A 56,030-nucleotide genomic window follows, 5' to 3' on the forward strand; every position below is an offset into this window, starting at 1 on the left:
CCCTTGTTACTTGTGATCTTTCACTCCCTCAGTGAGAAACCTAAGTTATACCACCTGACATCAACTTACCATTTCAGTTCTAGTAGTTAAAGCAGGAAATCTCCGGTCCTTTGATGCCTGTGCAACCCCAGCTACTCCTCCAATGGTGATATAATGGTCTAGATAATGAGGGAGCAGAGGGAGTGACTGTTAAGTCTAGGTCTTGGGTTACAGTCATTGATTTTCTCTTAAAGCCTCTGAGCATTTACATTTTTTGCTGTGTTCTTGTGGTAGTATAATATTTAGAAGATTTAAAAATAGAGATACATTCACAAATACAAATGAAGGAACCAAAGGTGGTGAGCATGCATTTTCCTGGCTCTATGAACAACATGGTATCTGCTTCCCTGGTTGCTCTAACCCACTCCTCAGTGAAAGGATCTTGCTGTACCTAGTCCAGAAAGCTTTCCATCAAAGGAACCTTGTGCAGGTACGTGCGAGAAGTTAGGAAATATGTGAAAGCAGAGTGGGGACAGGTGGGCCTTGCCAGGGTCCCAGGAAAATTCCCCCTCATGTCTGACTTCATGATATTTTCTTTATCCTTGCTCTAACGCTTGATATCACATCCATTTTTTTTTTATTCTCCTTCTCATGTCATTTCTAGGATGCACTGGGACCCCCAGAATTCCACAGGCAGCTTGGGAAGAAGGATGCCTGAAATAACAGAAGAGATGAATCACCTTTTCTGAAGGAAAGGTTGGCCCGGTGCAACATTAATGCCTTTGCAGTGAGCTCTCTGAACAGAGGAAATAGGAGGCTGGGTCACCCCAAGTAAACGTAGTATCTTGTAGGAAGCTGAGTAGAATGTTCTATTGGGAATAAACTCTGTCCAGATTAGTTTCTGAATGCCCAGGGATTACGATTCACTGTCAAATGTTCAATGAGAATGATAATAGATTCACATATGTATACGGCTATGTCATTTTAAAGCTCTTACATACACATTATACCAAGTGATCATCAAAACAACCCCGTGAGATTTGCAGTCCAGTACTTTACAAAAGAGGAGTCTGAAGCTTGGGGAATTTAACAACTTGGAATATATCCAAAGGCAGGCCCCAGAAATTGCCTTCAAAACCAATAGTCTCTCCATTCCATCTCATCCCACTTCCCAGTGGGCAAGACTCCTGGCCTGGCTCAATCACCATCCAATTTTAAAGGCTGGGCAGAATGGGGATTAGAAGTGTCTCAGGCCTCATATGCTTCTTAGGAGGCTCCCCTTTGAGGTCATTACTTTCTGAGAAGGACTGGGATCTAGGAACTGATATCCTCAGTGATTGTAGACCTGAACCCTCATTGAAAAGAGGCATTAAGGTGAATCCAGGGAGATCTTGGCATTCAACAGCAGAACATTACCCTCTAAGACTCTTTCTTCCTGCTTCTGGTTTGATGCTGAAAGACAAGAAGAATTGACATGATAAGACAATTTCATTTTCCTCTAAGAAAGCAGGAGACATTCATTATTAGTGAATAATGTGAGTTTCCACACTGATTTGAGATCTTTATTTTTTCTTAGTTATTCATTTTTAAAAAGGATAAAAATATTTTCCACTGATTTTCTAAAAAACTCAAAGAATGTTTTTCCACACATGGCCCATTTAAAGTATTTCATGTAACAGTCATCCCCTGAAAAAAGGTACAAAATCTCAGATCTTCAGGGTCATGTCTGCTCAATTTGATAAGACTCCACTCTCTGAGGACATGTTGGGTAGTACCTGCTTAGAGACTTTCAGAGGCTCAGCATTGGTCTCCTGAAGCCCTTGACCACTAGGGGATCAAGTCCCAGTTTCAGCTTGCTTCCAACTGGGAGCCGCTGTTAATAGTCTAGTGTGTAATCTTTCAGAATTTGTATGTATTTATATACATGGTATTATACCAGAAGCATCATTCAGTAATTTTTTACTCAATATTTGTTCAGAAAATATTTCTACCACACCACACATAGCCTGACCTAATTTCACACATGGAAGGGCCATATGTATACTATGTTTAATGAATATATTAATTACTACTTAATAGCATTTGATAAAGAGATGTGTACCAAATGTTAAAAGATGTAATATTAAATGACAACGTACATGATGCTCATATCTAAAGCATCTTGGCATAGAGAGATTATACATTTTTATGCAATTTAAGTAGGAGGTATGATACTTTGAACCAAGTTGGAAATTAATAAAGCTCTACAAAAACAACAACCCATGTATATATAAAGCATCTGGCTTTCATAGAAAGCCTACCTTTTAGCTTACAGTAAATGAAAGTAAGTTTGAAAGTATGTTGATAAATTTAAAACATTGGGGCTAGATATGAATGCACTTCCCAAATCTGAAAATAAGTGGAAAAAAAGTTTCAAAATTGGAAATGTAGGAATCACTGGATGAGGGCTTAATTATGGGATAAAAACCTATTTTTTAAATTAGTAATTTATAGCCATCCCAATTTCACCTTTGAAATGGAGATATAAAAGTTGAAACCAAGTGCTTCAGATTTTGAATATTTAACAGGAGAAAATGTATCTTCAATGAAAATGACTGATTTGCAAAAAGTGGCCAGACTTAGCTCTTAAATATTTTGACTGAATTCTGTAGAAATTTCATTTTAAATGGTTTTAAGTAAGATTCAACATCAAGGATTCGTAATATCAGTTTTTGTGTTTGGATATTCTGATTCACAAGTTTGCTTTATTGCAATCTTATCCAAATTTGGAAGTAGCCTTGAAAATTTTATAGAAAATACTAGTCACAGTGGAATGCTGCAAAAGAAATTTCAGTAATATGAAGTTAATTAAAAATTATTTAAGAGCACAAAAAATTTCAAAAACAGCTATTTTTAATGAAGACAAGATCTTGAAGTTTATCTTGAAAATACTATTGATTAGTTTCTTTCCATTAGAAGAAAATAAAATTATTCTGGTTTGGGTGTAAATAAAACATTTAAACTTTTTTAAAAGAGTGAATTTTAATAGACCTACTTTTCAGTTTGCCTTTTGCCTCAGGCTCCACTAAGTTTCAGCCAGGCACCAGCCGTGTCCCGGAGTCACTCCACCTTGGAGGGTCCCAGTATTTCCTACATTCGCATCCGGACTGTAGATGCGTTTCCCGTCTCTGAGTCCTGGCCTTTCTCCGCGGGAACGATTCCGAATCTGAAAACGCACCACAGCACGCTCTGATTTCGAGCCGTCAATGCCCTGAATTCATGGCGCTTCTGTAAACCGGCCTGGCCGACCTGTTCGAGGAGGAAGGACAGGCTCCGCGCAGGGGCCGGTCCGGAAAGCTCCCGGGCGGCCAGGGCCCGGAGCGGAAGCTTTCTGGCGGCTCTCGCGGCTGCGTCCCGCCGGGTCGGGGCTGCTGCTGCTGGTGAAGCTGCGGTTCTGCGGATGGACTTGGCATCCGAGACCGCGGTGCTGGCCCTCCAGGCGAGTCCCGCTGGCAGGTCCGAGCCGGTGGGTCCGTTCGGCGAGTGCGGGTGCCCCCTTCCGGCCGTTGGGACCCAACGAAGGTCTTGCGCGCCCCGTAGGGCGCTGGCCGCGCGCTGGGTTTCCTTCACCATGGCTCGCTTAACTCACGGGCAAATCTATTCGCTAACGGTGCTGCTGATGCTTTACTTTACTCCTCCTGGTCTCCTGGGTGTGAAAATCAGGAAATCTTCGTGCCTTTGAGGTATCGCAAAAGGATTGCTTCTCACTTATGCGAAAATGACAGGATTTCCTTTAATTTTTTTCGTTCAAAATTGGAGGTATCTATAAGCCACTTGTTTTTGCCAGCAGATTCTCAACCTGTTCATACAGACTACAGGACAGATCTTCAACCCGTTCCACATAGAAGGCTACAGCTTGGAGTAAGATCTGCTGCTTAAATTACTCTCTAGCCAATCTGGAACAACTGGAGCAGAAGGTGAAAGCAGAAAATATTCTGGTTTGTCCTTGCTTGGGAATGTTGTCCAAAACTACTCCCAAGTAATCAGCAGCTACCTGAAGGAGAAGGAATACAGCTTCTGTGCCTTGGAGACTACCAGAGGACCAGTGAAGTGTGCTTTTCCTCATTTAATAAATTCCAAGGAAAAATTAGGAAATAAAAATATCCTCGTGACTCTATATTATTGTTCCTCAAATCCAAGAAAGCAGTCTGCACTGTATTTTCTGTACCAGCTATAAAATATCTGAAATAAAAATCAAGGCTTTAAAAAATATTGAATTTCCAAAAAGTGTTTAGAAAAGAAATCTATGATCTATATTTCTTAAATAACCTCATGCTAATACATATTTTCATGTTAATACATTTTTCCACAAAGGTGGAAAACCATTATATTATTTTTTCAAAGACTTGTGTTTTTTAAAGTAATATTAGCTGCTCAAACAGATAAACATGAAAATATTGGTATTTTGAACATAACACAAGTTTATCTTCCCTTCATGTATCACCTCAGTGTAAGCATTCCTGATCAGATGACACCTGTGGTTAGTTCTCACCCACCAGTGATTCTGGGACCCAGGTACCTTCTATCTTAGTGCCTTTGTCATAGTATGTGACTTTAAATGTGTTCATGGTGCTTGGATCACATGGGCATGTTTTTCTGGGCCAAACTTCCAACCACATTCACTTGGCCTGGATTCATTCACCTGGCAACACCTAATTGAATAGAAACTGGGAAAGGGAGTCTAATTTTGTGACCAGTGGGAAAAGATACAAGAATAAGACCACTGTTTATTTTTAAACAATGTGCACTAACACTGTTTTTAGAAGAGACAATTTCCTTCCTTTTGTACATTTTATCCAAAAAATTCTGACTACAAATCTGATTCCACAAATTAAAAGCAGGCAAGGACATGAGAGGAGAGGGCTCAGATGTTCTTAACATTATAGGCCCTTTAAAAGGGAAGTTCTCCAAGGTTGCAGTTGAACACACACACCCTCCACTGAATTACAGGTACATTGGGGTCCTTCTTACAAACTTCCTGCTCAAGCTCTCTGCTGTCTTGAGACCATGCTGATTATTACCCCATAGTCCTTCTATACCATTCCACCTCTCAGCAAACCCCTGACAGAGTACTTCTGAGCTGTTATTAATTCCTGGGAAGCTTTAGGCTGAGGGATCTTATGCTTCACCTCTGCAGCCTGGGCAATGTGTGTAGGGTTGAGGGGTTAGTCAGCATGTACTAGCTGCTGTCAATAACTATGCTGCTTCAAGTTAAAAATATCCCCTTTATGCCCTTCATGTGTATTTATTCATTAAATACAATAATCCTAAGAAAAAAATACAATTCTTATCTCCCATATTAAAGATGGTGAAATGAGGGAGCATAGTATTTATGTGATTTGTACAGGTTCCACTACCAGTAAGTAGTGGAGCTGAGATCCTGCTTTCAAACTATGGCTCCAGAGCACATTTCTTAACTGCTAAGCAATATTGTGTAAACTACCATGGCAAGCTGATCAACAATCCAAAGCACTACATTAGATTATGTCGAAGAATAACCATTAACCTCCACATAGCACTGTACCTATGGTTTCACATGTACTCCTTCAATTTATATTCCCTCACATGCAGCTCAGAGCACTGTAGCACTGTGGGGGAGGTGTGAAGTTCTGAGACGGGAAGCTTCTGCCCAAAAGCCACATTAGCACTTATTATTTCCTTGTTCACTTCACAGAGGACAGTAGTAAGTAGAGGACAGGAAGGATTAAATGAGTGATAGTCCAGTGAGCCCAGCTGAGCACATTGCACATGTTTGGTGCTACAATTGTAAGAAGCTCTAGAAGTACCTTGTCTCTGGACTAAATGTTTAGATGTAACACGATCACCATGTTCCTTGGGGTCTTAGAGAAAGACAAATACTGTATGATACCACTTTTATATGTGGAATCTAAAACACCACACACTGTTGAAAGTAAAGAAAAAATTTACTTATTGAAAAGAAAATTTGCATGTGATATGCCAGAGGTTCTCTTTAAGTAGCTTTTGACTCAAACACATTTCCAGCTCTTCTAGCCACTGATGATATCCTATGTGGAATTTCTCCAAGAGGAATGTTTCATCCCAGACATCTTGTAGTAAGGTTGCTGCAGGAACACCTCAGGGAAGACAGTGTGGTGTGAGCTCACTGGTACTGGAAGCCCCCCGCTCCCTCAGCATGTCAGGCATCAGTCAGAGCCATCTTCCAGAAATAACAGAAGGGAAACACAGCAGCCTGGTGGAGAAACACGAAGATGTCCCTATTGTCCAGATGAAGGCCTGAGTCAGATTACAATGCAAAAAAAAGATGCAGCTAGAGGATGGATATACTTTAAATTCTTTAACTTTTTTCTGTCAAATATTTTAAAGCAGATTGCATAAAGACTTTAGAAGATTTGCAGATGACAAACAAGAGTATGAAAAGATATTTAACATCGTTAGTCATTTGGAAAAATACCATTTAATGCCACAATTAAACACCACTACACATTTATGAGAATAGTTAAAATTAAAAAGACTGACCATACTGTGTGTTGGAGAAGATGTGGAGCAGATGAAACTCTCCTTCGTTGCTCACAGAAAAGTCAGATGGTACAACCATTTTGCAAACAACTTGGCAGTACCTTGAAAAAGTAAACATATACTTCCATAGTATACAGCCACTCATTTCCTAGATATTAGGTTACCTAAGAAAAATGAAAACAATGCTAAAACTTAATATGTTTCAGACAGGTAAAATTTAATTTCAGTTTCTCTAATTTTTCTTATCTCTCCTATAGGAAAAATAAGCAAGGAAGCAAACAAAATCCAATATTTCTGAATTAAAAATGTGCTTATTAAAATTAAATAGTGCGGTGGCAGAGTGCATGGTGTTTGAAGACTGTCATATAAAGGTCCACTCTACTATATGGTATAATTTCTTATTTCTTTGCCAACATGTATCATCCACTCTGGCTATGATCATAAAGACTGCCTTTTACACATTCTGTCATATCTGCACTACTTGAGATTTTTTTGAGAATTTAGCACCTGCCTCTCTCTTCTCCGAGCACTAGAAGGACTATTTTGAATTTATAGGTTTAACCTCTAAATCAATACACTGAGAGATGGGAGAATAGAGCTGGGGGTTTCAAGTAGTTTTTCACAGTCTAATTGTTGGCCAGATTCATTTTCAGCAGGGGAGGAAAGAAAAAATTTACTAATTGAAAAGAAAATTTGCATGTGGTATATGGTAAAAAAAATTGCCCTGGCAGACTAGGTTATTAGATTTCTTAGATAAACCTTTAACATCTGTTTCAACTGATTTATCTGTGATATTGGCTAGGTATGAAAAGGTAGGAATCTTGGTCCAAGTTTGTCTCTGAAACTGTTTCCTTATCTGGGATCCTATGGGAAAGGTCTAGAAGAAATATCTTAGTGTGGACAGTGAGTACCTCTCTGTTACTATTTGCTCTTCAGCTCCGCTGAAAAGGAAATCCAGTTATGATAAGGTTAACCGAGGCATTGTTAAAGGATACCTGCAAGGTAGTTCCTTAAAAAGCTCCATGTTCTTTCACAGCTTCCTGCACTCACCTGGGGTAACTGGAGTGCCAATCAATTGACCTTGACTCTCATTTTCATCTTCTTACCGTTTGTATGTATTCTGTTTTGAACTGTTTCCCCATTCATCGGATTTCTGTTTCACTGCCTCCTACCTGACTGCTTTCTTTCAGCTTTCCCCCTTGATCCTGATAGGTAGCTGGAAGTTCCCTTTAGTAATTCTAAGGGGTCCAGCTCACGGTCTTCCTCCTTCTGCACTTCACAGTGAGACCCACGGATTTGTCACCATCAGCCATTTTGATCCTGGACCAGAATCCCGTGTCTAACTTACCTAGAGGCATCAGAAATTTAGCTCCAAGAGATGGAAATGAACTTTGGTTTTCTATGTCCAGACACTTAGAATGATCCTCTGATCATTGCTGGAAGGTTGTTGATCCTGGTTGGAAAAATTACTTTTCTAGCTTCATTATGAGATACTCGCCTCACTGATTCTTCCTCCACAGTGAATTTTTTTCTGGCTTGAAAAACTCTGGTGCTTTGTCCCTTGCTATCTACCCTAACTGCCAGCATGCTGGCTGCCACTCCCAGCCCTGCCAGCATATCCTCATCACTTCAGCTCACACATTGCGCTCATTTCATATGCTTATGACATAGCTTATGTGATTCTGCCGGGAGAAAATGTCCAGTAAGCATATGCTTTCAACAAATGCTTTCTATTAAGGAAATTATTGATGTGTAGAACTTGAAGGTGGGTGCCCAAATTCACATAAACAGAACTCAAGGATCCTTTGAGAAAACAGTAACCAAAAGCCCAAAGCCTTCATCCCAGGCAGGATTTAGTTATTAAAACTTCACTAATTATCTTAGCATGGTGCTTGATAAACCATAAAGTCAGCCCAGGTATAACAACAATATTTACAAACAAAACTGTTAATTAAATGTAAGTGTTCCTTTCTGGTTTAAAATAGTCTGTTTATACAAATATACCAGTTACATGTGTAAGCTTACTTTGGAGTAATAACATGAATATGTGGATCTAAAAACAAAATTTCACATTACTAGAATCATGAATTCGAAAGTTTTTTTTGCTTCACTTACACTTTTTTTTCTTTGTTTTTAAAAGGGCAGAACATCAAAGTGTTCTTTCTTTTGTTTCTAACTTCCTGCGTTTTTCCCAGCAGGAGGTCATGGGAGGGAGACCAGTATACAGTCTCTAAGCTCGTATTTGACCTATGTCCAGTAGATGGCAATATAACACCAAGCTTACGTGCCTTTGGTTCCGTGCATCACTCACTAGTCAAAGCCAGGCTGCAAGGCTGAGTGCCTGACATACAGAAGGAATGTTGCTTTAAATCTTTATTCTCTCTTTGCTTTAGCTTGATCCAGTCCAGCACTGGATGATAAATTGCTAAAGAAAGACCATTAAAGACCTACAGTAACAGATGGAGAGCGTGGTGTGATGAGGCAACCCCTGCTGCTTGTTCTGCACACTCAGACCTAACTTGATACACCTGCCTCCTTGGTTAAAGGTTGGTGGGGGAGCGCCATCAGGAAGGGATAGTCTACGTGACACTCATGTAGATCTTTCAGATGTTTCTTTAGTCGTAAGTGTGCCTCATTGCAGTTTCAATATAAGTCTTCAAAAACATGTCAGATGCTATAATGACCAATGATGACAATAATTATGATCATTTGAAAAGATTTTGCATCCCAGGGTAAGACTGTATTCAGAGCCAGTTTGTAAGCCAGACAAGAATGTCACACTCGTTGCTTTATAGTCATATGCTTCAACTTTAATTAAACAATTCAAGTTGATTACCATATTTTTTATTACATAACTCCTAAAAATCTCCATTGATTAGATTTGGAATATATGGCACTAATTTCGCATACTGTATACAACTTACTGTCATTCTAAGAGCATTCAAAATTGATCTATTTTTTTTTCTAAAATAAGGAGTCAGTGTCTCCACTAACTTTTTATACCTTCTCATCTATTTATACATGAACATGAATTCACAAGCTTATCTATTCATATCATGTCTCTTATGCATACTTACTATACTGACTAAAAGCAACAGTCCTGGTGAAGAGTAAATAGTGGATAGTAAAATCATTTAAAATTAGTGAAACAATTTAAATAAGCATTTTAAAGTGTTATGCAATTTTTCATTCAAAAATTAAGAGAATATTTGAATTGCTTTATAGATTGTATTATCTTTAATGACAACTGGAGAATGACAAGTATCAAACATAAAAGTAAAGCATAAATAAATAAATTTGAGAACCAAATACATAGTGGTTTATATAATAAATATAAGTTGCTTGAATTTCCCTATTAGCAGAAAAAACTTCATTGGTTTAAAACACAAACCCTATTTTTACTTTGCATAGGGAAAAAAGCCTAAAATCACATAATGCTAAATATTTAGTTTAAAACAGAGAGAGAAAAGATGGGCAAATATAGGGCAAGAAAACACAATGAAGGAGAATAAGTAAAGGTGGCAATATTAATATCAGTGAGATATTGATAATGATAAATATCCATGTGAATTCAATGAATGTGTTAAATTTGACAAAATAGGGGTCAATATGCAATAGGAAACAAATAGAATCTATAATTAAGTTATAAAAGGCATGAAACTTCAAATTAACAACATAAAATTCAAATAACATAAAATAGGCAGAAAAGACAAATACCATATTATTTTACTTATTTCTGTAACCTAAAAACAAAAAATAAAATAGCAGTAGACTCATAGGCACTGAGAAGTGATTGGTGGTTACTGTGGAGGAAGAGTTGGGGTGGGTGGGGATGGTGAAGGGGATAAAAGGGTACAAAAATTCTCTATTATAATATAAATTGGTCACAGGGATAGTAGTACAGCATGGATAATATAGTCAATGATTCTGTAATATCTTTCTACATTGACAGATAATAACTGCACTGGGGGGTAGGTAAGGATTTAGTAATATGGGTAACTGTTGAACCACTGTCTTGTATATTTGAAACCAGTATAAGATTGTATATCAACAATACTTCAATAAAAAATAAATTTAAAAAATAACATAAAAAGGAAAGAATTTTAGCAATATATAAAAATATAAACAGAAACATGATGGTAGCATTGAAATTTTAATGCTGTTAGTCTATAAAATAATGTAGAAAATAAGGACAAGAAGGATTATAAAATTTGACTCAAATGAGTAAAGTAGGGGCTAAGACTCTGGGGCGCTATAACCTAGATAGAACAGGAAATATAACTTCCTTTAAATATTTATCAATCATTCAATCATTCACAAAAATCATCACATATTAGACTACAAAGAAAATATCAATATTTCATTGAACAAAAATAAGTTGTATCTTAGATCACAATGCCTGAAATTAATTTTAAAATAAGTCTTAAACCAATCACTTTGATATTTAAAATCATACTGACAGATTACAGTGAAGTCAGAGAAAAAAATAAAATGAGAAAATTTAGTAATGGAAATTAAAGCACTATTCCCAAAATTTTGCAGAAGCAGTCAAAGTTACACACTGAAATTAACTCATAGCTTTATCAAACATGAACTGAAAGCAGACTGGCCTCATTTACTAAAGTCAATACAAGAATTCTAAAAACAGACACACTGTATAAATAATGAAATCTATCACTTATTGAATGTTCACTTTGTAGCAGGCTAAATACTTTACCTGGAAGTATTTTTATCTTCCCAGCAATCCTACCAAACTCTTAAACAATACCTTATACTCTACAGCATGCCCTTAGATAATAATAACGATCATTTATTGAGCACTTACTATGTGCAAGAGCAATAGACCATAGGAGCTGTTAGGTGGCAGAACTATGATTCAAACCCAATCAATATTTTCCCAATTCTTTACCCACAGTGACAGAATTCAAAATCACATTAATAAGTTATTCATCATGATTAAGAAGAATTCTTAGAAATATAAAAATGATTCGATACTAGAACATATATTTATCTAATGCATCACTGTCATAGCAGAGTTTCTTAAGGATTTATTGTGATGTGGAATCTAAACCTAAAACTTTGAACTTTTAAATTTCTGTTACATAAAAACCTATCAATCTGACCTACTCTTTGAATAGGTCTTTTTTACTCATGCATAATTTTATAACATATGCATTTGTCATTCAGAAAATACTGGTTCACTGAGTTATTCAGATCTTACAAATTGATAGGTGTTTCAATTTATATAATCAACTAATTTATTTGTTAACAAAGGTCTGTAAGTTTTGGGAACTTATCAAGTTCACCGTGGTAGATTTTCAAAGTTCTAATTTTTTATTGAAAGCTTCAACTGCTATCATTGACAACAATTGTTTTCCTTGAAATGAGAGCTTCACTTTATAAATATCTTGGGGAAATATTGTCGATTTCCCAAGTTTGAATAACCATAGTTTGACTTTCTTTCTTTCAAGTAAAAATGGATTCTGTGAAGAGTGGCTAGTTTAGCTTACAACTCAATTATATAAGTGCTTTCCCATGCTTGTCTCAGAAGTGCTTGTCACACAGAATATTAAAAAAACTATCAGAGAATATTAAAAAGATGTGTACTCAAAAGTCAAGATTTAATAAAGCAAATAATCTTGCTATTTTGTCAAGGACATTCTTAGGTGAAACTGGCATTTAAAAAAATTCTAGTTATTACAGTGAAAAATATATCAATGACTTAGTACCTTTCGGTGCTACTATCTTGCTTGACACTTAGGCACCAGCAGTTTTACCCATCATTACTGATGTTTTTACAACATCAGCGCAAGTTGTTAAGATGGTAAAAATTATGTCTTGATATCATTATAAAAATAGTTTTGACTTTGTGGATCCCCTTAAGATATCTTGGAGACCCATAGGGTCCCACAGACCACACTTTGAGAACTGCTGGTCTGATGAATTTCCCTGAGCCTGCTCTGGTTAAGCCACTCTCTAGCTTTAAATCCTAAAGTAATTTTCCTTGACTCTTGAGATAAAAATCTAACAACTTTAACATAGTCTGTTATTGGTCCCCATTCTGTTTCTCCAGCTTCATTACATGACATACTCTCCATTGACAGTACAGTCCACCCACTCTGGGCTTTTTCACTTCCTTAAATGAACCAGCCCCTTTCTATGCACTTTTTCTTGCCCTGGGAAATTCTGCCTCCACACAATACTTAACAAACTCTTATTCATTCTTCAAGTCTCATATTTCATAGTACTTCCCTGGGGGAAGCTGAAAGTAGTCTAAGTGATCTACCCATGATGCTCACTGCCATAGCATCTTTTATTTCTCCTCTGTAGTCCAGATCCCAAATGTTAATTACCTAATTACATTGTACCTACTTCTTCAATGGCTAGGCCCTTGGATCTAAGGTAAACTCCGTAAGGGCAGGAACTATACATCTCACACTCAAGACTCTATCCCCAAGGCCAATGAGTGAATAAGTGAACTGCAGCACATACTTTTACATTTAGTTTGCAGAATTAGGACATTGGGGAAGGTTTTTTTAAAAAAAAAAAAGAAGAGAAATATCTTGAATAAGTAAATAGAAACATTTTTATTAAAGAAGAAAATGTAAGCATATTCTTATATAAAGAATAGAACATATAAAGACAAATGCCATAAAAATAAATTACTATAAATAAATAAATAAATAAATAAATAAATAAATAAATAAATAAATAAATAATACATATTTTATAATATAAGTTTTAGCCAAAAGGCACCAGTTACATTTCCTCCAATTCTGAAAATAGTTGACATAGATATGCTTAATAGTACTGATACAAGTATGCCAAATATGACTCAAAGTATTTTATAGCTGAAGCAAAAAACAGTTTTGGAATGACTGAATTATTAAGCATCTGAGCTAGGACATTAGTCCCTGAATCAGGTTCCTTCCTACTTCTTGAGTTTTCTTATAAGCTTGTTAATGAAGAGAAAGCAGCTCTTGATTTCTACTCTGACAATTTCCCAGGCACAGTCACTGTATTTCTTCTCTTTCAGGTAGAGGTGGATTTCCCGGAAATACCTCTTCACAGCCAGTGCAGGGCCCTCAGTTCCCAGGGCAGATTTCTCCTCTCCCATCGCCTGCACCAAACAGGTGTCCAGGTCTTCCAGCTGCCGATGGAGTCCAGTGCAGAGTCGGTCCAGGAGGGTGGTGTTCCAGGCAGCAGAGGAGCGCTCTGTGTGGAAGAGGCTGAAGATCTGCTGGAGCATCTCGTGGAGGACAGAGATGGCCTGGGCCTCCTGGAACTGGCTGCCATCCAGCTCCTTCTGGGGGAATTTGAAGTCAGTCCTATACTTCAGACAAGAAAGAAGAGAGATTGTCCCCATTTGGTCCAGAGCTGTGAAGGTCTCCTGCCTTCCCGAGCCAAGGCTATGAGGCAGGTCACAGCTAATGGAGGAAATGGGCCTGGAGAAGATCATCACTAACACCGTCAGTGAAGAGACCAGAAACGCCATTGGTAAGTCCCAAGAAGACACTCTTCTGGTTGAGATGGAAAACTGTGAGTTTTGTCTAGCTTTTCTGTCTGTGTGCCTCTTAAATATTGAGCATAAGTTTTCATTTTCTGAATTTCCCCCAGATCTTTGTACTTCCCCATTTTGTGCTTTCCTTTCCCTTTAAGGGTCTGGAAAGTTGTCATTAGTTTCTGTATTTTTACAATTGAAGTGAAATTCATTCATTTAAAAAATTAGAAGTCCTAATTCAATGGAATGTGTATCATCTTAACAAAAACCAGCTTTGAACTAATGATAGAGCTATCTAGATCTTTCTTCCTGATATTAAGAACGACTTTTACTAGGCATCTTTTTAAGATCTTTCTCTTCTCTCTGCATACACCTCTTGGAAGTGTTGAACTGGAGTGAAAGATACCTGAACTGTATATGCATGGATCTCACCTTATTCTCTGTTGTAAAACATTTAGTTTGTCGAATTTGTTTTTATATACTCTAGTTAACTGAGAAATTAGGAAACACTTACTCTGTGCCAATCATTACACTGAGCACAGCCTATATCAAGATGACTAAACCTCCAATCTTGCCCTCAAGAAGGGTAAAGTGCAACCACTTCAAGAATTTAGAATGTCTTTGCTGCTTTGTAGCAGCCTCTTTGTCCTAGCCCAGGCCATTGTCCTAGTGCTATTGAATTAATGATTAAGCAACCCATTTTTTTTGTTATTTTTACATGATTTTAAAATTAAAAAATTTAAACTTCTATTTATAAAATAAATAAGTTGTGGGGATGAAAAGTACAGTATAGGGAACACAGTCAGTAAAACTCTAGTAACTGTACGTGACATAATATGTCACTTAATGTGGTGAACATTTCATAATACATATAAGTGTCTAATCGCTGTGTTGTACATCTAAAACTAATATAAATGTCAACTATACGTCAATAAAAATTTTTAAATAAATAAACAAAAATTGTTACCTCTTCTTTTGTAAAGAAGGTAACAATTTCACTTTATTGAAATTGTCCTAATGCTACTGTAATCTTTTCTATTTCCATTTTGAGGTTTGTTGCAAAAAAAGGAAGAGAAAATGTAAGGAAAAAAGAAGTAACTAATATCCTCTATGATTTTCAAGACATCAGGACTTTCCTCTCTCTTTTAACATTCCTAGAAAGTAAAAGTAAGCTGTTATGAAAATGTAACGCACAAAGGCAAATGGAAAGTAAATGCTGAAAATGAAAAAACATCTTCTCTATCCAAATGATGAAATGTCACTTAACCATAGAAGTCATGGAGTAAGAGGTCTACAGAGTGACAGGTTTCAGACCAGCCCATGTGAGTGTTGTCACTGCAGACAGGTCCAGAAGGAAGGCAGCTGACTTCTTAAGGCAGGCTGTTATCTAAAAAGCTAGCTTTCAGCTTTGCTAAATCAGAAAATAGATTTGTCTGTTTACCTTTTTCACAGAGATTATCAGATTTCACGAATTTAGTCATACCAACTCACACTCAAAAGAGACTGGGTTATTGATTGGGTGACCATTTTATTAATATGTGAGAAAGTCATTTATTACCTGGAAGCTAATAGATCTTATTCATTTGAACACATGCTCAGGTTCACATAAGAGATGAGATTAGAAATAGAAATGTTTATTAGTGAGCTGAAAAAGAAGGGAAGCAGATCATCTCAGGGAAATGTTCATCTATTTCCCATAGTTTGATGAATTAGTTTACTCCATTCTGGGAATGGCTAATAGATGTTGAGTGCGTATTTTGTCCAGGCATTTATTACAGGTACATTACAACATCCAATCTTCACAAAAACACAATGAAATGGAAAATTCCCATTTTTCTTAGTCACCAACCATTTGCACATTCCAGAGACATTGCAATACACTTGAAGAGGATACTGCTCCCTTTTCATATGCTAAGTTCCAGTCCTGACTTTGAAATGATGTGTTTTGTTGCAGTCTACTGGATCTTTGAAACTTTCTGTTCCCAACTAAAAATATTTTCCAAAATTATCCAGGAGGTTAAAACACTCATTTAAAATTTATTCTTACTATCTTTGTTTTCAGAAGACTATCATTTGTGTCACAGTCACCAAATTTTAGGTCTACTCACTCCTTGGAACATGCAGTCCTTTTTGTATTTGCTGTGGAATAGAGAGCCCTCTGTGCACCTCCTCTGTGACAGGCATCTTGCTGGACTCTCAAGATACAGCATTATTGCCCTCAGGGAGCTTGCATTCTATCAGGGTAGTCTTATGTTAAACAGATAATTAGATTGATTACTTAATTACAAGTGTACAGAGTGTAGGTAAAGGAGAATGCTTAACGTTACTGAAGAGTAACGTGGGGGCAGAACGGTATGGTGGTAAAGAACCACCTACATAATAAATGGTGTGTTTTAGAAAGTTAAATAACCTCTCTGAGTTTTCAGTATCCTCACTTGCAAAATGCAAATAGTTATAGTAATTCTCTCACAGGGAAGCTGTAAAGACTGAATGAAATAATATAAAATACTTTGCTGAGCTCCTGTATATAATTAAAAATTGCTGCTATTAATATTATTAAAAATAATTTGTATAAGAGAAGACAAGTAGTGATTCTATAGCATCTTACTATGCTGATGGACAGTGACTGTAATGCGGTATGTGGTGGGGACTTGATAATAGGGGGAGTCTAGTAACCATAATGTTGTTCATGTAATTGTACATTAATGATAGCAAAATTTAAAAAAATCTGTATATTACAGATTCAATGAAGATATGTCAATGATAAAGTTTGAATACCATTGCAGCCCCATTATCCCTGAGTACGTGGTAGCATATCAATCACTTGCCCATGGAATATCTATGGAGATGAGATTATCTGCATACAATGAGCGAGGCAAAGTTTTTACTGTGAAATGTTGTACATGGTAGAGAACCGAGAGAGTTACACACAGGCAAACTTGAATCTTTTAAAGAAACCAGCCCCTAGTAAAGTGAGGTACCATAACTGACTTCTAACAAGTACTATCTGTGATGTGTTCCCCAGACAATATCTTCAGTGAGTTTAAGGCCAACTCAGGTGATATCATTAAAGTACATATACAATTGAAATTTTCAAAGAGGGGATAAGTGTAAATAAGGAAAAAGTAAGAAAAATAAAAATTTTCCCTTTTATAAGCTTATTTATATTTCCTGCTGACCTGGAAAAGCCAGCACTTACTGTTTGACTGTTTCTCCCTTCTCTGACTTTGTCTAGGCTTTTCTCCCCAAGAACAACCTGGGAGGTAGGAATAACACGTTATAATGAGGTATAGATACTGCAATGGCACATGTAGTTTGGAGTCTCTCATCTAGGCACATCTGAAAATGTGCACTTATTTCATCATGTCAATAAATGCACATTTTAAAATTGACTTTCTAAAAAAAAATGTGGAAAAGGAAAATAAAGGGCAAAAAGTGGAAAAACCCAGAAAATGAAAGTTTCTATACTCACTATTTAAAAGGCACTCATTACCCAAAGTCCTCAGAACTTGCTGAGACTTCCCCTTCAGGCAGACGTGCAGAATCCCCCAGCTTCCCAATGGCCCTCCCAATTTCTGTACTGCTGGCCCTGGTGATGCTGTGCTCCAGCCCCACTGGCTCTCTGGGTTGTGATCTGTCTCCAAGCCAAGGCAGTCTGGAAACGTTCACACTTTTGAGTCAGATGGAGAGAATCTCCATTCTGTCTTGTCTGAAGGACAGGACTGATTTCAGATTTCCTCAGGTGCTTGTGGATGGGAACCAGTTGGAGAAGACACAGACCATAGCGGTCGTGCATGAGATGCTTCAGCAGATCTTCAACCTCTTCATCACAAGTGGCTCTTCTGTGGCTTTGGAGGAGACCTTCCTGGACAAATTCCTCACTGGACTTTATCAGCAGCTGAGTGAGCTGGAGACATGTTTGGAGGAGGAAAAGGAGGTGGAACACTCACTCCTGGGAAGTGAGAACTCCAGACTGATTGTGAAGAGGTACTTCCAAGGAATCAGTTTGTATCTGAAAGGGAAAGAATACAGCCGCTGTGCCTGGGAGGTTGTCAGGGTGGAAATCAGAAGGTGCTTACTCTTCATTAAGAAGATCACAGGAAAACTCAGGAAATAAAGAAGATGTCGAGTCTGAAAACAGTTCATCTGCTCAACAAAATGGCTATTTTCTTAGACTCATAGTGCAATCTTCATCTTTATTTTTTATGCCTGATGAGAAATATGAATAGCAAATGTATGAGATTGTTACAGAATTGTGTTAAATGTAAGTTATAGTAAGTTGTTTAGAACAGAGAAATGCACAATCCATATAGCTGAAAAAATTTTTGTACTTTTTATTTATTTAAGTTATTTGAAAAATTTATTCTGTTTATAGTATTTAAATATTTATTGCTCAAAAAACTTTGTTCAGTATTATTGTGTTCAAGACTACTGTTCATTTTTAAGTTGTGGAAAATAAAAACAATTTTTAAAAGCCAATTTTGGCTGCACACACTTTTTGAATAAAAACCTAACTGAAAGCCTGATCCCACAAAATAAACCTAAGCAAGGTTCCTGGATGAAGAGGAAATAAGTGTAGCCCAGCACAGATCACAGCACAATGACATTTTGAGGAGGGACTGAATGTGATTCCCCCAAGCATAGATTAAAGGAGGAAGAGAGACTTGTGGAGAAAAGTCTAAGACATGGGCACAACTATCTGCTCTGTGCCTGTAACAACAGGAGATGCTAAACTGTTTAAAGGATAGCTACAGAAGCCAAGAGAAGTCATTCTAGGTATGTGGACACTGGGGTATCTTAGAGAAGGCTGAGGAAGGAAGGGTGAGTAAGTTTTATGCACTTGACCAGTCCTGATGTCTCATTTCTCATTGTTGTATTCTAAATATTTCAAGCACAAAATTTAAGAAAGCATCCCTGTAATAAAAATTAATCATAATTTACATGGTAGTGCCCTTTTATTTTCCAAGATGGTTTCAAATTCATTATTTTGACTCTTAAAATTCATCTATGACAATTAGTTGTAATATTTTTTATCATCACTGTTCTTATTCACTGCACAAATATTGTTTGAGTCCCTATGTTGTATTATATATTAGGTGTGATGCCAGGTGCTAGGGCACAAAGTTGAATAATATTTTATTGCTGCATTCAAGTTGTTTACAGTCTTCTAGACAACTGGCCTAAGGCAAAGAAAGATGAAGTTAGCAAGTGGTATATCTGAAAAATAAAGAGAATGACGACATATTAGCACCTCTTAGACTCAAAATCATTAGTATTCAAAATGAATTCTGATTAGTATATGGCATAATTTTGCAGTCAAATCCTGAATAGATGGGAGAAAATACCAGGAAGCAAATTACCATTTAGATTGCTAGGGAATACCAAAGAATCCAAGGATAGGAATTGGTACCTGCTAATTCAGTTAACTGAAAATGAATACTCTATAAGGACATAAGACATCCAAATTGATAAGGAAAAAATAAAACTCTGTTCACAGATGGCAAGAACTTGTTATAGAGAATTGTAAAGAATCCACACACAGAAAGCTATTTTAGCTAATAAATTCAGCCAAGTTGAAAGATACAAGATAAACATTGAATTGTATTTCTATATACTAAGAATCAACAATCCAAAAAGGAAATTATGAAAACATATTCTATTTATAGTAACACTAAAAAAAATAAAATTTTTAGGAGTAAATCTATCTAAGGCAATATAAGGTTATACACTGAAAACATTTAAATAAATATAAAACATTGCTGAAATGAATTTAAGAATACTGTATTAGTCAGCTCAGGCTGCCATAACAAGATGTCATAGACTGAATATCTTAACCTACAGAAATTATTTTCTCACAGTTCTAAAAGCCAGGAGTCCAATATCAAGGTGCTACTAGGGTTAGTTTCTGGTAAGGCCTCTTCCTGGCTTGTAGAGAGCCACTCTCTCTGTCCTCACTAGTCCTTCCTCTGTGGACACACAGAGAGAAATCTTTGGTGTTTTTTCTCATACTAGGATACTACACCTACTGGATTTGGGCCCTACCCTTATGACTTCATTTAATCTTAATTGTCTCCCTCAAGGCCCTACTTCCAAATACAGTCCATAACAAAGACCTAAATAAATAGAATGACACCGTATATTGAATGGTTTGAAGACTTAAGATTGTTTAGATGGTAATGTGCCCAAAACAATCTACAGAGTCAATGCAATCCTTATATAAATCCCAAATACAAGATTTGCGGAAGTGGAAGAGCCAATCCTAAAATTAATATGAAATTGCAAGGGATTCTGAGTAGCCAAAAAAAACCATGAAAAGTAAGAGCAGTGTTGGAAAGCTCACCTTCCTGATTTCAAAACATATTACAAACTACAGTTCATAAAACAATGTAATACTGGCATATATAAAAGTAGATACAGAGCAATGGAATAAAATTGAGAATCCAGAAACAAATGTATACACCTATGATCAACTGATTTTTGACAAGAGTGCCAAGATCATTCAATGGGAAAAGAATAGTCTCTTGAACAAATGGTGCTGGGACAAGTGTATATACACACTGTAAAAGAAGGAAGTTGGATCTCAGCCTTATACCATAAAGAAAAAAATAGAAAATGGATCAAATGTCTAAATGTAAGAGCTAAATCTATAAAACTCTTAGAAGAAAACACGGGATACATCTCCATGCCCTCTGATTTGCCAATGGATTTTTAGATAAGTTAATAAAACCATAAGCAACCAGAGGAAAAACATAAATTGAACTTCATCAGAATTAAAAACTTTTTAATCAAAGTGCATCAGAGGACACTATCAAGAAGTGAAAAGGTAATCTCAAAATGGGAGAAAACATTTGCAAATTAGATATCTAATAAGGGTCTGGTATACAGAATATAAAATATCTCTTATAACTCAACAACAAAAAGACAAACAACCTTTTTTTTTTCAAAGAAGATACACTAATGGCCATTAAGAACATGAAAAGAAGCTCATCATTAGTCGTTAGGGAAATGCAAATCAAAACCACAATAAGATACCACTTCACACCCACTAAGATGGTTATTAATCAAATCAATGGAAAATAACAAGTGTTGGTGACGATATGGAGAAAATGGAACCCTCATATATTGTTGATGGGAATGTGAAATGTTTCAGCTTCTATGGGAAATAGTTTGGTGGTTCTTTAAAAAGTTAAGCATAAAATTACCATGTGATGCAGCAATTTCGCTTCTAGTCATGTAACACAAAAGAATTGAAAACAAGTATTCAAACAAATACTTGTACACAAATGTTCTCAACAGCACTATTCACAAATAGCCAAAAAGAAGAGACAACTCTAATGCCCATTGATGGATGACTGGATAAATAAATTGTGGTATATCCATACAGTGGAATTTTGTTCAGCCATAAAAAGGAATGAAGTACTGATATATGCTGCAATGGAAATGAACCTCAAAAATATGCAAGTGATAGAAGCCAGACTCAAAAGATCACTGATTGTATAAATCATTGATATGAAGTATCCAGAGTAGATAAATCCATTGAGACAGAAAGCAGATTGTGGGTGCCCAGGGCTTGTGGGGAGGAGGTAACAGGTAGTGACAATTGCTTAATGTGTGTGAAGTTTCCCTTAGGGTGATGGTAAAGTTCTGGAACTAGAGAGTGGTGATGACTGCACAACACTGTGAAACTTCTAAATACCACTGAATCGTACACATTAAAATGGTTAATTGATCTAGGTCTTTTACTACTATAAAAATTTCCTGTGTTCATATATTCCCAAAAGATTATAAGTTCCTTAAGGGCAAAGAAATACTGGATCCTTCTAACCCAAGTCACCTACTCCAAAACTTTGAACAGAGGAACATTTAAATGATTGCTGAGTAGCTGGTCCTTCAGAGTAGTGGTCATGACTTCCCCTTTTGTAATGTCTCATGCATGTCATTTGCAGGGCAGTGCAGGCAGGTCATAAAGATTGTTCATAAAAGTAAAAAGTTAAGTCCATATATAGTAGTTGTGTTGATATAATAATTAGTGTTTTTATTAATATTGCATTATTTCTAATTTTCTCTAGTGTCCTAGTCCGTCTTCTCTTTTGTACATAGGTTTCTCACAAATAGGAACCCTTCTTAGCTTCTTCCACAATTTACTGCAAGTCTTGGATAAGTCACCTGAACTTTCTGTGGCTCAATTTTCCCAGCTGTAGTATGAAATTAATAATAATACTACCGACCTTACAGACTTTCTAGATTCAATGAGTAATGGGTACAAAATGCCTGGCACATAGGAATCACTCAACCATGAGATATTTGTCAGCATTGTTGTTATTAATTGTGTGCATAGTAGTTATCAGTAAATAATTTTTCATCTTTGGGTTTGTTATTGTAATTACATAAATTCAGATACCTTTCCATCTTTGGTCAATGCATCTAGACTTCAGAACTGGGGAGAAAGAACTGGTCAAAAACACATAGAAGCTGCCTGGGAACTTACAGTGTCTCAAAACCCAAAGGACAGAACTCTGGGGGGAGAGAAGGGTATTAAAAGTCCTGTATGACAACAATAATGAAAAGCAAACCCAATTAAAAAATGGGTAAAGGACTTGAGCTAACATATCACCAAAGAAGATACACAAATGGTCAACAAGGACACGAAAAGACACTCAAAATCACTAATCATTAGTGACTAGTGAAATGAAAATCAAAACCACAATGAGATATTACCTCACACTTATTAGGAAAAAAAGTGTTGGTGAGTACAGGGAGAAATTGGAACTCTTTTTGCACAGTTGGTGAGAATGTAAAATGGTGCAGCCAATATGGAAAAAGTATGGCAATTCCTCAAAAAATTAAAAATAGAACTACCATATGATTCAGCAAATCTAGAAATTCCACTTCTGGGTATATCCCAAAGAAGTGAAAGCAGGGTCTTGAAGAGATATTTGTACACTCATGCTCATAGTGACATTATTATTATTATTATTATTATTATTATTATTATTATTATTATTATTATTATTATTATTATTATTCACAATAGCCAGAAGGTAAACACAGCACAAATGTCTACTGAGAGATGCATGAATAAAAAGTGTGGTATATCCACATAATAGAATATTACTCAGCTTTAAAAAGGAAGGAAATCTGGCACATACTACAACATAGATAAATCTTGAGGACATTATGCTAAATGAAATCAGCCAGTCACAAAAAGACATACTACATGATTTCAAGTAAGTGAGGTATCTAAATAAGTAGATTCCTAGATAAAGAGGATAGAATGGTTGTTGCCATGGGCTTGGGGACAGTGGGGAGCTGTTGCTTAATGGGTATAGAGTTTCAGCTTTGAAAGATGAAAAGAATTCTAAATATGGATAAGCAGCACTATTTAACTATACACTAAAAAAAAGGTTAAGATGGTAAATTTTATGCCTGTGCATTTTGCCACAGTTAAAATTAAAAAAATTTTTAGAAGTCTTACGGTAGACAACAAAGAATCATATCACTGTGGGTAAAGGTGTGGAATTTGTTCAGAGTCTGAACCAATGTTTCAGTTCTGGCTTCCTACTGATTAGCTAGATGACCTTGGGAAATGTACTTAACCTTTTGAGCAGCCTCAGTTTTCTTCTATACAAAATGGGAATAATAATACCTTCCTTGCTGGCTTGTTAAATTGATTAAATGAGGTTATGTGTTCAGGACAGAACAATACTTGGGCCCTAAAATAGATTGTTAGTTTTGTTATTAAAACAGATAAAATCTGTTGAATTTGTTGATCAGGTCCTTGGAGGTCAGAAGAGGATAATATCAATAATGAGTTAGTGGTAAACTGAACCCTATTCAGGAACAAGAAAAATGAAGACAGTATTAAGGAGATTATTTCTTCACAGATATATACAGAAAATATATCTAACCAAGGGCCTCATGGAAACTTCTCAGATTATGCTCTCTCATAATTCTTTCCTTGCTCTAAGTTATTGTAGTTTCTTTCATATAACGCTTATCAGGCATTGCCTTGTTCTGCTAATAGGTAATTTCATTTTCAAAATCTACCTAATACGAAGAGACATTTAAGTATCAGTATTCTTGATTCCTTCTCTACCCTCTCTAAGGGGGATACCCATTTGTGTCTCTTGGCTATCAGTGATAAGTTTATTTGAGTAAGAATGAAGATGTACAACTGAAGTTGCTCATAGGAAAAAAAGGCTTATTCAACTGTTCAGAGGGAAAGAAAAGCAAGGCAGGCTGCAGTTTGCAGAGAGACAGATGTGAGGACAAGTGGCTGCCGTGGTAAATGGACTTTAAAAAAATTAAGAGGCTTTCTTAAGTTTATTTATATTTACAAAATACACATAAATATATTGTCATATTTAAAATTTAAAATGATTCATACAAGTAAAAAGCCCACCCTTGACCTCTTGAAGGATCTACCCCAATCCCACATTGCTAATAATTCAATCTGTATCCTTCTAGACATTTTCCCATGTATTAAGTAAATCTACATATACATAAATATTTAGTATATATTAATGTTACTACATATATATCAATCTCTAGTTTGTTTTACTTAATAGTAGATCTTAGAGATTTTTCTCTATTAGTACATAAAAATCTAAAGCATTCTTTTTAATTGCTTCATTGTGTATTAAGGTATAAATTCAATGCATTCCTAATCCATACCTTAACAAGATTTCTTAGATGGAACATGATAAGATAATTGTAAAATGTATCAAGAAGAAATAATTTAGAAAAAAATCTGAGAAAGGAAGAAATAAACAGATGAATTGACTTTTCAATTATCAAACGATCCTCTAAGGCTGTAGAAATCGAAACTAAGTGATGAGACGATTGAATTTCATCATCTTTGCATATAATAAAAGTGGCATTTCAAACCATTGGGAAAGTGGGTGTTGGGGCAATTAGCTAAACCATTTGAAAAATAGTAGCATAATCCCTGTGTCATATTCTTAAAGGATCTCCTTAATGCTTTAGGCCTAAGTCTATAAGCAAAAGTAGGGGAGAGAGACAATATAAGCTAGGTATCTTCTTCATGCAACACAATTCTAAACAGTGAGACTTTAGGTAAGCCTGTTGGAGACTTCTAGAAAGAACTTCAGCTCTTATTCCTCTCTTCCTAGGAATGTTCTTGCATGGGTTTGATACCTTGGGCCAGTGTATCTGACCTGTGACCATGAGTAAAAGAACAAGGGAGTCAGAGATGCAGGTCCAGCAAACCCACACTTTTGAGCTGCTGCTTTAGCCCAGCAACCATCAGCCTACAGACTTCCAAATTAAGATAAGCACCTGCCTTCATTATTTTAAATTCTATTAACTGAGTTGTCTGTTACAACAGAAAACATACACAAACATTGATTAGATTTAAACTCTTTCTTTTAAGCCTCAGTAGGTAAGGTATACATTTTAAATTAACACAGGGTTTCTTGGGGCACCTATTGAGATTAGGTTTTCGGTTTTCTCCTTGTTACATACTAATGTAATAAATTACATGAACAGATTTTCTTATCTTGAATTATTATTAATGTCCTGGACATTATTATTATTATATTATATAATATAATAAATTTTTATATATTATAATATAATATAATAAAATATTATTATTATATTATAAATTCCTGTTGTTTATAATGTACCTTTGGGTTTGATTTGCTAATATTGAACATGGTATTTTCATCTTCACATTTCTAAATAAGAATGTCCTATGATTTTTCTCTTCTGATTTTGTTGTCCAGGTTATAACAGCCTGGTAAAACGAATTGATTAGCTTTCCATGCCCTGTTAATACAAGAACTAAATTTGTTTTACTGAATAGTTTTATGTTATAATTTTGCCCAGTTATGTTTTTCAGCACTTCAGCAAAGACCTATATTGCTCTTTGAAGAATTTTGATGATGGATTTCTATTTCTTTTGGATGCAATACCATTCTGAAGAGAAATTAAGTAGTAACAAGAAGACCCTTGTGCATTGGGCTAAACTTGTCTAAAACAATATTGTTTAATCAAATAATATTCTATTTAAAATTTTATTTTTCTTCCTTTATTCACACTGCCTAGCAATGTGTTTATGTATTTAGTGGGTGATAAAATTCTTGTCAAGAGAACGTCTTAAATGAACTCTCAGCAAATAGTGCCGAGACAACCCCCTGCAATTTGATAGTCAGAAAGCACAAACTCCTACCATAGTATTTATGCAATAAACAGGACTTAAGTTCCTCCCATGGGCTGGACACAGTGCTAATGGCTGGGGATACAAAGTTCAGACTCAAAAAGTCTAATCTTCTGGAGGAGACAGAAAAAATAAACATCAATGACAGAACAGAATCCTAAGTGTTCTAATGGAAGTGCTGCATTTGCAAAGAGCCACAGATGTGGGGAAAGATTAGGAAGTGGAGAGATATCATCACAATATCAGCAGTTTAGGATTGATTGATAGATATGGAAAAACATTTAAAGATTTTGACAATGGGAGAAGGGCCAGGATGTGCAGGCCATTTGGAAGCAAGAGCTAAATCAAAGGGTTGGCAAAAATTGGACATTTTATAAAAATGTGAAATGAATAAGAAAGAAGAGCTAAGAATAAGGTCAAGTTTCCCTAACTTACAAGGGGTCTAAAAATAGTAAGATAATTGTAGCACCACCTCATAAAACTATGGGGAGAATAAATTGCTTTAATTTATGTAACATGCTCTGAACAGTACCTTGGCACTTGGTACCTGCTAGCTTTTCTGTTTTCTGGTTACAAAATTATTCCCTGATGCTCTTGGTCTGTGGGCAGGAAGAGGAGGCAGTTCCCAGAGAGCTTGTCCAGTAGACATTCTAGTGCCAGTGTAACCGCCCCACTGAGTGACGGGGCTCCACGTGTCACCGCAGACATCCCAGAGTCCTAGACAGAGCCACTCCTGCTTGACACTCACACTAGCTGTAGACAAGGACACAAGTTTCCCCACTCGTTTGTCAGTTATCCCTTGCATTCAGGAGCTGAAAGTTCCACCAGAATGACACAAGCAGCCAGGAGAATCCTCTGCTCTGTGAAGGTTTGGTGCTCTTGACTCAGCCAAGCCCCCAGGCCAGAGGAAAACCCCCAGCTTTGTTCTTCAAATACAATTTGATAAGGTGCATTTTAGTTTCCTTTACACTTGCTGCATCAAGCTCATTGTTATTTGTGCATTTCCCAGCGTATTATACAATTCCTGATGATGAAATAAAACTAAATTTAGTTGTAAGTTTTAATTAGGTAGAGCGTTTCTCTTTTGGCTGTTTGACTAAAGATCCAGAAACTTCAGAAGCTTCAGAGACACACAGAAAATTCTTTGGGGCAGTAAGACATGGCCATGTGTTAGCAGAGGGAAGGGAGCTGATGCTTATTCAGCAACTGCTGCAAATGTGCTGTCCCATTTAATTCTCTTTCCAACCCTAGGCCTGCCTAAATCCACCCTTAGGAGTGGTTGTGAGAACTAAACAAATCCAGCTCACAGAGCTAGCTGCCTGTTATTTGAAGGGAGAATTAAATCCAGGCTGGGTGCAGAGAGGGAGCCAATCTGTATCCGAGGGGGCCAATCTGGGGTCTCTAGCAGCAGTGGGAGTCCTGGCAGCACAAGGTGGGAGGCATCAGGAGGGCAGCCCCTGTGTGCCCCTGGGCCATCCACCTGCTGATGAGAGCATTCTAAGTAGAGTGGGGGGCCCAGAGTGCAGCCCCTCCAGTGTGTGTGCGCTGGAGCAGTTAGCAAGAGTTAGGCAGGGCCCCCAGCTGAGTGGCCTAGGCCCAACTGGATCCTGAGGGGACCAGAGGGAAAGTGCGGAACGAAGCTAGTCACAGGCCCGTGACAAGACGTCCAGGGTGTGGAGAAGGGAAAAAGAAGAGAGGAGAGCCTGAAATGAGCGGCACTTAGAGCTTAGCTTTGTTTTCTGCCTCTTCTTCATATTAGGTTGGAGGCCTGAAACTGTATTCGCTACCTCACCAGCTGGCTTGTGGCGCTAGGGAAACCCCAGTCTGGGCAGAATCATCTCGGGTGCTGCGTGAGGCTGAGTGCGAGGCAGCAGGTGAAGCCTGGGGGAGAGACTTCCCGCAGACCGAACGCAGGCTTTCCACCGTGGGTCTCCGAAGTTTCACAGGAACTCTCGAGGTTGCTGAGCAAAACTTGTCCAGTGACATTGGAACTTGTGGTGAGATCGCCACTCATTGCGCTGTAATGGAGAGGATTGTTTTTGAGCCAGCCTCTTCCTCCTTTCCTGTGTCCTCACTGCCTCCCAGCCTCCTACTTTTCCAGTGGGTTTGGCTCAGTGGAATCTCATACCACAGTCTCTGCCCAAGGTCAGGAAAAACATCACATTTGCTATTCTGTCATTTGACTAAAACAACCAATTAAAAAGATTGTTATTATAGACCCACAATATTCATCTTCGATTAAGCACCCAGATAGCATTTGTAAATATTACCCCCATCAGCAGTTCACAAATGGCTTGATTTCAGGACCCACTGATACTCTTAAATTTATCGAGACCCCAAAGAGATTGTATTAAGTGGGTTAATTTATTGATATTTACCATGTTAAAAATTAAAACTGAGAATGTTGTATTTATTCTTTTAAAAATAACAAGAATAAACCCATTACATATTAACATAAAAACATATTTTTATGAAAATTATCTACATTTTCTAAAACAGAAAAAATTAATGGAAATGGTGTAAAGTTTTGCAAATCTCTTTAATGTGTGGCTTAATAGAGGACATCTAGGGTCTCATATCTGCCCTGCATGCTATCTGTTGTAATGTGTTGTTTTTTGCAAGTTTTTAAAAGAAATCCAATCTCACACAGATATACAGTTGGAAAATGGAGGACCTTAAAGACCCCTGGGGCACTCAGATCACACTTTGAGAGCCTCTCAACTACATCATCATCATAAATGGTTGAAAGGATACTTACTGCCCAAGGTAAGTTTGAATTTCTGTTTATGTTCTGCCTATTTCCCAAGTCTGCTTATTTTCATTATAATTTAGAAGACTAAGAAGTATGGGAAAACATCATACTCTTTTGGATATTGCTCAGGATTATCAGTTAAAAGATTTAGATAAGAGTAAGTATACATGTATAGCTTTGATTCTTGTTTACTAACCTTTAATTGTCAAATACAACAATCATACACAAAGTGCACAAAATGTAAATATAAATTTTAAGTGAATAACTAAAGTGAATTCTCAAGTAACTACCAACCAATAAAAACAATTAAATTTTGCAACATTCTGGAAGCCTGTGTGCTTCCATCCACCAGTCACCACCCAGTGAGCCCCTTCTTGGATATAACTCCATCCGTTCTCACCAAGGGTACCAGCTATCCCTGAATTTCATGGAAATCACTTACTCACTTCTCTTTATAATTTTATCCTAAATCATACATTCTAATTTTTCTGTTTTTTGAACTTTGTATAAGTTATATTATTTTGAGTTTAGTTTCTTTCACTCACCATTATGTTTGTGGCATGATTTATCCCTGTTTGTTCATTTGGTTGTGGCTCTTCGTTTTTACTGTTATTTGTGATCCTATTGAATGCACAGATTACAATATATTCATCCATGCAAACTTTTATGGGATATTTGGGCTGTTTCTGCCTTGGAATTATCATGAATAGTGCTGCTATGTATATTCTTGTACATATAACCTGATGCATATCCACATAATTTTTTTCAGGGTATTTGCTGATAGTGGACTTACTGGGTTATAGGCTATGCATATTTTCAGCTTTGTTAGATATGCCATGTTTTCTAAAATAGTTGTACAAATTTACACATCTAACAACTGTGGATGAGAGTCCTGTTTGCTCTGTACTCATCCTTTAATATGTTATATTAAGTCCTTTAGGTTTTTTTTACTTGCATATAATGTATTTGTTTATCTAAAAATCTGGAAAATCAACAAAAAACTTTTTGATACAGTGTTTACAAAGTTGTCCAGATACAAAAACAAAATTACTGATTTTCATATATGTGTGTGTGTTATATGAAAATATAATGAAAAGTGAATACCATTCAAAATTAGAAAATGTAATGAAAAAATTAGTTCATTCATAATTGCAACAATGATAATACAGCATAAAATACATTAAAATAAACCTCAGACAGATTGTGCAAGACATACAATCAAGCTAACAATAAAACTTTATTGAAAACAATTTAAAAAGCAACCTAATAACATGGCAAGGTTCACCATTTTTTCTTTATGAAGTAATTAATAAATGTTTGCTAAATGAATATTTATCAATAAATGAATGTGTGTTTCTCAGGAGGAGGCTGGCCTTGGCAGTCTCTTGTTGCTGTCTGGTTTCCCTTCTTATTGATGTTTACCACCCCACCATGTATTTTAATGGTCCTTGCTCACTTACAAAAAGAATAAGTGGGAGAAGTTGCTTAATCTTCATTGGAGATCAAGGTGAAAAAAAGCAGTCTCAATTTAAGGGAATAAATTATGTTATATTTTTCATTGGTTTATGGCCATCTAATTTGAGTCAAAAATTCAATTGTAGACTTAAGAGGCCAAGTAAAAAATGGAGATAACTTGCCCTGTTATTGCTGCTTTAAAAAAGAATTTAAGTCTATACTTCATTCAGATCTGCTTAGTTTTTACCTAACAGTCTTCTGCTGTATGGAGCTCCTCCAGAGCGCCACGTTACACTTACCTGCCATGTTTCCTTAGGCTCCTCCTGGCTGTGAAAACATCTCAGTAGTAGACTTTTTATGTTATTGTCAATGGTAACATTTTTAAAAATCTCATTTTCCAATTTTTGTTGCTTGTATAAAAGAGGTGATTTATTTTTTAATATTAAACCTTGTATTCAGTGACCTTGCCCAATTTATTTTTTAATTCTAATAGTTTATCTAGAGATTCTTTTGTATGTATACAATTACATTATCCATAGATAATGAGAAAAAATTCTGGGACAGTTAAGAGATTTGAACAGTCCCTTCACAAAGAAAATATCCAAATGGCCAATAAACATATGAAAATGTACTAAGCCTTATTAATAATTAGGGAATGCAAATTAAAACTATAATGAGGTATCACTATATGCCACTAGAATGGCTACAATTTAAAAAGACTAGCAATACCAAGTGTTGGCAAGAGTGTGATGTAACTCCCATACACTGACAGTGAGAACTGGTACAAACATTTGGGGAATACATTTGATATTATTTGTAAATCTGAACGTATGCATATTCTATGACCCAGTTACTTCATCCTAGGCATATACCCAAAGAAATATGTACAAATGAGCATGAAAACACACATACAAAGATTTTCATAGTAGAATTAATTATAATGATAAAAAAATCAGGAGAAATAAACTCCAAATGTTGATCAGTAATGGAAAGGATAAAACACTGTGGCATTTCTAACTGGAAATAACACATTCATGAAAATCAATGAACTTACAATGGCACACAGCAAAATTGAATCTCACAGACCTACTGTTGGGTGAAAGAAGCCATTGACACAAAGTTCAAAAACAGGCAGAATATAGGGTGTTTAAAGGCAGTAGTGATGTTGGGGGAGGAGATGAGCGCTGACGAGGAGTGAAGGAATACTGACTGGGAGATGATTGAGAGAGGTTTCTGTTTTGCTGGTAGCGTTTATGTCTTAGCTTGTGGTCTCAAAGGTGTGCAGAAGTTTCTAGTTTATAATAATTTGTTGAGCTGAGTACTTAGATTTTCTATATGTATTGCATTAGCCCTTTTTTTCAAAAGGAGGAATGGGGAGTCTCCCTTTTATGTATGAAAATACTCTCTTAATATAGACTTTGCTGCCCCATCCAAGGTATCTCTGAACTATTTCTTTTAGTTTAAGCTCTGTTTTGCCACTATTCTCTAACTTCTTGATAACTCTTAAATTACTTGTGTAATTTACCATTTTTATAGGGCCCTTTTTCTTGAAAAAAATAGTTGAAGAGATGAGAAAACAACTGTAATTTTGATTTCTAGATACAAAATTGTCTTGCATAGATAATTGTATCAAAAAAGAGGAGGAGAAACCGCTTCCTGTCTGTGAGGTTTATAGCAAAGCAGCTCCAGATTCAAATGACGATTTCAAATGGCTAGAAACGTTTTTTGTTTTACGTTTAACAATAAATGTCACCCTGCCTCTTTGAGAAACCTCATTAACCAGAAGAAATGAGTACAAGGACTGGAAGGAGTTTTCTGTACCACAGAAAATTAGTAGGAGAGGATGTGTGCAAAAACAATTTCCACAGACGGGTGAAGTGAAAAGTGGCTTCAAATAACAAAGGAAAAGATGACAAAGGAAAGAGCGGGGGCATTAATCCTTGCAGTGTGGGTAGACCTTAAGTCAGTCTTAAGAAATAGATATCCCTGGTAAAGACAAGGTTAACTGACTTTTCCTGGTTATTGTGATATAACTAACAGATGAGGGGAAATGAAACTAAAATAAAAGATGGTGTCTTCCAGAGCAGGAGACTTTAACCTATTCACAGGTGCACTTCTGCCATAATTATCACCAGATTCTCAGGAGAAGAGAGAGACGAGAAACTTCATAAAGGCAACTGGAAGAGAAGGATCAGGAAGCACCACATGAACACACTAGTAGGAATTGGGAAGAGGAAAAAGGGAAAAAAACAGAAAAAAGAATTCCCTTGGTATTATTCTGCATCCATCCTTTTTCTTCCAATTTCCTAGCTGTGGCCTTTCATTTCAACCTCCACAGCCAGGAAAGCCACTGGGCAAACCTCTCGCTGCCTTTCCCTGCTTCAGGTCACCTCCAACATTCTTGCCTATTCTTCTGCCCAGGGCAAAACTCCAGTCCGTTCTTTCCTTTCCCCAAAGAGCTTTTGAATTAAGTCCAAACACGACACCGGCATTTGCAAAACACCTCAAGCTGGTGTTCCCCTCTCAGTCCCCTTAACTCCCACAATCTGAAATGCCTTCTGTTTGCTCCTTGAAAATGTGTCCATTCTCCTGGCTCTGGCTGCTCTCTCTACGTAGAGCTGTGTTGGTCGTAGTAGCCATTAACCACGTGTGGTCTGCTGAGCACTTGACTAGTCCAAATTGAGCTATATTATGAATATAAAATTATGCTTCACATTTTGAAAACAATATGACAAGACTCTAGCTAGTCATCAATTTTATATTGATTACATGTTGAAATGATAACATTTGAATGTTAAAATACTATTAAAATTACACAAAAAATGAAAATTTTTTTCATTTTATTATTTTAATGTGGCTACTAGAAAATTTTGAATTGCATATGTGGCTCACATTATATTTCTATTGGGTAGTGCTGATCTAGAAGGCCACTCCCACCATGGCCACTACCTCTTTAGGCACATTGCTTCCCTCCTTATCCTCCACCAGCTGTAATTTCTTTTTTCTTTGAGAGTCACAATTATAATCATGGTTGGCATGAGGTATCTGTCTGAAGGCACTGACTGTGTTCTACTTGGTATTCTAACTGTGGTATACAGGAAAAAGCACAGGTTTGAATGCAATCCACCCATCTTATTAGCTGTGTGTATCTTAAATATTACTTAGCCTTTCTGAGCTTTAGTCTCCTCATCAGCAAAATGGGTGATAATAACCCAATACAATGAGGATTATCCAGAGAATGGCACACAATAAGTGCTCAGTTTATAGTGAACTAATACTACTTCTATTACTGCCACCACTATTATTTTTATTCCATTAGATTATGCAGTCTCTCAGCATGAAGGATCCAAGGCTATTGGATAAAGGCAGGATGAAGTGGCTCTCTGTCACACCTGGGGAGGTCAGCTTTACGTAAGTCTGCAAGTCCACCCTAGCCCCAGTGATGAGACTTTCTGGACGACTTCTATCCCCCAAGTGCAATGGACCATCTCTAGGTTGACTGACCTTGTGACTCTTTGCATTTGGCCTTTGTGCTATAAGCCATGGATGATTTCAGGCTAATCCAAGGATCCTTTTCAAAAAAAAGAAATCCACAAGGAATTATTCAATGACTTACATAACTGAGCACTTAAAAGTCGAACAGCTGAGAGATGATCTTACTTTTTCCATACTCATTGTGCAGAGCCCATGAGATGGCTGAGGTTCTGTTCAGAGCTGGCAGGCAAAGGTCAAAAGACCAGAGAGAATAAAGCCCCTACTTAAGAGGCAGAATAATTAGAAAGGCTGAGGCTTATTGGTTCTCTCTTTAGTGTAGATTAATCTCTAATGAAAAAACATTGGTGGAAGACTGGAAAACCATGCAAAGAAAAAAGAAAATCACTCTAGTTTCACAAGTCAACCATAACCACTGTTAAAATGTCAGTATATTTATTAATTTTTTAAATATATACTTTTACATAGTTGTGTTGTATGTTCAATTTTATGTCATTTTTAATATAACTGGGTGCTTTTTATATTCTAATGACACAAGTAACAACTTCATTATAGGAAAAACTTGTGAATAAAAGAAAAGGTTAAAAAGTAACATTTGAGGGTGGAGCCAGGATGGCGGCGTGAGTAGAGCAGTGGAAATCTCCTCCCAAAAACACATAGAGCTATGAAAATATAACAAAGAAAAATCTTCCTAAAATAAAGACCACAGGACACAGGACAACATCCAGACCACATCCACACCTGCAAGAACCCAGCGCCTTGCGAAGGGGGTAAGATACAAGCCCCGGCCTGGCGGGACCCGAGCGCCCCTCCTCCCGGCTCCCGGTGGGTGGAAAGAAACTGGAGTGGTTTTTTTTTTTTTTTTGGCGAGTGCTTTTTGGAAGCCTTAAAGGGACAGGGACCCCAGTGCTAGGGAGGCAGAACAGCAGGATGGGTGACCGGGTGCCTGGGACCGGCGCCTGAGGACAAAGAATATCGCGCGTTTTTCCCTGCGGGACCGGTGGGCAGGTGCTTTTTGGAAGCCTTGAAGGGACAGGGACCCTGGTGCTAGGGAGGCAGGGCAGCAGGACTAGTGAGTGGGTGCCTGGGACTGGCGCCTGAGGACTAAAAAAAAAAAAAAAATCGCATGTTTTTTCCCTTTTTTTTTTTTCTTTTTTCTGTTCCCTTTCTCATTGTTGCTGTTGTTGTTTTGGTTTGGAGATTGCTTTTTGGAAGTCTTAAAGGGGCAGGACAGGTCACTTAGACCAGAGGCAGGGAATCTGGGGATCGCTGGGCACTCTAACCCCCTGGGCAGCAGGGAGCACAGAGGCCCCTTACAGAGATAAATAGCCTCCCAGCTGCTCCCCCTCCAACAGGGCTCCACAATTTTGGAGGAGCAGCCCAGCCAGGCCACGCCCACAGCAACAGCGGAGATAAACCCCATAGCAACTGGGCAGGAAGCAGAAGCCCTGTCTGTGCACAGCTGCACAGCACAAGCCACTAGAGGTCGCTATTCGCCCAGGAGAGGAAGGCCACAAACCAACAAGAAGGGAAGCTCTTCCAGCGGTCACTTGTACTAGCTCTGCAAACTATCTCTATCACCATGAAAAGGCAAAACTACAGGCAGACAAAGATCACAGACACAACACCTGAGAAGGAGACAGACCTAATCAGTCCTCCTGAAAAAGAATTCAAAATAAAAATCATGAACATGCTGACAGAGATGCAGAGAAAAATGCAAGAGCAATGGGATGAGATGCAGAGAAAAATGCAAGAGCGATGGGATGAAGTCTGGAGGGAGATCACAGATGTCAGGAAGGAGATCCTGTGAAACAATCCCTGGAAGGATTTATAAGCAGAATGGATAAGATGCAAGAGGCCATTGAAGGAACAGAAGCCAGAGAACAGGAACGTATAGAAGCTGACATAGAGAGAGATAAAAGGATCTCCAGGAATGAAACAACACTAAGAGAACTATGTGACCAAGCCAAAAGGAATAATATTTGTATTATAGGGATACCAGAAGAAGAAGAAAGAGGAAAAGGGATAGAAAGTCTCTGAAGAAATAATTGCTGAAAACTTCCCCAAACTGGGGGAGGAAATAATCGAACAGACCATGGGATTACACAGAACCCCCAACAGAAAGGATCCAAGGAGGACAACACCAAGACACATAGTAATTAAAATGGCAAGGATCAAGGACAAGGAAAGAGTTTTAAAGGCAGCTAGAGAGAAAAAGGTCACCTATAAAGGAAAACCCATCAGGCTAACATCAGACTTCTCGACAGAAACCCTACAGGCCAGAAGAGAATGGCATGATATACTTAATGCAATGAAACAGAAGGGCCTTGAACCAAGGGTACTGTATCCAGCACGACTATCATTTAAATATGATGGCGGGATTAAACAATTCCCAGACAAGCAAAAGCTGAGGGAATTTGCTTCCCACAAACCACCTCTACAGGGCATCCTACAGGGACTGCTCTAGATGGGAGCACTCCTAAAAAGAGCACAGAACAAAACACACAACATATGAAGAAGGGAGGAGGAGGAATAAGAAGGGAGAGAAGAAAAGAATCTCCAGACAGTGTATATAACAGCTCAATAAGTGAGCTAAGTTAGGCAGTAAGACACTAAAGAAGCTAACCTTGAACCTTTGGTAACCACGAATCTAAAGCCTGCAATGGCAATAAGTAGATATCTCTCAATAGTCACCCTAAATGTAAATGGACTTAATGCACCAATCAATAGACACAGAGTAAATAGAATGGATAAAAAAGCAAGGCCCATCTATATGCTGCTTACAAGAAACTCACCTTAAACCCAAAGACAAGCATAGACTAAAAGCCAAGGGATGGAAAAACATATTTCAGGCAAACAACAGTGAGAAGAAAGCAGGGGTTGCAGTACTAATATCAGACAAAATAGACTTCAAAACAAAGAAAGTAACAAGAGATAAAGAAGGATACTACATAATGATAAAGGGCTCAGTCCAACAAGAGGATATAACCATTCTAAATATATATGCACCCAATACAGGAGCACCAGCATATGTGAAGCAAATACTAACAGAACTAAAGAGGGAAATAGACTGCAATGCATTCATTTTAGGAGACTTCAACACACCACTCACCCCAAAGGATAGATCCACCAGGCAGAAAATAAGTAAGGACACACAGGCACTGAACAACACACTAGAACAGATGGACCTAATAGACATCTATAGAACTCTACATCCAAAAGCAACAGGATATACATTCTTCTCAAGTGCACATGGAACATTCTCCAGAATAGACCACATACTAGGCCACAAAAAGAGCCTCAGTAAACTCCAAAATATTGAAATTCTACCAACCAGTTTTTCAGACCACAAAGGTATAAAAGTAGAAATAAATTCTACAAAGAAAAAAAAAAGGCTCACAAACACATGGAGGCTTAACAACATGCTACTAAATAATCAATGGATCAATGAACAAATCAAAATAGAGATCAAGGAATATATAGAAACAAATGACAACAACAACACTAAGCCCCAACTTCTGTGGGACGCAGCGAAAGCAGTCTTAAGAGGAAAGTATATAGCAATCCAGGCACACTTGAAGAAGGAAGAACAATCCCAAATGAATAGTCTAACATCACAATTATTAAAACTGGAAAAAGAAGAACAAATGAGGCCTAAAGTCAGCAGAAGGAGGGACATAATAAAGATCAGAGAAGAAATAAACAAAATTGAGAAGAATAAAACAATAGCAAAAATCAACGAAACCAAGAGCTGGTTCTTTGAGAAAATAAACAAAATAGATAAGCCTCTAGCCCAACTTATTAAGAGAAAAAGAGAATCAACACACATCAACATAATCAGAAATGAGAATGGAAAAATCACGACAGACTCCACAGAAATACAAAGAATTATTAAAGACTACTATGAAAACCTATATGCCAACAAGCTGGAAAACCTAGAAGAAATGGACAACTTCCTAGAAAAATACAACCTCCCAAGACTGACCAAAGAAGAAACACAAAAGTTAAACAAACCAATTACGAGCAAAGAAATTGAAATGGTAATCAAAAAACTACCCAAGAACAAAACCCTGGGGCCAGATGGATTTACCTCGGAATTTTATCAGACACACAGAGAAGACATAATACCCATTGTCCTTAAAGTGTTCCACAAAATAGAAGAGAAGAGAATACTCCCAAACTCATTCTATGAAGCCAACATCACCCTAATACCAAAACCAGGCAAAGACCCCACCAAAAAAGAAAATTACAGACCAATATCCCTGATGAATGTAGATGCAAAAATACTCAATAAAATATTAGCAAACAGAATTCAACAGTATATCAAAAGGATTATACACCATGAGCAAGTGGGATTCATCCCAGGAATGCAAGGATGGTACAACATTCGAAAATCCATCAACATCATCCACCACATCAACAAAAAGAAAGACAAAAACCACATGATCATCTCCATAGATGCTGAAAAAGCATTTGACAAAATTCAACATCCATTCATTATAAAAACTCTCAGCAAAATGGGAATAGAGGGCAAGTACCTCAACATAATAAAGGCCATATATGATAAACCCACAGCCAGCATTATACTGAACAGCAAGAAGCTGAAAGCATTTCCTCTAAGATCGGGAACCAGACAGGGATGCCCACTCTCCCCACTGTTATTTAACACAGTACTGGAGTTCCTAGCCACGGCAATCAGACAAAACAAAGAAATACAAGGAATCCAGATTGGCAGAGAAGAAGTTAAACTGTCACTATTTGCAGATGATATGATACTGTACATAAAAAACCCTGAAGACTCCACTCCAAAACTACTAGAACTGATATCGGAATACAGCAAAGTTGCAGGATACAAAATTAACACACAGAAATCTGTAGCTTTCCTATACACTAACAATGAATCAATAGAAAGAGAAATGAGGAAAACAATTCCATTCACCATTGCATCAAAAAGAATAAAATACCTAGGAATAAACCTAACCAAAGAAGTGAAAGACTTATACTCTGAAAACTACAAGTCACTCTTAAGAGAAATTAAAGGGGACACTAATAAATGGAAACTCATCCCATGCTCATGGCTAGGAAGAATTAATATCTTCAAAATGGCCATCCTGCCCAAAGCAATATACAGATTTGATGCAATCCCTCTCAAATTACCAGCAACATTCTTCAATGAATTGGAACAAATAATTCAAAAATTCATATGGAAACACCAAAGACCCTGAATAGCCAAAGCAATCCTGAGAAAGAAGAATAAAGTAGGGGGGATCTCACTCCCCAACTTCAAGCTCTACTACAAAGCCATAGTAATCAAGACAATCTGGTACTGGCACAAGAAGAGAGCCACAGACCAGTGGAACAGATTAGAGACTCCAGAAATTAACCCAAACATATATGGTCAATTAATATTTGATAAAGGAGCCATTGACATACAATGGCAAAATGACAGTCTCTTCAACAGATGGTGCTGGCAAAACTGGACAGCTACATGTAGCATGTAGGAGAATGAAACTGGACCTTTGTCTAACCCCATATACAAAGGTAAACTCAAAATGAATCAAAGACCTGAATGTATGTCATGAAACCATTAAACTCTTGGAAAAAAACTTAGGCAAAAACCTCTTAGACATAAACATGAGTGACCTCTTCTTGAACATATCTCCCCGGGCAAGGAAAACAACAGCAAAAATGAGCAAGTGGGACTACATTAAGCTGAAAAGCTTCTGTACAGCAAAAGACACCATCAATAGAACAAAAAGGAACCCTACAGTATGGGAGAATATATTTGAAAATGACAGATCCGATAAAGGCTTGACATCCAGAATATATAAAGAGCTCACATGCCTCAACAAACAAAAAACAAATAACCCAATTAAAAAATGGGCAGAGGAACTGAACAGACAGTTCTCTAAAAAAGAAATACAGATGGCCAAGAGACACATGAAAAGATGCTCCACATCGCTAATTATCAGAGAAATGCAAATTAAAACTACAATGAGGTATCACCTCACACCAGTAAGGATAGCTGCCATCCAAAAGACAAACAACAACAAATGTTGGCGAGGCTGTGGAGAAAGGGGAACCCTCCTACACTGCTGGTGGGAATGTAAATTAGTTCAACCATTGTGGAAAGCAGTGTGGAGGTGCATCAAAATGCTCAAAACAGACCTACCATTTGACCCAGGAATTCCACTCCTAGGAATTTACCCTAAGAACGCAGCAATCAAGTTTGAGAAAGACAGATGCACCCCTATGTTTATCGCAGCACTATTTACAATAGCCAAGAATTGGAAGCAACCTAAATGTCCATCGGTAGATGAATGGATAAAGAAGATGTGGTACATATACACAATGGAATACTACTCAGCCATAAGAAGTGGAAACGTCCAACCATTTGCAGCAACATGGATGGAGCTGGAGAGTATTATGCTCAGTGAAATAAGCCAAGCGGAGAAAGAGAAATACCAAATGATTTCACTCATCTGAGGAGTATAGGAACAAAGGAAAAACTGAAGGAACAAAACAGCCGTGGAATTACAGAACCCAAAAATGGACTGACAGGTACCAAGGGGAAAGGAACTGGGGAGGATGGGTGGGCGGGAAGGGATAAGGGGGGGGGAAGAAGAAGGGGGGTATTAAGATTAGCATGCATGGGGGGGAGGGAGAAAGGGGAGGGTGGGCTGCACAACACAGAGAGGACAAGTAGTGACTCTACAACATTTTGCTAAGCTGATGGACAGTAACCGTAATGTGGTTGTTAGGGGGGACCTGATATAGGGGAGAGCATAATAAACATAGTATTCTTCATGTAAGTGTAGATTAAAAATTAAAAAAAAAAAAAGAAAGAAAGAAAGAAAGAAAAGGGGGATTACTCCTTGATAGGATAAAACTATTGGGAAATCAAAGATCAACGCATGCTTTAAATATCCTTAATGTTGATCACTTAAAGGGTGTCAGATGATCAGCTATGGAGGTACTCTTTTCTGATAATAATTCTTTCTCTTAAAAAAAAAAAAGCAGTTACTGTGTGCTGACCTCCAATGAGTTCTGCACAGTGGTATAGAGGGCATGTCAAAGTGTGGGCAAAGGGTCTGTTTGTTTCTATGCAGAAGATCAAGGCCTAGCTTGGATACCCAGAAAATGAACTAAGATACGATATGAGGAGGAGCTTCCGGCATCAGCACTCTCTGGAGGACTTGTGCCAGGGGATGATCATCAAAAAGCCTCCACAGGGATCTGGACAATGCTGTGGTTGTGGCTGCATCCAGCCCACCGTCTCCTGGACTTGCCATAGGAATGAGGAGGGAGATGTCTAGGCTGGCATGTGCATACAGTGAGACAACGAATTTGACCGGATCTGTACTGTTGGAACTCAACCAGGAGTTTGGAGGGGTGCAAGTTGTAGCACTCCAAAATCTCATGACTATAGACTATCTACGATTAAAAGAACATATGGAATGTGAACAGATCCCAGAAATGGGCTGCTTTAATTTGTCTGATTTCTCTCAGACTGTTCAAGCACAGCTGGACAATATCCATCATAGCATATACAAATTTTCACAAATGCCTAGGGTGCCTAAATGGTTTTCTTGGCTTCACTGGAGATGGATGGTAATTATAGATTTGCTTTGTTTATGTCACCATATTCCTATTATGTTAATATGTGTGTGCAAATTAGTTAGTAGTTTAAAACCTATACATACTTAAGGTACTCTACAAGAAGATATGTCAAAGAAATAATCAATCCTCCCAAGTTTCCTTCATATGCTACATCTATAGCTCTTCTTCTTCCTTCCTAATTACAACCCTTAAATGGAATTCATGCCTCATATCGAATTTACCGAGCATCATAATTCCTCCAGGTGGTAAAGATACCTCGAGACAAGTGCTGGGTATAGAAGCCACAGGGCATAAATCTGCAAAGAAGTAAAAAGCTAACCTTTGCAAACAATATGGCTTCTCTCTCACTTACCAACTTTACATCTCCCTGTATGGCCCCGGAAGATGACTGGTTAGCCAGAGACGGGTAAGATTCCTCAAGGGAGGAACAACCTAAGACAGGCACAGTCGCAGGGGGGCCATCAGGTGAGAATTTGGGGATCAACAGAGGTGAGGCTCAGAACCTCACCCCCCCTGCTTTGAGAGAAATCTTTTGCATCTGTGGATGTTTTGCTGCCCTTGTCTAGCCTGGATTAATACTCAGTCCATAGGCACACACCTGATCATCTGATCATCTACATTTGCCCTCTTACAGCACTAAACTATGTTTTCTACCTTTATCTTGCATCTACCTACCACTTCAGCATTTTATTAAAAATAAAAATAATAATAATAATAGGAGAAATGTGGGATCAACATATAAATCAAGTATAAAAATCAAATGAATATTCATATTTGACCTGATTGTTTATAGTTCATAATGCATGATCAAAACCGAAAGTTTCTGTGATGAATGCCCTTGTACTGTTCACCATGTAAGAATTTATTCACTATGTAAGAATTCGTTCACCATGTAAGAACTTGTTTATTATGCTTCAGAAGATTGGAGACTGACGAGAATTAGGCTTGAGATGGATTAATGATTGTACATTGAGCATTAACCCCCCCTATACTGAATTTTATTGTTGTTAACAACCATTTGATCAATTAATATGAGAGATGCCCTCTCAAAAAAAAAAAGTAACATTTATTAGACACTTTCACACAAAGTGCACTAAATTATGAAAATGCCTAATAATCCTATCTCCCCAATACCTCTGACCAAAGGGAAAAACCTATATAAAAACAGTTCTGAAGTTACAAGGGGAAAAGGGAAAGAACTGTCCCCCTTGCTGCATCCCATCCCTGTTGGCATTCTCCCCTATGGACAACTGGTAAGAGAGGAATAAATGTGCCCGAGCAAAAACTCACATGCATGGACCAGCATAATGTATGTATATCTTTTCATTACTTCATAAAAATGATAATGCCACATTCATTATTATATGTATTGCTCTTTTCATTAAATATATCTAGGATATAGGTCCATATTAATGGATCTTCCTTTTAAATGGCTATACAATATTCCATTTTATTTCCATGATATTGAATAGCCTATTCCTCACTGATAGTTATTTAATTTGTCTTTGTGTAGATTAATCTCTAATGAAGAGATTTTCAGCATGAACGTACTGAAATGAACATCATATATGTGTGTATATAATATATATTATATACAGTAGTATGTGTATAATGTATATAGGTAATACATATAAATATGTATATAATAACACATGTAGTATATATTATACAACATACACATTATAACATATATTACATAACATATAACATATATACCCACATGTATACACACACACACACACACACACACACACACACACACACACATACACACTTCTGCAGGAATATCCATAGGTAAATTCCTAGCAGAGATATTGCAAATTAAAGGGACAATTTCAGTGCTTGAAATGTAAAATTTGGAAATATACTGCCAGTTGCCATGTGGTCCCCTCCCTGTGAGCTAGTTTGGGCTTTCTTACAGCATGGCAGGCTCAGGGCAGTCTGACCACTTAGATGGTGGCTGACAGCTTTAAGAGCAAGAATTCCAGCTAGCAAGGTGCACATTGCATCATTCTCCCTGACCCAGCCTCAAAAACTATACATCGTTTCTACCACAAAATTCTTCCCAGAATCCAGGAGAGGGACACAGACCCTACCTTCTTGATGGGTAGAGTCAAAGTAGCACTGTAGATTATCTAGTGGAATGGGAAATAGTGTCTCGGTGATTTTTGAAAAAGCAATCTTCGCCACCCTCCACAAAGCTTGCATAAACGTATACTCCTATTGAGAGTATATTAGAATACCCATTGCCCTATACCCTTTGCAGATCTTACTAGTGAAAAATGGTGACCTCGCGACTAGTTTGATTTACCTTTTCAAGTAACATTGAGCAGATTTTCATATCTTCATTGGACTGCTGTATTTTTTTTCCTTGTATCTGACTATTTATAGACTTTTCTATTGTCTACTTGTCTATTAATTTTAGGAGCTGTTTGAACTTGAAGAAATTATCCCTTTCTTGTTGTGTGATGTAACTATGTTTTGGATATTGCTCTTGCTTTTTAACTTCATTTTTTTGTCATACTGAAATTTATAACTTGTTTATAATCATATTTATCAAATTTTGCCTTTACAGTTTCTGGGTTTCATATCTTGCTGAGGAAGGTCTTCCTGACTCCAATATTATTTTTAAAATACCCAAGTTTTCTTCTGGATTTTGGTCATTTTACCTTATAATCTGCTCCACACAATGTGATATGGACCATACAATACGGGAACACCCTTGGCTCCCTGAAAATAACTCTCTTCAGTCAATATGCAGTATTTTTTATGCACTCCTGGATTCTAATTGCTAATTTTTCCCCAGATGGAAGATTTGCAGATTAACTCAAAACTTCTTGTGCTGCATTTTATTCAGAAAAAAATAGTTTTTTCTTTTATTTCTAATTATTTCCTGTATCTATTAATTGCTGAGTTTGCTTAATTCTGATTTATGTTATTTATATCATTTCTTAACATTTTTAACTACCTTTGGCAAAACTATGTTAAAATTTCAATCTTTTTTGTGTGGATGTACTCCTGGTATATTTTCATTTTCTGTAGAGATATTATTCTGCTCCTTATTCTCCTTTTTTCTAATAACAACTTTGCATGAGACTCAATATTATTTTGTTGCTCAGTTTTATAGGAGATATCTTTCCTGAACTTCTGGAAGTGGTTCAGTGCCTTTTCTAACTTCACAGAGCTCCCTCTTCTGTTAGTTTTGTGAAGTATTCGAAAATATGGCAGCTTGCTTTCTGAGTTGTCCATCCCCACACTGCTCTGTCCTTCTCTTTCCTTGTCTGTTTCTATCTAGCTTAAGTTTGATTCCACTTCTAGCAGTTTCTCCTCAGGGTAGGGCCCTTTCCCAAATGGAAACTGAGATTTGATGGTTTGAAAATTACCTGTCAGAACTTCCTGAGGCCCCTCCCAGTCACCAGATCCTGCGAGGGCAAAATCCCACCTAGGTCCATCTGCTGTTCTCAGACTGGCCTGGATGGCTTTCCAGTAACTACCTCTTGGCTGCCTGGGCTTCTCAGGTCCATTGCTTTCCCCTGCTTTCTCCAACATGATCAATGCTACCAGGAAGGTCTTGTGTCATTTGGGGGTTTGTCTTCAGCTGCTTGCATTTTGTGGTTCCATGTCTCCCAGTTTTATGTTAAATGGAGTTTAGGTTTCTATCAAGTTGCTATGTCTATTTTTTTTTGTGTGAGGACTCAGGGAAATTCAAAACTATATTGCCACCACTGCCACCTTCCCAGAATCTCATCCCTGTATTTTTTGGATTGTTTGCTGCATCTTTTCAACTCTCAATATTCTTCACTCATTTGATTGAGTGATGCTGTATCTTTCCCAATTCTCTAGTTTAGAAGGAAGGATAAATTGCTTCCTCTCTACCCCATTTAGGAGGCATTGCATCGGCACAGTTCAAACACAAGTAGTCTTTTTAGGAATACTTCAGATGTCATCAATAGATAATCCCTTCTGGGGAGAGCTGATTACATACAGCCAACTAAGAAGGACTAGGAATGAAAGGATATTTGGGAGATATGTTGAGCATATTGTCAAGTTCCCTATTGATGATGGGAAGCCTGGAGCTTAGGTTTGCTCTAGGTTTAAAAATCCACATTTACCCAGATACTACCAGCCTCTGCTCAATTTGTTACAGAAGTAATGTCCCTGTGCATTCAGCATATATTGAAATCATCATAACCAAAAGCACTGCTGCAGCTATCTGCAAAATGGTGGAGAATTTCTTGAAGTCTTTGAATCTGATGTTCTCAGGAAATGAGAGATTTCACATAACTGAATTCAGCCTTCTTCACCACAGTCCCCTGGTCTAAAATACTGGTAAATCCCCTTTTCTGCCTGCATCCATTCTGCCCTTCTTCCATTACTTATTGCTTACTGTTGAGAGAGTGATTTTTTTTTCTCCCTAATACCTTATCAGTTACTCCACCCTACCTAATATCTTTCCTTGCCTCCTGCTGCTCTTAAGATAAAGAAAAACTTCTTAACATGGCCTCACAAACCTTGTGCTGTCTGGCTCCCACCTGCTTTCTGGCCTTCTCTCTGACCATTCTCTGACCACTTACGGGTCACAGTAGTCTTTAGCACAGTCCTTTGCCCTTGTCATGCATCCTCCCACCACAAAGCCATCACACATGCAGTCCCATCTGATGTTCTTTCTGGCTTCAGCTCCAGTTGCTGTCTCGGGGCAGTCTTCTCTGACCTCTCCTACTACGCATGTCCCCCTGTCTTGGGAACTCACAGAACCTCTCCTCTCCAACTGGTCACTGTTGCTTTTCCTTTTGTGTTTTTCTTTGATTAAAGTTCTTCTCCCCTACTTAACTGTATGATCCACGAAAGTGAGGTTTACAGTCTGCAGCTGCCCATGCTGTTCCTTGCACTTGTGGGGGTTCCATAAATTAAGGTTGAAAGACAATGCAAGGTTTTCTGAAAACTGAAAATCATAACTTTAAATATCATGATTTTTATAACTTGTTTTTGTATTGAAATCTTTAAAAATGTATCATGTTTCCCTGCCTACATAAGCAGGATTAAAAAATCATAATGTGATTTTTTTTTTTTACTGATTCCTCTCTTATGAAAAACAGTTACTATACTCTAACAAAAAAAATGGCCTTCAAAATATTGAGGTGAGACCATGTGCCTCGACAGTAACATTTCCTCATTGCTTGATTTTTTTCCTCCCATTTTTCTTCTAGGCTGCTTTCTAATTTGCGGTATATTTTTGCATGAGAATGGAAAATTCAGACATTTAGATTTGTTAGATGTACAAAATAAGAATATGTCAGCCCTCAGTAATTGTCATATAGGCCTCCAAAGGGGAAATATGAGCTTTCACGGATGGCCCACATTACATTCATTTTATCTGCTTAGAGGTATTGCTTAATCCTTTGTTTTCAGTTATATTCTGGGTAGTTGAGATTGCCAGATAAAACAGTAAATAAGGCCAATAATGCTATGTGACGTCTTGCTGTATATGGTTAAGGCCCTACAAAAAATACTCAGATAACTTAATTTTAACATTATTCCATTTTACATAGAAAAGAAGTAAGTATCTTTTAAAAAAATAATAAACTGCATATACCTATTATTTTGTTATAGTATAACTGGGGATTAAATCTAATTCTTATGAAAAAGAAAACTCTCTTACAGAGACAAAAAAAATTTATAATACTAAAAAAGAAAAAAAAAACCTTTGCCAAATGAAGGAACTTTGTAATAACAGCATTCTAAATGATCTGGCTTATTTTTAAAGAGTAGCAACTCACTGAAACCTTACAAAACATTAAAAACCCTCACAATTTGTATTTTTTCCTGATATACATAAAAATAGGAGCTTAAAGAACAAGGTTTTAGAGACTACTACTAATTTAAATGACATAGGAAAACTGAAAGGGAGAACTGAAAGTGGGGAATTCCTCTGAAATAGAGAGAGTGGAGGACCATCTTGTATAAATAGCCCATTCTCATGGAGGAAGGACATTCTCACTGCAAAGCCCTGGAGCCTGTGCTCTGGCCCTTAAGTCATCAGAGGCAGAGCTGTTCGGGTATTCACCATGACCAACAGGTATATCCTCCCAGTCGCTCTCCTGTTGTATTTCTCCACTACAGCTCTTTCTGGGAGCTACAACTTGCTTCGATTCCAACTAAGAAGCAGCAGTTTGGTGTGTGTGGAGCTCCTGCGGCAGTTGAATGGAAGCCCTCAATATTGCCTCAAGGACAGGATGAACTTCGAGGCCCCTGAGGAGATTGAGCGATCACAGCAGTTCCAGAAGGAGGACGCCGTACTGGTCATCCACGAGATGCTCCAGCAGATCTTTGGTATCTTCAGAAGAAATTTCTCAAGAACTGGATGGAATGAGACCGTGGTTGAGAACCTCCTTAGTGAACTCTATGTGCAGATGAACCATCTGGAGACAATCCTGGAGGAATCCACAGAGGAGGAAAACTTCTGGGAAAACATGACCATCGTGCACCTGAAGAGATACTACTTACGGCTCGTGCGGTACCTGAAGGCAAAGGAGTACAGCAGGTGTGCCTGGACAGTAGTCCAGGTGGAGGTCCTCAGGAACTTTTCCTTCCTTGATAGCCTTACAAATTACCTCCTAAACTGAAGACCTTCGGCCTGTGGAAGTGGACAATGCTGACAATGACTTCAGGCATTCTTTGACCAGCGGGGGCTCTATAAGTGACTGACAGCTAATGGACTGCATTTGAAAAGACAGTTAAAGACTTCAACATTTTTAAAAATTAATTTATAGATTTTTATTTTTCTATTTATTTAAGTATTTATCTTGGAAAATAAATTAGTTATGAAACAAAAAGTCAACATGGCAGTTTTAACTTCAACTTAATTCATATAACCATCCACATTAAAAATGGCAGACCACCTAGTAGATGTTCTTTGTAAAATGTACCTGCAAAGTGGTATAATTTCTGTCTCTCTTAACTTCAAGGAATTTAAAATCCAAGGAAGCCACGTGGAATATACAAAGTAAGAAATGCTAATGGGACCTGAGCCTTTTAGGAAAATAAATGTGACTTCAGCCTCTACAGAATTCAAATGCAAGAGATAGGCAGGTGGTGGAACTAGAATGAGGGGTGCCCAGTGCTTCCACCCTGTGCCACAGACTCTCTGGCCCTGAAGTTAGGATTTGACTGGCTACATGCTAACTAGAGGAAAATCTCCATTCTTATGTATGTCCTAATCTCATCACTATTATCTGCAGGTTGTGTATGTCCTAATCTCATCACTATTATCTGCAGGATGCTCTGCTTCCCCCTAACGCCAATCCTGCAGATTTTAAACATTTTTATGTGGCCGGCTGCAAGCCTAAGGCTGAGAAGTCCTAGGCACTTCTGTGACACTGTTCAGTAGCAGTACCTTTATAGTGCTCCTCATGGGACAGCCAAAATGTGTGGGTGTCTTAGAGGGTCTGGGGTTTCTATCTGCTTCCAGGGCACAGACACCAGAGGGAGAAAGAACTCTGCTTTATACCTCAGCCATGTGGCTGGATTCTCTCCCCATCTTTTTCTAGAAAAACAAGTCTGCTCCTGGTCCACCTGCCCTGGTCATACAGATTCCAGGAGAATCCTGTTTGCTTTTCCTGCTCTCTGCATCTCTGAGGCTACACACTCCTGAAAGCCAAATCCAGGACAGGTGCTGCGGATTAAATGAAAAACCAAGCAGTATGGGAGAAAGGGAAATTCAGGTGGGATAGTGAGGGCACTGACTTTTCTCAGGGTTTATACTGGGAAAATGAGGTTTTCCTAGGAGCTCTTCGGACACCTGGCCAGCAATGTGCCAACTGGCCGGGATTTTCTGTGTTTGTACTGAACCCCTTGGGGACTTGGAGACCCCTTGGGGACTTGGAGTATTATGACTGTCACTATCATTGGCATCTGCCAGTCAGGTGCTTTGTTGAGTTCTTATGTCTGTTACTGGATTTAGTCCTCTTCATAAGCACCCCTTAGGTAGGCACAATTACATTGTTGGGTTTTACAGGTCAGGAAACTAAATCTCAAAGAGGTTTAGTAACTGCCCCGAGGGCACATAACTAGTGCATGGAGGTTTAAAAAAGGAAAAAAGGAAGAACTGTATGTCTTTAGGCATACAATGTATCTAGGCATTTTCTCTGAAAGTGGTGCAGATAGTCTGAGTTCCCTTTAAGGAATTCAGCCTTGAGAAGAAATCTGTCAGTCAAGAGTTTCAGTGAAAACATAATTGTGCATACAATGAACTCAGGGCTCCTTCTTTTGACTCAAGGAGGGTAACACATGGGGGGTGGAATCACAAAGTGCCATCTTGGTTGGTGGGTTGGCTGCTGTGCTCCCAAGCCAGTCAAAGTGCCCTGAACAACAATACACCTTCTGTCTGCCTACAGCCTCTCATAGTCCCCTGTGCCACAGCTAGCTCTGCCAGAAGCCCTTCCATAGCCTTCTTTCCTCTTGCCCAGGAGTCCAATACAAGATCAGCACACAGAAATAAGCAGAGTAATAGGCGGTGGCTAGAACAGCCAAGAAGATGCTGACGAAGTCTCTCTCAGCAGTGCACCCTTTCTGCCCACCTCTGAGCTGGCCCAGAAATCTAGAGGCTGGAATAGCCCTAGAAAGATCTGCTCTGTGTGTGTGCTGGAGGCTGGAGGCCAGAGGAGAGGCTTCTTCTGCAGAATTATAAATAACTGTGCCACAGCTGAGAATGCCAGCCCCTCCAGGATATCAAAAGTATATCCTGCACCAGTAAATGATAAATGATAATTAATATTAATCCCAATAAAGATGAGGGAGCCTAGGGCAAATGTGCAAGTGTATTTGAATATGCTAAATAGATAGCTACACATGAGGGGTAAAGTTATTATTTTAGCTGGACCAGAATACCTTGCAAGAAGGGCATGCATTGTTTAGAAAAATACCCAGTGAGTCTTCTGAGATACAAGCTGAGATACTGAGGCTATGAATGTGACAACACAAAGGACAGTACAACATGCAATAGCATGTTTTTGTGTTTCTGTTTCTTAGGAGGACGGGGACGCAGAGAAAACACCAGACGGTCTGGAGCTGTGATGCTCCCTGAAAGAAGGCAGCAGGGAACAATTTCTGGTGGTTTGAAGAACAAAGATGTCTTACATGTGACTTGAAATTATGTGCAGTGTTGTGATGAAACCCTCTCCTCATCTCCTTTAAACCCTCAGTAGGAATGGCTACCCACACCAAGACCCTATGAGTGCAGAAATTATAGATTGTCCAGGTCTGTGTTTGAACTTGTATAGGGAAACAAGACATCCATATGTGAACCAAACTAGTGGGTTCACTAATTTGAGCCACTTTCCTTCTTAGGGATCCAAGGAAACTGTGGAGATGACACTGTGTTTCCAGAGACGTAGATTAGGAGGTGGAAGTGTTACCTAACTCTTAAGCAGTCAGAAGGCCCTGGCAAACATCTGAATTACATGTAAATACATAAATATTGCCGAATTAAATGGGCATGTAGATAAACGGGGTAATGTAAGTACACATCTGAATGGTACTTTCTGCAGTTAACAAAGCTGATATTTAGGCACTTTTAGGCACTTAGATATATCTGATGCAGGGACTTGTTCATAAGATACTCTTAAGAAAATGGAAAGAATATCCTACAGACTAGGAGGAAATATTTTCAAATCACATATCTGATAAAGGACTTGAATCCAGAATACATTTCAAAAAATACTCTCAAAATTCAACCATTAGAAAATAACCCAGTTAAAAATGGGTGCTTTCTTTGAACAGACACACCAAAGAAATAAATACATGCATGGCAAATAAGCACATGGGGATACAAAAGCCTTCTTCATGGCTGTTCTTTTGCTTAAATGGCATAATGTGGATATGTTTACTACCTTGATTGTGGTAATGGTTTCAGGTCTCTATACATATGTCAAAGTTATCAAAGCATTGAAATATGTACACTTTATGCCAATTATGCTTCATTAAAGCTCTTTGAAAGTATATATATACTTATTTACTTATTTGAGAATAAATGAATAAGTAAAGTGAAGGCAAAGCATCAAATCAACATATATGGTTTGATGTTCTAAGATCTCTGAATAAAATTCCAAGATAAGGTTAAATCCATAGGCCCTTAGAGAAGAAAAATTATCTTTGAGTCTAAATTCATCATTGTCAGCAGTTAGACTGTTAAAAGTTTTTATGTCACATTCACAATAGTCATTCATTTTTTAAAAAGTTGCCCAAGAAATTGATCAGTATCCTCACATGCTAGAAATCTGAAAAGCTTGGAGCTCTTTGTGAATTGTATACTTGAACCATGTGCACTGCAAGTTGCAGATACAAAGTTCAGTGCTCAAGGAATGTATTTTTCTTTTGTTTGTTGTGGTAAAATATACATAGCATAAAATTCACCATTTTATCATTTTTAAGGGTACAGTTCTGTGGCATATTTGTGCAACTATCACCACCATCCATTTCCAAAACTTTTTCATCTTCCCCAACTGAAACTCTACACTCATTAAACACTAACATCCCATTTCCCCTGCTCCAGCCCAGGCAACCACTATTCTCCTTTCTGTCTGTATGAATTTGACTACTCTAGCTACCTCATATAAGTGGAATCATGTAATATATGTCTTTTATAACTGGCTTATTTCACTTAGCATGTCTTCAAGTTTCATCCATGTTGTAGCATGTGTCAGAATTTCCTTGCCTTTTAAAGGCTGAATAAGATTCCACAGTCTGTATATATCACATTTTGTTTATTCATTTATCCACTGATGACACCTGGAGTTGCTTCCATCTTTTGGCTATTGTGAATAATGCTGCTATGAACATGGGTATACCTGTTTGAGTCCCAGCTTTCACTTCTTTTAGGTATGTGCCCAGAAGTGGGATTGCTAGATCATATGATAATTCTATATTCTAATTTTTGAGGAATGATCAAAGCAACTATTTTAAAGTCATGTCTTAATACCAATATTTGCAAGAGTAGTATAATGCAAACATAACAGTAAGAGCTACATTTCCTAAGGCCATGTGTTCTGCAAAGGACTCTGCTCAGTGCACATAAATATATAACATCTTATTTAATCCTATGAACCCTAAAAGGAAAATATTACTAATTCCATTCTACACGTAAGAAAATTGAGGGTCGGTGAATAAAGTAAGTACCACAGTTGGTAAAAAACAGAGACATATTTGACACTAGAAACCATATTCTTAACTACCTATAATCATCTACTACCTCCAAAAATGTTATTTTTACTGAAATATGTAGCACTGATACTATGATTTGAGAGGGAACAAGAAGCTCTGTGGTCCAGAGGCTCTAACCCCTGGCTTTGCTCCAGGTGCCTGGAGGACCTTCTGCAGGAGGGGCTGTTCTTCCTCAAGCAGTTAGTCTCTCTTCCACCCCCATTCAGAAAAGGACTCTCTCCTGCACTTTAGAGGGTAGTAGGAAATTCCCATCTGCTCCCTCGCCAGATACAGAGAATATTTTCTCTTAAGTTTTTTTGGAGGCAACTGTCTGAAGCGTGAGTCATCATCTTCTCTGGCAGGGCTGCGTTCCTTCCCTCCACCACGGTGTCCTATCACGGCACTAGCACTAGGCTCTGCGTGCGGTTTTCTTTCAGTCTGGCACCAGCTGCTTTCATTATCTCATAGGAATCTTCAAGAATCAAATGGCCCACATTGTTTAACAGGAACACGTAACAAATTTCTCTTTCCTTTCACTTTTCAATTGCTTGTCTCATTTTCTTTTTTTGTGAAAACCCAGAGGTAAAACAGTTTTCAAAGGAGAAAGTGACTTACTAATCTAGAAATGCATGACTTGGGTATTTATGAATTTAAAAGTTCAATATTAAAAGAAAAGTTTATTATAATCAAATGGAAAAAGCACAGGACATGGAGTTACACAACCTGAGAGTTAATGTGGGTTCTCCCAGTTTTTAACTGTGTGATCCTGGGCAAGTTACATAAATTTGAGATAATCATACCTTGACCTCTTGAGGAATAAGTGTAATAACAGAATGTATAACTTGGCATAACACAGGGCCTTGCTAATGGAAGATGCCCATGTTTAACTTAATTGAAAGTGGATAGAAATTATAAAAATTTCTCACACAAATTTAGGTGGGCTTCCAGAGCAGTCTCCCCAAAAATCTCATACAAAAAGCAAGTTCTCAATAAGTAGGTAGTTCATAGCAGTACTGCTCTCATAATGGGTTCTAAATGAATGTCATTATTACATAAGTCATATTTATAGATATTGGGAAGGAGTATTTGGCATCTATGGTTACACACTATAAATAAGACATTTCTAAAATTCCATCCTCAACATTTCTATAAGTGGTCTCTGGAAAGCTATTCAAGATGAAAAAAAATAATTTCACAAATTTTTGAGATGTCAAGAAAAAAGATGGGTGAAACAGACAGAGGGGAAGCGTGAACAGAAGGAAGAATCAGTCTTTGTTGATTACAGTGACGGGTCTGAACTGTGCTCAGCTCCCTACATGTTACTCTGGCCAGTAGTTGCTTGCCTAGTATCTAGGGCCCCACCTGTAGCTGTGGGAGTGGAACAATGCCAGCACCAGGAATGGGCATCTGACCCAGGTTGGGCCACTGAAGGCACCGGCATCTCCATGAGCTGACAGGGAGTGGTCAGGAGCATATAAGTGACTCAGGCAGAGGCCGTGAGAATGATAAGCAGAACTCTGGCGGGAATGCTGGGGGAAGCGGGGCTCTATCGGCAGAAGCAGGTACCTGGTCCAGTCTAAGCCTAGAGCCAGATTGCTAGGCTCCACCATCCCCTTGTGCTCTGCCCACCTTTAGGAGGTGCCCTCCTCTGATGAGCCTGACATGACACAGTGGAAGACATATTGATGGAGAAAACCCACTCAAAGGACGGCGATAGGGAAAGAGACAAAGACACATTCCTTAAAATACTGTGACTGAATGTTTAAGTCCTAAGATATTTAGTTATCTGAGACTTGAAATAGGGTTGGAAGGGAGGGGAAAATAAATTAGAACCACTCACTGACCTGTCCCACCTTTGGAAACAACCATATGTATGTTCCTTCACCCTAAACTTTATGAATTTCTCCAGATAGGTTTGCCCATCCTTAGAAGTGAGGAGAGGTATGCGGTCCATGCCTGACTGGCCTCTTCCTGCTGTTCCATTGTGAGCTGATGTTTAGGCACTAATCAAGGTTAGTGATACATGAAGCCTCCTGCAGCCTCAGCGTTGAATGTGTTAAACTGGGGTTCGATGAAAACTTAACAGAGAGATAGCCAGGGCTTCAGAGTTGAACTATCCTCTCATTTCTATTTAAAAGTTACATTCTCTTAGAGACACTTAGTTTTGTCTGTCCTTCATTATAATTCAACAAACATTTCCTAAGTGTACAATGCCTGCTAGACACTAAGCACTGGACTCACATAGACAAACAAGATACAGACATGGTCCTCAAGAGGCTCAATTTCAAGGGAACTAACAGGTAAGCATGTGACCGAAAATGATAGCCTGATGATCGTCATTCTAACAATAGGAACACTTTGGTATGGAAGCCCAGATGAGGGTATGTGTGTCTGACAGGTTTTGAGCAGCCTTCACAAGAGAAGGTATTTGAACTTGGATTTGAAGAGACAGTAGCATTTTTAAAGTGAAAAGAATGGGATAAAGGGCCTATCAAAAAAGAGCAGGCCAAACAAAAGAGACACATGAGAACACACGGCCTGTTCGGGGAGTGTCATGAAGTACAGTGCAGCTAGGCGGCAGGTGTTGGGGAAGAAAGGAAGGGAAATGAAGCTGGAATTTCAGTTGGGATGGATGCTAAGGACCTGGAAAGCTGGGTTTCCAAGGAAAGGAATAGCGTGGTCAGATGTCTTTAAGACAGGAGACTGGTCACAGCTGCAGGGGAAGGACTGGGACTGGGGAGGCTTTGTGGGGCTGAGCATGAGGGGCTGGCGGCCTGAACTCAGACTGTGTCAGGTCAGGTGATGGACACCTATCATGCGGAGTCACTTACGGATAACTCTCTCAGCCTTAATATACTCTTTTCTCTTTCTACTCTTGGCATATTCACAGCTTCACTCCAGTGTTGTCTTTGCTACAAAGATGAGTTTTTGAAACGCTTGAAATTGCAATTCCCAGTCTGAGGAGCCACAGTTGGTATTATCAATGAACCATCCCTAGAGCTCCATAAACTCTTCTCAGGGACTGTGCACACCTGGCTGGGCACAAGAAATCACTGAAAAAGATAAACATTGTCTACATACATGCAAGGTATAAATGCATTTCTGTACAAGACAGAATATTGTTCCTATGAGACTGTATTTTAAGTGCTCTTCCTGGAAGCTTTTAGAAGGCTTTTCACCCAGTGATGGGTATCACCAAGCTATTAACTGGGCAGGGCTTGTGCTCTGCTTTTTGGCTAAGCCAGCAGGACCATGGCAGTTGCATTCAGTGTCCCGTCTCTGGCCTGCAGTTAACCCTGGTGACATCAGACTTTGGT

The 56,030-nt window shown here is 38.0% G+C and overlaps 3 protein-coding genes across 3 annotated transcripts; 2 read left to right on the forward strand and 1 right to left on the reverse strand.

Moving 5' to 3' along the window:
• Positions 1-13,464: 13,464 nt before the first annotated feature.
• Positions 13,465-14,011, reverse strand: LOC108397408 (interferon omega-1-like). Its single transcript, XM_017660817.2, is given in 2 exon segments — positions 13,465-13,497; positions 13,499-14,011. Coding segments are annotated over 2 exon segments (546 nt in total).
• A 3,565-nt stretch (positions 14,012-17,576) lies between these two features.
• LOC108397409 (interferon alpha-2-like) lies at positions 17,577-18,134 on the forward strand. Its single transcript, XM_017660819.3, has one exon. The coding sequence runs from the start codon at positions 17,577-17,579 to the stop codon at positions 18,132-18,134; it is 558 nt and encodes a 185-aa protein (XP_017516308.1).
• Positions 18,135-47,582: 29,448 nt separating this feature from the next.
• IFNB1 (interferon beta 1) lies at positions 47,583-48,140 on the forward strand. The gene has a single exon (XM_017669136.2). It carries the CDS (start codon positions 47,583-47,585, stop codon positions 48,138-48,140), a length of 558 nt encoding a protein of 185 aa, XP_017524625.1.
• The last annotated feature ends 7,890 nt before the right edge of the window (positions 48,141-56,030 follow it).

The sequence above is a fragment of the Manis javanica genome, chromosome 2 (assembly GCF_040802235.1).
Source record: "Manis javanica isolate MJ-LG chromosome 2, MJ_LKY, whole genome shotgun sequence".
Taxonomy (NCBI): domain Eukaryota; kingdom Metazoa; phylum Chordata; class Mammalia; order Pholidota; family Manidae; genus Manis; species Manis javanica.

Coding starts and splice junctions, on each gene's coding strand:
- LOC108397409 (XM_017660819.3), top strand. CDS start 17,577: ATGGCCCTCCCAATTTCTGTACTGCTGGCCCTGGTGATGCTGTGCTCC.
- IFNB1 (XM_017669136.2), top strand. CDS start 47,583: ATGACCAACAGGTATATCCTCCCAGTCGCTCTCCTGTTGTATTTCTCC.